Source organism: Anoplophora glabripennis, unplaced genomic scaffold, assembly GCF_000390285.2.
Source record: "Anoplophora glabripennis isolate ALB-LARVAE unplaced genomic scaffold, Agla_2.0 scaffold841, whole genome shotgun sequence".
Taxonomy (NCBI): Eukaryota; Metazoa; Arthropoda; class Insecta; order Coleoptera; family Cerambycidae; genus Anoplophora; species Anoplophora glabripennis.
This window is the reverse complement of record NW_019416931.1, coordinates 53,812-119,123: the sequence shown is the minus strand read 5'-3', so window position 1 is coordinate 119,123 and position 65,312 is coordinate 53,812. Positions and strand designations below refer to the sequence as shown.

Here is a 65,312-nt window from a genome sequence, read left to right as displayed (position 1 = left end):
TTATGTTTTCAATTATATTCCTTTTTAAAATCATAAATAACACGTTAAATGCAGACTCGTTAGTCTCAAGGATTTTATATCATGTTCCTAGACTTAATTCTAGATTTCACTCTGCTTTACAATTATTCACACCTCGTACCAATTTACTAATAACATCTCCCCTATATCAAATGATTTCCAATTATCGAAAGTATGACAAAGTAATAACATCAACAAATTGTTTGTCTAGCAAATGTAATCCTTATTTTATATGTTAGTTTATTTGTTTTATTTTTCTGTTATTGTTTACACTTAAGTTCTTTTGATTGCTCTATTTTGTGTAGTACTTATATATACTTATATATTATTAACACTTAAGTTCTTTTGTCTGGATATTGTATTTTATTGATTGTTGTATTTTGTGTAGTACTTATTATATTTTTATATTTAATGTTAGTTTGTCTTTTTTCTTTTTAAATTTAGTTAAGGTTTTCTGTTTTACCTTATCCTGTAATTAGGACTTTGTCTCGTTGGATAGATATTGTAATTTCTAACTAAATAAATAAATAAATACCACTGAATTATTTATAAACGGAATAAGTACACCCAATTACTGAAATTTGGAATTCTTTTAAATAGTTTTTTTATTGATTTGTACAAATTGAAAGCTAGTCACAATTATTGAGAATTATTATTCGGCACGTCAGGAATTTTAAAATTTAAAACAGTTTTCTTTGTCAACTTCCAATCCCGCCTTTGTCCTCGCCATTGGCATACAATTTAAATTAATTACTGTTTGATTTCCCCGCCTTTTTTTATCAACCGAAAAGGGCCATTAATCATGCCCTTATTGTTTTAATTCCATATCTATCTGTTAGAAGTTCCGGGGGTAGAAAGTTTTCATAACGTCGGAACATCCGCGTCTGTGTTACTGCTGTTTCATTAGAGGATATTAAAATATTTTTTCTTCCTCAAAAATAACATGATTTAATTAAACCGATGGAAGGGTCGGTGCGGTAACTGCTGCGTGATATTTAACTTAAAATCGATTGCCACCCGAGCCCTCATAAATATATAATAAATAAGGGAGAAGAGGATAAGTCAGGACCCCTCGGCTGGCAATTTATTCAGAGAATCCGATATGCCGCGCTAAACTTTCAGTTTACAGAATTGGTGTGGATTTTGCCGAAAGAGAGGGAATATAAAACAGAACAGGATTTGAAAAATTGCATTGTCCTAACGTGTAAGATGTACATATTTTGAAAGCATTACTTTATAACAAATAGTTATTTATGTAATAGGTTTGTGAAGTAACGCTTATGATTGTTCTTGGAACTCCCAACGGCCCCCAGTGACCAGAGCCACAGCAGCGACGTCGAGAAACCAATACTAGTCGCAACCGCCTCAGTTTCGAATTTTGAGAAATAAAAAGTCTTCAAATACGACGAACTTCGAAATGAGATAACAAGAAGAGCAGCTACAACAATTCAAGGTACCAGTAGAAAATCGGAAGAGACCAGAATTGAAATCTAAGAAGAAAATCCCCCCAACACGTTAAAGCCACCAAGGGGTGCGATCGAACGTCGACTCTTGTACTCTGCAATTCATTAACAACGTCAGATACCTGGCTAGTACTCAGTACCGCCTTTACCTTTCAAGCCCATTGCATTGTATAAAGCTTCTTGCATACGATAGAGTTAATATTCCATATTTCAATAAACAAATTTTCACCATGAAAATCTTTGCGAGAGCACCGCTCGAAGCCTAGAAGATCTATCTATAGTAGGATCATATTCGATGCAAAGTAATAAATCATTGCCTGTCAAGGGATTCAGTGCCATAGATTTTTAAGGGTTTTAGAAATTGAATAATTTGTTTATACATTATGAAGGGGCAAAGGGATCAGTTCACGTCTGGCACCCTTGTTCCTACAAAAATTCCTTTATTCTCATAAACTATTTATTTTAAATGTAATTTATTATAAATCCAATTTGTTTTTTAAATTCCACATATGTACTACATTTTACCTCTGTACGCGCCACTGTTGTTTACCTGTTTTTTGGAGGCACTCTCTGTTTTACGACCAAGCTCGCCAGGTTTGTATTTGACGTATAACCGACCACTTCGTACACTCGATGCACCTGGGCGACTACAGCTACTACCAGAACACAGTGCGTATGCAGCGGTATTTCAGATTTTACATTCAATTTCATTTTAAATTTGAAATGGTTCATCTTACGCCTCCTAAAAATGATGACACGATTTTCCTTTGATAAAAGACCGATAACTTTTTGCTCTACTTTGCATCGAATACGAACCTATTATAAGCTTAGTTATTATCTGTTTCCGCATCGTTGAGTTATGGAAATTTTAGTTTCACACCCTGTGTAACTCCATTTGTTACTTTAGTTTCGACGAAGAACACTGAGATGTGAGCAGCAGCATTTGCATAACGCTACAGACAAATAATTTGACGTAGTATCATATGCATATGTTATTTAATCGTGGTCTTCCTTAATTCCCGGCTGGACTACATAATGTACATTGCTTGTCCTCATTATACAATCGTCTTCCACACAAGCCATGTTTATTACAATAATTAATATGCGGCTGGGTATAATAGAGAGCACGCTTTTGTACCGTGGAAGGCAAAGTTAACAGACTAATCCTTTCAAAGCTTATGAGAAAAGATAAAATAAAGCTCAATTTATATTAAATTTAATACCTAGGAATGTAACGCCATGTTCTTATACTAACACATGCCGAGTAACAATGACAAAGAACCATAGATTGTCAATATAATTCGTTTGTTGACACTCGTAGAAAAATTTCCTTATAGCGATAACGATGAATCTAATACAAGATCTGAAATATTTAGCCTTGAATATAAAGTATAACGCAATGAGGCTTACCTACTTAATATTTTGAGCTGTTGCTTGCTTTCCCCTTCCTTAAAGAAGTTATAAAACTGTCTCAAAACTTTTACCGGACAGTGTATTTTTAGAAAGCATCAAAATTAAACTTTACAGTCCCTTTAAGGCCTACTACGGTTTTCATTAAAATCGACGTGATTTCCTTCAGAACGCGTATTTTATGTATTTAAATGTTTAACATAATTTTACAGAATTTAGTCAGAGAAAATCGAATATGAAAGTTTTAATTACTAAAATATTTAGAACCAAAGTGAGCAACATCATACGAAAATGCGTTTTATTTTCTTTTTAACTTATTTAGAAAGGTGGGGCTCCTAATTTAGATCCCACTATAATTAATTTTATTTTTATACAGTACACTATTAGACCAGGGTCGATAATTTTTGAAACCAAAAAAAATTATAGTAGGATGAAACCCATTGGAAAAGAAAGAGAATATAACAGAAATTAAAGGAAAAATAATTTACGGGCGATCTGAGGTCGGGAAGGGGTAGGGGGTGAGTTTTTAAGGGTAAAAACGGTTTCCCTTGATTTCCAGAAAAACTACAAGTCTTATGGAAAAAAGTTAAATGACAAAGTTGTAGGTAATAAAAAGATCTACAACTTTTGTATTTACACTTTTTTCACATAACCTCAAAATTTATGTGAAAAATTCAAATAACCAAGTTTTTGAATTTTTCACATAAATTTTGAGGTTATGTGAAAAAAGTGTAAATACAAAAGTTGTAGATCTTTTTATTACCTACAACTTTGCTATTTAACTTTTTTCCATAAGACTTGTAGTTTTTCCGGAAATCAAGATAAACCGTTTTTTACCTTTAAAAACTCACCCCTTCCCCTTCCCGACCTCAGATCGCCCGTAAATTATTTTTCTTTTCATTTCTGTTATATTCTCTTCCTTTTCCAATGGGTTTCATCCTACTATAATTTTTCTTCACTTTTTACAATTTTTGAAGGCTTAAGCACTGGTCTATATTTAACAATATAGGTCAAACCGTTAACAAACAGATTTTTCTAGCAATTATAGGACTTTTCTTATGCTTTTTTTATTTAGGCTTCCCTTTTCAAATTACAGATTGTCGAAATTATAATTTGTAAAAAATAAACGTTTTAATCAATTTTTATGTACTTTTGATTACAATATTACGCCATTTCAGCTTCATAGAGAAGCAAGTGGCAATACATTCAGACCTGCGGTTAAATTTCACGAGCACTGTAAGGTGCGGAGTTGCTCACTGCCCCCAGATAGTATCCGTTCCCCAAGGTGGCCAGGATGTAAGAACCATAAAATCATAGCAGAAATACTGCTTTCTGAATAATGTCCAAATCGTAAATTCAGCACCCAGGGGGGCACTCATGCCGGACCATCAAATTTATGCTTTACACAGCAAATCTAGCTTTAATAATAGAATCAGTGGTTACAGATATCATTTAGAAATGTGAGAAATAAAGGGATATTTCACATTGTCCTTTATGTAACTACAATGTCTAGTACAATGCTGAGGAAACTGTAAACATGCTTTATAATTTAAATATTCAAAGACCAGATACATTTTGTATTTTTCAATAAATGCTTTCAATGTCTTTTCATTGTCAATATCATGTTAGGATATCTCGGTTATTACTAGCGATGGAAAGTTGCAGTTTTCACGGACGTTGGTTATATTTTTGAGAAAAACTTACAGGTTAAGACAAATCGTATTGTACCTTGTGTTTTCTTACTATATTTAAATTATTTTATTTTTAACTCCACATTTGAATAAATAACTTCAAAATAAAGAGAACATGTAAGCAATAAATGTTTAGAATAGATAGATATAGTCACAGACAATATAGCTTCGCTCCAGACCGCTACTGGAATAGAACAGCAGTTTTAAATTTCCGAATTGCCGATAGAGTACACCACCATCAGAATTTTAGAAAGAATCAGATGCAGCGACCCGCATTCCTACGCGTATCCTAGCAACATATAAACAACAGTTTGGCAATGTTGTCACGCGTACTTATGGATTTATTTTGTACACTTTCTTATCAATGTCTGTTTTTTGCGTTACTGTATTTAGTTAAATGTATGATGTAGGTACTGATAAAAATGTTTTAAAGAATATACGAATATCTATATATGTAGTTTCATATGATATTCTGCAGCGGTGTCACAGTTAGGATATTTAATCATAATTTCGTTAATTAGCTACTATTTTAATTTTTTGGTATTGAAATACTGCAGAAAATATGTCCAAATCAACAAAGTTCGTAATTATATTTTAAACAATTTGTAATATAATTTAATATACAAGGTGGATTATTAGTACGTCACGGAATGTAGGTAAGTACAGGGTTTTTGTTTGTATTTTGACAGCCACTTATAGGTTTAATAATTAATGACAGAAAAGAACTGTAAATACAAATGTACGACTATTCCTTTATTTCTTTTAACATTATCAAAATTTGCTGGCATAAAATATATGTTTAAAGTAAAAAAATCATTAAAAAAAAATTAAAATACATCCTTATTGAAATAACAAACAACGATTTTTATAACTAACCTTTACAACAACGTTATGTTACTATTGGCAATACCAATTTTTTTAAAGTATATATTATTGACTTTCGTATTTTTACTTGAGGTCAGGTCTGTCAGGTGAGGTAAAACAACGTTCTTCGACCGTTTTAAACCAATATTTTTTATTTTTTTTACATCGGGGACATTTGAGGATCTTAAATAAAAATCGCTTAATGAACCGCTTCAGAGAGTTTCTGTATTAATATAATCCGAAGCCAGTAGCTGATGGGGATAAGTATAACAGTGCCTACTCGAGTAATTTATGAATTTTCAATTCATCAAAGTCAGTGTGGAAAATTAAACAGAACGAACATTTCAAAAGCACCCAGCGTATTCATTACGGGTGACGAGATTATGGAGTTAATTAATGCTTTGAGATTGTGCACCAGATATCAATCATTCCCGAAATTGTGGTCGTAATGTTTTTCAAATATCGGCCGGTCGGGAGGGGTGTTGACGCGGAAATCTGATCCGCTTGCTGCAAGTTTTTATTTTCGAAAGCATAGCAAAAAACAAACTTGAACTTGAATGAATGAACTTTTGATAACTTTTATTTTCAAAAGTTTCCAAATACCTATATCTAAAGTGGGTAAAAAGTTAACAATTTCATTTTCAAATGTATAGCAAAATATGGAAATCTAACTGTTGTGGCTTCTAATAATTTTATTTTTCAAAAGTGTAGCAAAATAATGTGATTATTTAAAGTATCGCAAAGTTGTCCATGGAAACATTTTGGAGTTATTATTTTTAGAAAAATAAATGGTTAATCATTTTATTTTCAAAAGTAAAGCAAAATATATTAATCTCTTGGTAAATCTAAGGCGGAGAAGAACTTTTAACAACTTTTTTTCTGTAAAACAGGTAATTAAAAATTTGAAGAAATGGAAGGCCATTGCAAAAGAAACTAATGAAACAATTTTTAGTAATTTTTATTTCCGAAAGTTTAGCAAAATAAATCTAATTTGCATGGGAATTCGAATGTCTTTTAAAAACTTTTCTTTTCAAAGCATATTCCAATATTTCAGGTTAATAGATGAACTGATTCTTTAGTTTCTCTGGTTTCTCATAGAAAAATGCATATAAATGTATATTTTATACATGAAAAATTAACTATGAATTTTGTTGTAACACATTAAAACGGTTTAGAATGTCTTTTAAGATAGTAAATCAGCAAAATCGTAAATGTTACAAATGGTCTTTAATTTCGTTATATCATTATAACCACACATGCACGTACAATTGAAGCATTTAATGTTTTATTGTTCTCCACACGTTAGGAAACTCATATCCTTGGTTTATTTACATCTGTAATGACCCTTTTATGTGAAATTTTATTATATGCGCGCTCGAAATGGCTTCTACATTAATTCCTGAGTTGCGCTATTTTTGCTCGCATTAGAATTCTGCAAGGATACAAAGAAGGACCTACTTTCCAGTAATCCAATTATGCCGGGAAGTACCACTTACTATATTTCCATTTTACAATAAAATGTTTTTAGGTAAGCACTTCAACTGACTCTATAGATTCTTTAACCATTCGCTAAAAATACACGGTGTCTCATTTTCCCTTCATCTGTACGATAAAAAAAAATAGAAGCTATAGTATGGGCCCCGACAAAATTATAAACAGATTAGTTCAGGAGCGAAAATCTTAACAAAACATTTCAAATGTATTTTTTTTGTCAACTTGATGCCCTATAAACGAAGCAACTTTGGATAGAGGTAACTTTAGTTGAATCTGCTTATTTTGATACAGGAAAACTGTAGGAACTCCTTGTATATGGCACATGAGGACACTCTGTATATTTTCGGTCATTGAAGTCGTTGAATATTACGTATCTCCCCAATTTACCCTAAAATAGATATAGTAATTAGGTTATTGGAAATAATATAGGGATATATACAGTACCTAATTGATTTATAACATCACAGTTCCATTTGCCAGCGATACTAGAGACAAATTTTATGTTGGTTGGTCCCAAAATAGAACTTACTGCTAGTCATTAATGAGACATTATCCTTACGAATAATTCAACCATGACAGTTAATAAAATATAGAGTGACACGAGCTGGAAATTTTCGACAGTGATTTGCATTGTAAAAATATAAGTTTATTATTGCTTTATTAAGGAGTTATATCGGGGTCCGAGGGAAGTGAGGAGCGCAGGGGGGTCCTATGATTTTCTTATGGGACTAAAGCCCGCTGCCAATTTGAAAAAATTAAATTCTGATAATAAATTGAAATTTTTGCACATAATATATATAGGAGATTTCAAAACTATATTGGTCTTAACCGCTTGACAGTAGAATGTAACATTTTGTCTGGAACTTATTCTAGGAATTTGAAAATAAAACTGTTGCAATAACAAGGGGCAATCTAAATTGTTATGAAATATATTAAAAAGAATTTTTAAACTATTAATAATCCTACGTAACTCTAAAGAAGTAAAATTAAACCTATCAAGCAATACAGAATGATCGTATCCTCTTTCTGGATAAAAATTATCAACTTTCAAACATAAAAACTTGAGAAACTTTCGCTGTACACTCTCAATTGTGTGCTTATGATTTACATACAGTGGATACCAGACAAGCGAGCAGTACTCAAGTTTAGACCTTATAAAAGAATAATAGAGCGTCTTCAAAGCTACCTCATTAGAAAATGAGTGACAGTTTCTAGTTATGAAACCAAGCATCTTCAGGGCTGAACCTGTGGCATATTCAATATGATTTGAAAAGTTTAGTTTTGCGTCGAATATTACTCCTATGTTTTAAAAACATTACAAAAAATCATCTGTTGTGGATAATTTATTGTTGATAACAATGTACATGGGATTTAGGAAAAATGCCTTGCTGTCAGCTGATTGCCACGTTGCCACATTAATCCTCAAGTCAGACAGAAATGCAATTATTGGTTTCTATTTCTAATTAATACAGCTGTACTATGTTCAAAACTTACATTAGTTTTACATCAAAAATAAGATAATACTGTGTACTATCTATGGAAAAGTTTTGATTCACAATTTCTACATTTTTTTCTCAGTTATGGGCAAAAAAAGAGCCGCACCGTCCATCTTCGCCATACAAACCTATGTTAAAATGAACAACTTTCAACAACAATATCTCAAAATCTAGATTCAAAAAAAATTTCAAAAAAATATGACGCACAGAGGGAGCACTGGGTAATACGCTATATAAATTTCAAGTACATCTGTGAATTTGAGTAAACCCGATATACCTCCTTAATAAAATGTGGGTATGTAATTTTCAGAGGACTTTATATTATACCTACTATATGTACTGAGTATAAGTCCCTTGTTAATGAATAATTGAAAGGCACCAGTTCGATAACCTCGTAAAGGTCTTAAATTTAGACTTTTTGCCTTTTCGATTTTTGCCGATCTTTGTAGTATGGGCTGTACTTTGGTATAGTGTTTCATCTGTATGTTGCCCTGTTCATATCGAGTATTATATTTCAAAATTCGAATGTGGGTAATTGGAGTCTACTGGGACATTGGTGGAGAGCTCAGGCTCAGTTCAGTGAACATCGAAATTCTTTTGGAAAACGACAGAATTCTCTACTAGCGACTACTACTGCGAGAAAGGCCGATGAAGAGGATACGATGATATGTTAGATAATGACACTCAAATTCCCAGCCTCATTGTACTAAAATTTCATTCGTCGGAATGCATGCATGAATTTTTAAATGGATGTGAATTAAAATTATAGATATGAGGGACGTTGAGATGTAGCGACGAACAATTTCCATGAATAGACATTTCAACGCTTGAGCGATGCTAGTAATGAGTCGAGAGTTCGAACGTCATTCGAGAATATGCGAAAACGTGGAAGAGTTATTTCCGAGGCGAACGGGTCCCGATACTTCGCGCGAGCAATATTCAAAAGAAACGGCCGGAGTTATTGAGAGATGTCGCAACAATAAAACATCAAAGTGTAATTTAAATTCGTAAAGTAAATCAAAGCGTTTCCACCCAGTCGACACCTCTGGAATTGTGTCAGGGCTTTTTCATTCGCTGCCTAGTGAACCGTATATATCGCAAATCGATGTCATGTGCACACTAGGTAGCCATTTCTCACAAAGAGACGATTTACATGTGCACGCTGCAAAATCTACTTTGCATTCTTATGCATACTTTGTAGCCGAGATAAAAATTGCTGGAATCTCTCCCTGCGAACTGAAATTTTAATATATTTCTGGTTGCAACTCTCGAAAAAGAAACATCAGCGAGTTTTTTAGTACCTGATCAAAGCGGAATATAGCAGAAATGAACAAAGCTTAATTAGGACGAAATGAAACAGCATTACATACTATTTGTATTGTATGCAGGAAAATACCTACATTTTTATTTAAAAATTAATAAATATCGATCCTCGAACATATATGTGCATATTAGTCTAGAAGCCAGATAGGGTTCCGTGGCCAATCAGAGTGACACGGCTGCAAACAACTTATTCTTAAGTATTTTGACCTCCTGAATCCAAAAAACTGGTGGTCAGTTTAATTGTTATTAACAAATTAAATGTTTAAATTTCTGTAAACAGTTTATTTTTATAGCTAGTACAATTTTTTATGCGTTAATAGTTACGTTTACTCATAACAAATATATATATTTTTGAAAATTAAAAAAATATTAACTATAACCAAATTGGTGCGCGTGGAGACGGAAAATGTAAGATATTTTCACTAAATTTGCAATAACTTTGTTTAAAGTTAATCTTTTTTTAATTTTCAAAAAAATATATCTTTGTTATGAGCAAACGTAACTACTAACGCATAAAAAATTGTACTAGCTATAAAAATAAACTTTTTAGGGTCATTTAAACATTTAATTTGTTAATAACAATTAAACTGACCGCTTTCAGGTTTTGCGACTAAGTTTTTTGGATTCAGGAGGTCAAAATACTTCGGATTAAGTTGTTTGCAGCCGTGGCAATCTGATTGGCCACGGAACCCCATCTGGTTCCTAGACTATATACCTATCTTTTATATTATATTATTATTATTTTGTGCAAAAAAATAGTTGTCAAATATTCTGCTTTCTTGACAAAATAAAATACATGTTTGTGCATATTTCTCAATAATAGGCCATACATATATGCCTTTTGTAAGGTGACAAAATTAATCCAAAAATGAACTTTATGCATTAATTTTAACCAAGAAACAGGCTGTAGAAGTTTGACTGTCGAATTAAAATTAAAAGATTAATGTTCTGGTCTCTTAAACAAAGGAGATTCGAATTTTACCGCGAGGCTCCTAATCTCTATTATAAAGCCTTTGTTACATTTTCATTTCCGCTGACGCTTAATAAGAAAATTCGATTGCATAAACTTTGATTGCGGTCAAAGGAGCAATTAGTGTTCTTTACAATTAAGTTGAACAAGAACAGAGCTAGTAAAAGAGAAAAACGTTCTTTTATTGTTAATTTATGGATTATAATTTATAACGATCATACCTTTAAATAGTTTCGTGTGCAATATTTTAGAAAAAATCTTCAGCAGAAGTTGAATAATTCCATCGAATGGAATACTCCATTTTTTAATATTGTATATAAAAAAATATAAAAATGGCTACAAAATATGCTGTGTATGTGTAGGTATATTAAAAAAATGTTAGCGTTTAATAAAAAAAAATTATTAATTCTATGTCTAACATGCTGCCTTAGGTCAAGCACAATCGATTTTTATAATACAGCATGTCCAACATCAAGCAGTATTTGCAGAGGTGTAAGGTGTGTAATTACACTCTTTTTAGAAGTGAAGCGTTTGAAGCCAGAACCTAAAAAATAATTTCCCACATGATTTTCATTTCGAATGTCCGTGTTTATAATTTATGAGAGTTTAGCAATGAAACAATTCTTCTTGCAGCTGCAAGGACATAATTTGGTGTTTCGTTGCTGTGAAATTCACTGTTTTGTGTACACTATTGGCAACTGTTGGCACTGCTAACTTAGCAACATAAAAAATGAGACAAAATTGCCAATGCAACATAACGTCTGCAATTCGTACAATAGTTATTGAGATAGAATTTCAGAAAGACCCCCGTCAGTCTTGGAATTAACTGCATTCGACACCCAACGTAGAAAGACATTGACGGAAAATTTCAAGCCACGCCCCTGCCGTGGTAAATTATTACAGTAGTTCCGATAACAGAAGTTTATTGGCTTATTCTTTGTTGGAATTCAATCTCAACAAGTGTACGGACTGTAGTAGATTTGGTTCGATTCCTCACCCGGGTGCAATGTTGCTTGTGGTTCAAGACACCTCCTCGAATATCCGATTTTGTAATGGGTTAAGGAAGTCCTGATATACAAAAAAGTTCAGTTAAGTTTTTAGTGACGCCCTGTGCATAAATATCCTTGTTTTTCTTTCCCCTAGGAAAAAAAACAAAACAGATAGGGTTTCTTACCACGGACAATGATCGCGCGAACAGATGGTACACGCCGCCTATTAGCGTTATGCATATTATGATACAATGATAACAATATGGCTGGCACAATGGGGCCCGGTTGAGCTTGAGCCGGGCATAATAACTTATCACGTTGAATAAACTCCCGCATAATGAACTTCCTTTCCTGTATTACATCAAAACGACACTTCTTGTTGTCTGGCGAGATTTAATGCCGAGGTCCTCGCATAGTTCGCGAATATTGAAAAATGATTTAATATCCACTCCGCACCGTTCCATTGCATTGTCTTCGTTTGTTGCGAACAAGTGGAATTTGTACCCGAATGTGGAATATTCAGAATGCGCTGGTTATTGTGAAACGTTTTATTCCTGAACAATACACCCATATTGCCGTAATCGGAGGTCACCAAACGCAGTCGTTTTATTTCTTATTGTTATTTTATTTATTTAATATTTCATTTGTTATATATTTATTAGTTTTAATTAATTATAATTTATAGGTTAACTTGAAAATGTGTTGTTTCAATAGTACGTTTTAAACCTATTTGGTAAAGTTCTACAATAAATATGTAGGTATATTTTTAGTTTTGTACCTTTTCGATACAATCTTCTAGTGCCAAAAATTAGAGTAATTTATTCTATTTCCTAAGAGATTTCTAGAGACTGCGATCGTGTTAATCCAATCAGTAGGACCATAGAAAAAAGTAAATGAATTTATGGCAGCAGCAAAAAGTGACATCATTGTCTTCTATTATTCTTTGCAATTTTCTGGGAATGGTTTTCATGATTTTTCATCGTACAGTTCGGATTTATTGAGATCATATTTGAGTAGTAGATTACAGTATGTTGTACCTATATAATAATCTGAAATCATCCACAAAGAATATTGAAAATGGAGTTTCACAAGGTTCCATATTGGGTGCGTTACTGTTTCTGATATGTATCAATGATTTTCCTAATTGTTTACCTCATCTAAAAGTATACTCTTTGTTGTTAATACCAATATAACTAGAGAACAGTTAATGACATCAATTTATGACTAACATGCATCTGTTGAAAACTGGTTTACTAGTATCCATCTCAGTTTGAATACTTCGAAAACCGAAAATATGATTTTTAGTCTACGGAATGTGGAAAACTGGGATAATCCAGCACAGGTCAAATTCTTGGGAGTTCATCTTGACCCTAAACTGACATTGGATCAACATGTTAATTATGTTTGCTCCAAGATATCAAAACATACATATTTACTCCGGAATCTCAAACAAAGAGTCTCAATATCAAGCTTGCTGATAGTTTATTATGGCTATATCCATTCCATCATAACATATGCTATTTTAGTATGGGGTCATGCCTCCTCTATGAAAAAAGTTTTTACTCCAGAGAAAAGTTATTAGAATCATATCTGACCTTGGTTTTAGAGATGATTGTAGAGAAGTTTTCCAAGTTGAACATACTAACTGTACCCTATATATATACTTCAGTGTCTTATTTATGTCAAAAAACATATACATAACTTTGAAATCAGAAGTGAGACTCACTCTTATAATACCCGAAAGAGCACATACTTATGTAATAAATTTCTAAGACTTAGTAAAATGAAGGTCGGTACTAATTATTGGGCCATCAAATTTTTTAACACAATACCTCACCAAATTCAAATTCTTAATGACAATAATTTTAAATCAAGGATAAGAAAATACTTAATAAAAAATGCCTTTTATACTTTTGATGATTTTATTGACAATATTGTAACTCGAATATGAATGTTATCATTAATCTTAGTGTGTCGTTTATCCTATATATTTTAATTATATGTTGTTTATGTATATTTTTATAACAGTTAATTACTTATTATCATTATGTGCATAGTTATTTACCACTTTGAAAAATTGAGTGAAAAATGAGTGAATTGTTTTTACAGTGATTCTCGGAAATTTGCAAGCCTCAAACTTAATACAATTTTAATTTTTTTAAACAAACAATGCAAGACCACTTTACCATTTAATGCGTTGTCACCTTACAGCATTCTGTTAATTATGTTTTAAGCCGTTTGTACCTACATCATTGTTGCTTTTTCATGACACCGTACATAAACGATAAAATACCTCAAGATGTGGAAATTAATACCGCCAGAACAAATAATATTTACGCACAAAGTTTGAGTGGGTAATAAAATTCGACTTTTATGCATGTAATGAAAATTTCCTGAGACGATAAGCATCACCGATAAAAATTTTTACGAGTCTTTTACGCCCTCGGTCGTATAATTTAAATGAAAACCTGATAATATTTCTGTTGCAGTGGGGTCTGTAGCCGAGGCCCTTGAAAAATAGTAAAATTTACGACAGGAAAATATTTCAATTACCTCTTGTAACTGTAACGGTGAGTGATGCACGGGTAGTAACCCGAGAATTCTTTAGTTAAATGAAAACGCATGTTAATGTAAAATGTATGTTTTTTAATCAGCAGGTTTATATGTTGACCAAATAGTTTTTTCTAGAATTGAAATACATGTATGTATAAATACAAAGTACATAAAAATAAAATCAATAAATAGTATAATTACACACAGTGATAAAAATTGTGGGAATTTATTTATTGTTAGACTTTTTACATATTGGCTGAAAAAATATGAACTTACACTGACCTGTTTTGACTCAACCAATTAGATTTATCACATTATCATCCACTGGGGTGTTACTGTGTATGTTGGATAGAGACCTGTGCTAGTGGTATAGCAGACCACATGTTTAGAATCATTTGTAGCGTAGTAGTGAGGTACAGTGTTTTAATTACCTAAATATAGCAACTTAAATAAATAATGAGTAAGTAAATAATATGACATTGTATAAATTATATAAATCATTATTTGACGTCACTGAAAATTATGAAAAACATCAGAATTACCTTATCGAACTTTACGTAACTTTTTCGAAAATTTAATGCTACTACTTATGTATGTTGTCAGCCACGAAAATTGAATAATTCCAAATATTTCGACTTTTCACCACCAAGAACGGCGGTGTCAACATTTTTAACAGTCTGTAATTAATAGTTTGTATTTTACTGTCTATATTTAACTGTCTGTTATTTTCTCTTACGACCCCCCATCAGGATTGTAGTTATATCAGAAAACCAACCTTGAAACAAGACACTAACGGATTGTGAATAGAATATTTTTATGCCCTGGAGAACTAACACCTTATTCCCTGAAGTAATAGACTGAAACAACAACTTTTTAATCCATAGAGACGGCTTGAAAGTAATATGATATGCAAGAACGGTAAAAATAACAAACCAGAACTTTTAATTTAACTTTTACATATTCTAAAAGCAACAGTAGTTTCAAGTATGGTACTTGTTCAAGTCCTGAATAAATGAATTTATCTGCTTCGTTTTAAATTGACTCCCTGAAATATTTTGCTCAAAGTTCTCCTAGCAACATATATAACATCCCAACAAAGCAGTTTAAAGCAAGTTTAATTGTATCAGAATTGTTGCGCTCTAAACCCTTATCATGTTGTACACTGATGTAATAGTTTTTGTATTATTTAGTATAACAACTTTGCGTATAATATTCGCAACATGTTTTAGAGGAAACTATTCATCTGCTGTGCAATTCAACAGATAGGCATTCGCAGGATGTTTAGTTGCTGCTCCTGCGAGCAAACTCTTCTATTTTCGTGGTGTATAATGGGAGTAATTAGTTAACGTAACAGGTAATGAAAGTTGGCAGGCTTGTGTGCCGCACTTTTTAATATTTGAACGATGAAATTCATGTTCAAATTTCAACCAATAACAAAGTATACCTCTAGTAATTAAAATACGAATTATGAGTAGAAGCAGACTGTGAAAAAAAATTAACTTCAGTCAGTCTGGTAGCTTTTATTTCAGAACGAAATTGTTTAAGTCAATAATCCTCGTCTATGTTTCTATTTAATGAAAAATGAAAAATCAGTTTTATTTACTTTTCAAAAATTACATTTGAATTATCAGAGCTATGGTTTATGTTCATTCGAAAAGGAAATACATTTTAATATAGACTGTTTTCCTATTTTAAATAACTTAGTTTATCTATAATGAATCGACTCGTGTTGCATGAAATTAAATTAATCTATTTCCGTCTGACTAGCCCTTATATTCGCTATTTGTAAATCCGATTGAGACCATTCCATTGTATTATTTACTATATCTGTTAACAATATTAGTTACAACTATAAACCACATCAAAATAAGCGTAGCAGAAACATAACCGTCAGTGGTTACTAGATTATATGAAAACGAATTAGTAGTACTATACCGGGTGTTTACGAACTTGCAGTTTAATTTTTTAAATATATAAAATGAGAGACATGTGTTTTAATAACTTGACAAAGACACACAATGAATTCTATTTTTTGCGCTACCATATTTTTATTCTGCGACGACACGTTCATGGGTCTGACACTTGTTCAGCTACTGACCAACTCCAAGATGATGGCAGACGTATTTCAGCGCTTTATGGTGCGGAAAATATGCCGCACCAACAACACATGTACGGGAAATAATGCATCTTCATTACCGCCAGCTAACCGTCCCCTATATCCAGCGCTGTGTCCATTTCCAAATGCGAAACATTAATAACACTCCACATTACATTTTAATTATGAAAAGCCATGAAATAAATGGATGTAGAAGACGTCATACGGACCAGTGTGTTCTGTCTGCACTTATGATCACCATTAATTATGTTGTTTTCACAATATACATATAGAGGACGCGAGTAAATGGCCCAAAAAGTCCTTATTTATGTGACAAACATTATATGTAGGTATCATTGGGAGATTCTGGAAACTTTACAAAAAGTTGCTTCTGTATTTTGGGTATACAGTGTCTCACGGTGCACAAATATGCAGATTAATCTAAGAAAAAGTTTATTGGTCTATCGGTCTATTGGGAAATCGATAAACCGGTGAACTTTTCCTTATATTACCTACAAATTTAGTACATATATTTTTTTAAGGTAGTATCTAGGGCATAAAAATTAATGGGGGTGACATTTATAACCAGCAGCCCTATGCCTTTATTATTAATAATAATTTGATGTACTTGCCCGGTGTTTGCTCTCTCGTAAACCATTCCATTATGGGCACTAACTAGCTACAATTTCCATGGAACAATATTCCAGAAATTCTATGTGGTGCATCGCCGCAGCAGGTACGTGAGCCACCAATCGAGTGTTAATAAAGTTATCAATAAATTATGAGAATAAGGGTCGAATAATGCAGCCGCAGTGTATGCATTAATAATTATCGCCCCTGCTACTTTGCGAAACGTACGGCGATAATGTTTAATTTATTTCTGACAAGGAGCAAATTATGGCGCATTGTGATGGTAATGGCCTTCCGATATGCAACATGTATTTCCTCCGGGATATTGATTAAGCTCGATATAAATATTAGTCGGCTGTGCATTTGATACGTTTACCGATAAATATGGAAACTGTACCGTTGAAGCCTCTGCCGTGTTCATACATATTCATTTTCGGTTTACGAAAAGAATACGTAGCACGGAATGGAATGTTTCGTACGGGGTGTCTCGGGATCAATGGGTGAGCAAAATATTATGATTTTCTTAGTTCAAAAGATGACTTTATTGATATACAGGATGACATTTTTGGTTATTTTTTTCAGTTATTCTCTTTTCTGTATCATACCTCTGAATTATACAGGGTTAGTCTAAAGTAAAAGTCTCAGCATTTTTCACGGCGCATCTAATGGTAACCTTGACCTTGATTTCAAGTTCAAGGTCATATCAAGATCAAGAAGATTTTTTTAAATGGCAACCCGCCTTTTCAACTCCGTAAATAGAAAGAGCAGAAAACTCTGCATCCGAATGTGACATTGACCGTGATCTCAAGGTCAATGGTCAAGGTCAGTTCAAGGTCAAATGTAGATTTTGTATGTTTAACTACGGAATCAGATGGAGTGACAGTCTTTGAGTAGATACCTGATGGTACTCCTTTGTGACCTTGGTCTTGAGGTCACTAAAAATTGTGAGTCCCCTCTATTCCATCGTCGAAGATAAAAAAATGACAGGAATAACCACTTAGCATCTACCTGACCTTGACCATTGACCTTAAAGTCACGTTTAAGATCATAACATCTAGAATTCTACGCTCGCTTATTTCTAGCGTCGAAATAAGGGGTTGCTACTCCAAAAACCGATATGACCTTGACATGTTCTATCGACTTTGATCTCAAGGTCAAGGTCATTAAGGAGTACCATCAGGTATCTACTCAAAAGCTATCACTCTCTCTGATTCCGTAGATAAAAATAAATTACGGTTAAAATTAACATTTGACCTTGAACTGACCATTGACCTTGCGGTGATTTCATATTCGGATGCAGAATTTTCTGCTCTTTCCATTTCCGAAGTCGTAAAGGAGACTTGATCTTGATATGACCTTGAACCTTGACTTTGACATTGACCTCAATGTTAAGGTTCCTCTTCTCTCATTATTTATCCCAAAAATGATTTCCCGCTGAGATTTTTGGAGGTTTCCACACTTCTGACTAATCCTGTATAATTTTCCTCATATATTTAAGATCTCTCAAATTAAATATATTATATCTACGATCGTTTCAAAAGAAGAAACTCAGTTTAAATATGTAGAGTCTGATCGTGACTGTAACTTTAAATATTCTGTCAAGTATAAACTTCGAGGAGGCGTTACATGTTTCGAATGTGTAAACACGAACATGGAAACGCCCTGTATATTTCAAGGCCTTAATACTAGGAGGATTTAATACTATCTAGCGTTGAGTGTGCTATATTCCTCGTATCCCTTAATGTTTATTTATTGTAATTGCTGTATAAATTTCCTCCGCGCGATACCTATTTACTTTTATCACCAAAATTTATAAACGCCTCGGCATTTATTCATAGTTCGCGAAGACGTATCGCTTAATGCAGTGGACTTTACATATTCATAGCGCCGTGAATACGAGATGAACAGAAAACTAAGTACACACAAAATGTTGTTGCAGGAGGTCGTTAAATCCGCATGCAAAATTAAATTGCAGATGCCTTCACAATGTATAATTTATTTCTAAATTATTCAGGACGTCAGCTCGAAGAATGGTCTTTTAATTTCCTAAATTTATATGGACTGTTCGGGAAGTTTATTAGACCCGTCTCGTATGTACGTAATGTGAGAGCTCGACTCTGAATGACGTGACTTCGCTTCGAAAGTTTGTGTATGTGGGGAAACTATAGCTAGGGCGTAATAATAGATTTTCGAAGGCTTCTTTCCTCTTCCGGTTTTTAGAGACTTGAATGCCTGTAAGTTCCAATTTTTCAGTTTTCAGGGCTTAATACTCTATCTCATCTACCCCATTGATTTGCTTTCAACATTTTCTTCCTATGTCATGTAAGTTATTAGGTTACTCTTTTTACTTTTTCCTCCAGAGACCGCAACAGAAAAAACTTCATCGAGGTCAAATCAGGCCATAGAATTGCCCCTTTATAAGAGTTCAAAGAATGTCAATTGTTTAGATTAGGATGGGGATACTTTTGAGTAGTTTCTTGTCACAGGAAAAATAATATGTCGAATATTGTCACATTTCCAATTGAAAATACTACTCGCTTGGCTGCTAAGAGGGTAAAAACAGAGAGACAAATCAATTAATTTTTACATTTTATTACACAAAATACAGCCTTACACCTCTGAGATGTTGCTTTTCATGTTGAGGGCAAAATGGTGAACTGACTCCCAAAGTGGCTCCGGACTGGCCCGCGGACTGGCCCAGGACTGACCCTGATTCACCAAGTTTCCGGGGTTTAAATATTGTTTACAAAATGCTGAGTGCATTAGAATTAAACAACAGGTAGAAGAATCGGGAACAATGACTGAATCAGGCCACCGGTTTATAGAGAGCGTGAGCGAGATGAACATAGTGCAAGGGTCAGTTCAATATGCATTCAATTTGCAACTGGACACTTTTCGTTGCTTTTAAATCTATTGTGTAATACATGTAATTGATTCCAATTATATTTATAAATTTTGTTCTATGAACTGAGTTAAATGAATGTTTGTACTGATTGTATTTTTGTAAAAATCTACTAAAAGAAATATGTGTCCAAATCAAGTAATGCCATATGTCCTTACATATTTATCTTTCAAAGTTTTGACTGGAATTAATTTTTCCTAACTATAATGAACCCGATATGCCTACTGGTGATGTCTGGTTCCAACAAGATGGTGCCCCTCCTCATTTTCGCCTCGATGTAAGAAATTATCTTATGATAATGAAGTTTTCCTAAATCGATGGATAGGCAGAAGAGGGCCACTTGAATGGCCACCACGCTCGCCTGACTTAACCCCACTAGATTTTTTTTGTGGGGTTATCTAAAAAGCAAAAACTATGTGAACAGACCAGACACTATCGAAGGATTGAAAAATCGTATCAGAGAAGAAGTCCGAAACATGACACCAAATGCTATTCAAAATGTAACTGATAACATTGCGGTTGGGCGGTGGCAGTCTATCACGTTTGGAGGCACGAGATGGTCGTTCCTGCGATAGTTGTTTTTCGAATAGTTTATTAATTAGTTGTTTAGTGTTAATTGTTATTTTTCTGGATAGGTTAGTTTTAGATATTGTTGTAATTTAGTGATGGTTACTTTTGTTAGTTGGCTGAATACATTTTTTATCAGCTGCAGGATTTATGTTGGACCGATAATCTTCAGTAGTTTGAATTATTGGTGTTAAGAATGATCTTTGCCCAATATCATTTGTCAATATAAAGAGTTGGGGATCCTTAACTCTTGCTACTGATGTATTTCGATGGGTTAAAGGTCCCATAATGTGTATACAGGGTGATTCACAACTTATCAAAAAAAAAATTGGGAATAGATGCAGTATGAGCAATGGAATCAATATCGTAAAAAAAATTTTTGTAAAATCCTTATAGTTTCCGCGTAAAAAAATATTGAAGTTATAGTACATTCAACCACTACATAGCTGGACAACTGCGACATCGAATACTGAAATCGGATTTTGCAATCGTCGTTGCGATAGTAGTAATCTGTGGTGTTTACAATAGGTTTTTAGTTGTTAGTGTCAACAATGGGTAGTTAGTGTCAAAAATGATTTGCGTGTATAGCAACTGGGAGTTGATGGATATCGTTTTAATTTATGGTGAAGCATTTGTGTTATGGTGAAACAAGACAACATTTGTGTTAGTTCGTAGAAACTGAGTACCACGGTGGTGGATAAAATTTTGAAGAATTGTTGTAACATCGGATATGTCGAATGATTTTATTATTTAAAAACACAAATTAATTTTATTATTTAATAAAGGCAAAAGCAGTTGAATTTGCCGATATAAAATAGGTGCGATAAAATTATATTTTACATATTTCTTTCCTTGCGAAAGTTTTTGTCCGTTTTTGTCACACCGCCATGCCGGTCGCATTGTGCGAGGTCAGGTTTTACAATGGACCAGTTTCCACTGCCGTGCAGAAGTGTATTTTTAAATCATTTTCGAACTGCCCTTTTTGATTTTTTCTTTATAAAATTGTATTTGTAAGGGTCCCCTGTACATCCAGAATTTTTTTTTGGATAAGTTCTGAATCACCCTATATGTTTTAGTGGGTTCAATGTCCCAATATCATTTGTCCCGATATTATTGTTAAATGTCCCGATATTGTTGAAGTGGGTTAAATGTCCCTTTATTGCAGTGGGTTAAATGTCCCGACATTGTTGAAGTGGGTAAAATGTCCCTTTATTGCAGTGGGCTAAATGTCGCGAAATTGTTGAAGTGGGTTAAATGTCCCGATATTGTTGAAGTGGGTTAAATGTCCCGATATTATTGTAGTGGGTTAAATGTCCCGAAATTGTTGAAGTAGGTTAAATGTCCTGATATTGTTATTAAAGGTCTCTCTCCATGTACCTAAGGGGCTCAAGGTCCCAATGTTTATTATCCGACAGGGTCATATAGCCTTTTCTGCATATTCATGCCTCGCTGAGTATCCTGTCGGGTCGAACATCACTTATGATTCACACGTCTTTGTTGGGACTCTGGATCCTGGCTCGTCATACCGTCACCTTTTGTATTCTGCTCATTGGAGATTTGATCCGTTGTAGAATATTTGTAATATTCTTGTATATCTCAATAAATTTGAAAAAAATTCTCCCATGACTTTGTTATCTCTTCCACAAGGTTATTATCACAGACCGAAAGGATTTAATTAATTAATTTTTTCAGAGCTGGCAAAATACTCAAGAAATAAGAAATAAAGCTTCCTGCTAGTGTCAAACAAGATCTCTCCCTGAGTGTATTCTCTGCTTAAAGCTGGTAGGCTAGTTCATATTGTAAAATACAAGAAAATATACGAAGTAAAAGGGAGGAAACGCCGATTTCCTAGAATTGCCATAGTTACACGTTTGCCGTGACTTTGGAATACAGCGAAAAATTATTTATTTGTCGGCAGACCCGGCTCGAACCGTGGCAAATATGAAATCCCGAACTGAAACTCCGACGCGTAATCTTCGTTGCGAGGAGTAAATTCCAGTTCCATTGTAGGAAACAAGGTCGGCGGCGTGGCGGCGGCAATGAAACTTCCGCCGGGGGAGTTCCAAGACTCGCTTAGCGCACAGAAACGCCATTTCTGGCGAATTCAGTTAGAGTTCGGGGTGATTTGATAAGGCGGTTATGCCGGAAGGCCTTAACACGGCTGCGACGACTGCTCCCGCTCATACAACTAATCATGCCCCGGTAGTTGATAGGTTTGTTTCTGATAATGTAATTTATTGGACGCTGCAGACACGCGCTGGGGAACCACTTGACCCCCACCTTCCCCCCCCCCAATTAGATGCTATTATTGGAACGGGGCTCGTATAAATAGACCTTTGACAGCGGCGGGATTGTCATTATGGGACGGCCTGATTTACGGGCGGTGGCAGCGGTGGGGGATAGTCCCAGAAAAAAAATTAAGGGATATTAAAAAATCCCAAAATTTTGAGCTGTAATTTGGAAGGAAATGGTCGCAGAGAGAATCAAAGAAAAGGAAATTGAAGCTTCAAGTGTCTAGTTTAAAATTTTTTAACGTCAGCGGTTTTTGAGTAATCATAAGAAAATGAACGGAAAAGAAAATTATAAAGAGTGACCGCAAAAAAAGCCATTTTTCCGCCTGTTTTTGAGACTTATTTGACAGAGGGGACAGGGAATCCTAAAGATATTCTAAAAATATCCAAAAACTCGTCAGGAAAACTAAAAATTAGCATAACTTTCAGTTTTCCGAAAATTTTCGAAAATCAAAGACAAACAAAGTGAACAAATTAAGAATTATCAATAGTTGTAAAACCCCAAATATTTCTATGTTGTTATGAAAATAATATTATGAACGTGAAAACATCTAATTTCGTATTTGATACGGTCTTGTCCGATTGAAAATCAACCCATTATATCCCTAAAGGAGTGAAATCATCCCCTAAACGCCTAAAAATGCAAAAAATGGGTATATTAAAAGTTACAATTTTTTTTCTTTTTCTTTTATACGTGATAATTGAACCGTTAATAACTCAGAATCACTAGATCCGAAGGAAAATACCTTTAAATGAGGGTAAAACCACCCCTGATCAGGAACAGAGGCGGCAATACCTGATATTAAATTGTGATCTGCAACGTCAAATCAACCAAATTTTTTTGACGTTTGTAAAGCTTGTCGATATATTAAAAAGATTTTGAAAAAATAATTTTTGAAAAAAAAAATTTTATATATTTTTTCAGAATCATGAACGTTTTTTGATGAAGAAAATATGAATTATTGCTAAAAAACATTTCTATTTAAAGAAATGAATAAAAAGTGAAAAATCACTTATTAGATACATTGATTTTCAGCAAAAGCGACAAATTTAAACATTCCGGGCACTAAGAGAAAAAAAATCGCAGCGTTTTCAAATTATCAGGGTCTCTTTAGGACACTTTGAGGTTGAAAAGTTACAGTCAATATCCTTAATTTATTCATTATTTGAAAATTTACCCCAATTTATTTAAATATCTCCAATTATGCAATTTTTTACCCTTTTTCTAACCAATATTTTCGCCTCGAAATTTTTTTTTTATCAAAAACCAATCAATACGACTTGTAGAGAATACTTTGTAGTTTTTAAAACCCTGCTTGGATTTTCTGTACGACCATTATTTCCCGAGTAATTGACTGCTAAAGTCAAAAATGATTTTATTGCTTTGATTGACGATAACTCGGAGACAAATTATCGTGCAAGAGTCCGGAAGCTGCTATTGACTGATACTCTAAAACTTGATTGCATAGCTTGCCATGTCTCCACTACAAAAAAATCCTTTGTTTTGAACAGATCTACGCCAATCAATGTATTTTTGAACCATATTGACCCAAATGTGGCTCTGTAATCATAAAAGATCTATTTCTATAAGTTTTAGTATCCGGAATTTATATCACAACCTTCTCTTCTAGAATATTAATGTCGGTGACCTTCTTTTTCAGAAGTTCGTCACTTCTACATGCACTTGAAACTGCAATAATAAATGCAGCCTAAAATACTAAAAAAATCACCCTCTGATATTTTTGACAATCAAAAAGTCATGTGATATTATTTTGCGCGTAAAAAGTAAAGCAAAATCCTGCTTACTTTGATGCCTCAGGCGCTTCAGCCAAAAAATCATAGATATTTTGTATTGAAGACACAGTCGATTTCTTCGATTTGAAGCCTATATTTTGTTGCTTCAAAAACATAGCTTTGCATATTTCGAAATGTCCCTCTTATATCTTTAAGCTGGTCCATAGCATGCATGTATGTAGCCCAGAGCGTGGCTGGTTTTTTCTTTGGAGATCTCGGCAAAGTACGTTAACAGAGTAATTTCCAATCTAAATTGTGTTGTTTTTGCGTTGACACCAGGACCGATAAATTTGGAATGCTTTTTCATATCGCACCCTAGTTTTTATCGGCAGAAAACTTTCTTCTACTTTGCGAGCTGCCTCCTGCAACTGCGATGGTGTATTGTTTTTTCCCTCTCAATAGAAGAACCAAGAGGTTGGCAATATGCACCAGGTTCGGTCGCTGACGCAGCAACTCGGCATTGAAAACGCGACATAAACACAACCGCACTTGGTAACCTGGACATAAATTCAGTTGTCAACAAATGACCTAGCAGTGCAGTGCAACAATGCGGAATTTGATGTGATTCGGGTAATTTTAATTTATTATAGGCACCTTCTATTAGTCATTCATATTACAGTTGCCAAAGGGAGAAATAAGAGGGATATTTTGTTTGCTAATATTATTACAACAAGGCATTTTGGAGATCTTTCGAAACGCAACAAAACGAAATTTACCATCAATATAATAAAACTGTTTGAGGACATGAATAATTAAAATCAAATGATCATATAATCACATTATATACAAATTATTAAAAATTTTTAATTTTAGCAGGACTTTTTTTAAGGACGCCTATGGAACTCATTAAACTTTATTGCTAGGCGTTTTTATACATGTTCAACAAACACTATACCACATTCTTCGCTATCGGAAGAGTCGGAACTCATTTTAAGATACTTTGTTGTCCGAAACTCGAAACCGTCCAGAAACTTCAGCAAATGACGAAAATCCTGTTTGTTGCAAAACTACGCGTCTTGATAAACAACATAATCTCTCGACAGTAATAAAATATTTCCCATCTCGTATTGTAATATACTATTGTTGTCACACACAACAGTATTTACTTTAAACTTTAAAATTTTAATTATCAGGTAAAATGTACAATAAAATTCAAACGACAGCGGATAACCCCCTTCCCCTTCGTGACCGCAACCGGTATTTGCTATATGCCGCCATATAGCAGGTAACTAGTAAATAAAAGAAAGTCATATAAAAGCGGCTTTAATAATGAACCTACTGTTAAAACCAGCCCATTTGAATGCAAAATTTACTTTACCGTTGCCCGTCATATTATTTTAACAAATATATGAAATCGATAAACGAGTCCGGGCAAACATATTTGTAATTAGAACGGGATTAAATGACAAATTGATGTAGAAAATTAATTAGTATCTACATTTATTACAAATTTAATTAAAATAAATTCCGTCTAAAACCCCTTGCTTACTGCTAACGAGAGGAACCAGGTAATAAGCTCCATGCATATTCTCTTTAATTAAATTCTCCTTTAATTACAGTAATTATAAAGATACTTTCCTAAATATTATTAATTTTATTAGTAGGGATTTATTTATTTAACGTGAAACAACGTCGTGATGTTATTATTTGAACATTGTATTTTCAATTAGATTATAAATTTGGAAGTCTGCCAGGCAAATTTTATATAAAAGATGTTCAAGTTACATTCAATTCCGTATTTATGCAGAATATCTTGCGAGATATATCAAATATCCGAAGCTATTGTCTCGCCCTACTATAGCGAATCTAATTTATGAGATATATGATATGGATACATAGATAATTACCATTAAATTGAAGATACATGTTTGCCTACGAAAGATAAGCTTTGTCAAAAGGTCGCCCAGCTGAATATAGTGCATGAATAAGGTTTATTTTTCATTAAGCTTATTAAAAACGAAAAAATAGCGAAAGCTAAATATACACACCTATATTTAATGTTTGTTAAACCTAACCACTTTTATTGAAAAAAAAAATAGGAATAATGTTCTGTTTCTCTCAATTCTGTCCTATTTCAAAGCAAATTTCAAAAGACTCGATATACATTTCCAAAAGTAAGCCGGTATTTTGGAATTTAATTTAGGAGGGTGCGGAAGTAAATTGAGATTGAGATTTACGAAAATTAAACTGAAACTTTATTCACAAAAAAGGAAGGAACAGTAATAAAGTTTTACCTAAAACCTACCTTGATACGAAAGCTGCCAAGACGTTTCCCTTCCTCTCATAGCAACTACAGCACAGAAAACAGTTTCTTGTTTTCTTTTACGTGTTCGACCTAAAGCTTTAGTAGTTCTTTAGACAAATTCATCGTGAGTTATGTTACAATATTCTTGAGGAGTGAATGTATCCATTGTTACTCTTTTGCATCAGAATCTAATGTAGTAATAAAATATACTTGTCAGGACCACGTACTTGACTAGTGGGTCTATGATTTTAGTCTATTAGCTGACTACTATCGAATAGTACTCCATTGGGAGTTAGGATACAAAAACAAAACAGTAAGTAACGAGCTCGGATTACCCTGAAATCTTGTTTTTCCAGTTTCACAGTTCTAATAAAAAATTCTCATAACCAATCTGTGTAATTATGTAGATTGATATTTTAACTTTTGTCATTCATCTTATTATTTATTATTGTAAGAGGTTTGTTTTTAATTTAGGCTGAGGAGAGGATATTTATTTTAACGCCGTATCTAAATCCGTCCTCGCCTCATTTCATATTTACCCTCATCATTTGAATAAAAATTCGCTTTATATATTGTATAAATTTAATTTCGCACTCATTTCATATTTCTCCGGGAAACCTTCCTTGCTTTAAGTTTATATATAAACACCAACACCGTATTAATAATTTGCGTTGCTTTTCTGTAGGAGGAAACCGTAAATATTACCGTTATTCATGGGACTAAACAAAGACAAATTACACCCCAGCCCAAGAACCGACGTTTTGAAGAATTACTTTTTTGTCTGACCCACATAGATATTCAACTTTTATAAGTCTGCATTTTCACTTTGGAAAGAATCGCGTGCAGGTGTTCTCGTTTTATATTAGAACCGAAATTACTTTCAACATAAAAACTAAAGAGTTGTTGTTAAACACGAATTCATCGCGAGCAGATGTTTTAGAGGGTACGATAAACGGAATACAGATCGATTTTTTATATAAAATGCTAATAGCAACATCCCAGCGGAGGTATTAATAAGATGCGCTTAGGATAAAATGAGTTTTCGTAATTTCTTGATGACGAAATGGAACTACACGAAATAACAAAAAAAAACATAAAGTGAATTAAAAATAAATAAAACAACAAGGTATAGTCTTTCCGAAGTCAGTTGAACATGTATAAAAACGCCTAGCAATAAAATTTAATGAGGTTTCATAGGCGTCCCTAATTTTCTTTTCCAAAGGTAAAAAATTATAATTTATATAAAGAAATTTCTATTATACAGGGTATCCCGATAGTTGATACAAAACATTCGAGTACAGATAGATGAGGTCAAAATAATATCAGTTCTTCATATAATTTTTTTCCATACGGGCCTTCGTTAACAAATTACGGGCCCTCAAAGTTGAAAATTAAAATCTTATTTTTATTTGCAGTCTCTAAACTATTAATTTCAGCACGATGTAAATTTGGTGATCGATAACACATGCGTACAGCTTCTTTTTGATGTAGTAAGTGAAACTTCATTTTGCCAGAACGCCAGGGATGGACTATGCCCATTGGTTAACATCCCAGAATTTTTACATACATGATGATCGTAATCTGCCTGTATCAAAAATAAGTTCCCTGTAGAATTTGCCAACGATAATACCCTCTTGATTCAACTCGGTAAAATTAACAATTTAGAAAATATTTGTGATTTTAAGTCACACTGCACTCGTGCGGCGCCTCCACCATTTTTTGTTTTTAATTTTTAATTGCACTTAATTACTGTGTTAGAAGCGTACATATTTTAAAAACAAGAGCCTAGAAAATCTTACTGTATGCTAATGTAATTTTCACGAACAAAATTTGACAAACACACTTTACACTTAACACAAAATAGAAAAACAAAACAACAGTATGTTAAAGTAAGTTAAAAAAATAATTTTAAAGAAATAGCGAAATAATTATTTATTAAATTCGCATTAGACAATTGAAGTGGTATTTCTATATTATCCCTCTTATTTCTACTTTTCGTAATTGTATTATGAATGATTAACAGAAGGTAGCTGAAACACACCAAATTCCGCATTGCTGCACTGCACTGCCAGGCCATTTGTTGACAACTGTAGACCAGATCGCGCTCATTCTTCAACTGGGCGACCAGATCTCTATATGGGTACGGCTAAATAAATATGTGAACAAGTTTTTCAAATATTTCAATTCCGAGTTGCTGCGTCATCATTTATTCTTGTTTCGTCTGTGAAAAGAACTATTCTCCATTGATGTTGAGTATATTTATTACTATTTTCACACTTCCACTGACTTGTAATCAATAATTCGTTTTTTAGATGAGGCGCTATAAGAGCGACTTTGCAAAGATTGGATTTTCAAATATAGGTCAACTTTTCACGTTGAATGTATCTTTTACGTCCTTGACCAGACGCCTCTTGTATTCTCCAGTCTCATTGTATCGTTTTATTACCCGACAAATGGTCGGTGGGTTAAATTAACAATATTAATACAAACCAGCTCGCTTAAATGTGGTATTTCAATAAACGAAACTACAGAATCAAATAGAGCACTCGAAATGACATTGTTGTAAAATCAAACAAAAGAGCATTGTTAGTCACCATGGCACACTACATCATGTTTGCAATTTGTAACATTGTTTATTAAATTGTAGAGGCTATGTCTACACACAAAATGTGCAAAATTTTTATCCGCGAATTTCCGAACACCACCTCCATAATAGTAGTATACTACCCTCCTATTTTCATACTTAGGCTAAATCTTTACAGTGAAAATGAAAAATAAATAATATTAAACAAATTATTTGAATATTCTTCTCATAAATCGTAAATAAACTACTCACCCTTCTGATAAAACTGATGTTCATAAAAAAGTCTTGTTTATTGCCATTATTTTGTATCTTAACTTACTAGAGAACAAGCTATTGCCAGATATCTTTGTGGAATTCTCTCTTAATGCGACCGACATAAAAGTAGCAATTTCCGTTATTTACTCTGTCTCATGCTACAATATCCGACGTATATCCATCAGCATGATATTGGCTACAGGACATTCGGGATCTCTGTTTATCTAATAAATAATACGAGAGGAAAAATAAATATTTCTGGACAGGAAATATGGATTTATTAGAATCCGTTCTGCGCTGCGTATTTTAGCTACTAATAAAAGCCAATATTTGTTCTTGAAATGCGTATTAATCTTTAGTTATTTATGCAGGTATGCTTTTTTAATCAAAGTATTGTATTACAAATAATAAATTACTGATTTTGATAACACTGTCTAAAAACGTAAATTATTTGTTAATTCGTGGTAATTCTAATTTTCTATCACATTTGCTGACTGGGAACGAGCGGGCGCACCACAGAGTGTTGAAGCGAAACAGCTGTTTTTCTCATCGTCTTAAATTTTGCAATTGGTTTCAAAATCAAAGTGCAGTGAAGAAGAATATTATAAATTCTAAATTGCAATAGCCTAACATTCGAAAACAATTATTATCCTTTACATTTGTTTTCATTAACAAAATTTAAAAATCTCCGTCCAATATTTTATTGTTTACGTATTGTCATTTTTTAATTTATCGGTCTAAAACGTACTCGCTTAAATTAGCTGTCCAAAAATGCGTATATATACTACGTGGCGGCAATGGCGGTTGAATTAATCGAATATGTTCCTAGTTTGTTTTAATTTCAGTTTGTGTTGTTCAGCTTTGAACAAACACATGCAATTATAAATGAATTCGACATGTGATTTAAGCCGGGATTTCAAATAACAAATAAATTTTATATCAACTAACCCAATTTATATTTTAATGCAGTCCCCTTTGGTATTGCCGCAATAAAAGTTTGTCGGCAGATGATAATTTAGTGGTTCGATTTTATGGAATTGCATATTGGACGCATTAATATGCATTTTAAAGGAGGCGGTGAATTCTCAAAAATCAATATTCTGAAGTACGTACTTTTATTGATTAAATGACAAATTTTTAATAAAAAGTAGGTACATCAAATTTATTAAATTTTATAACCTTTAGGTGCAATTATGTTACCTTCGTCAATAAATTGCAATCAGAAATATTAATGAAATTTTTACTCATAGGCATAATGCAAATATAATCTTGCTATAGTTTTGCATAAAGAAAGCCAGTAAAGATTAAATTGGTCCGTTAGAAATGAAGATATTGCAGATTTTACATATCATAGACCTTTGTAGTAAAAAAAGAGGTTCATATTTATCCACTCTTGCAAGTAAAAAGCATTTTACTTAATAGTGATTAAAATTAAACAATTATTATATGATTCTTTTTATTTTATATCTCCTCAAGTTTGTTTTCGTTTAAAAACTGCTGGACAAAACGTCATATATAACAAGTTAGAGTGAAATTTCGTTAAAAGCACGTGAGCATTTGTCACACTCACAACACATCAAACCTCTCACGTGCTTACTGTATTTATTTGTGAGTGTAAAATTCACTCACACATTACCACATCTCATATTTTAACGTATTGATCCTCGTTTAAAATACATTAAAATTCAAAGAATAAAAAATAATAAACGTTAAAATTTGTACGTATTTGAATCTAATGCGATGTTTCCTTTCCAGGAGGTCCAGGTCCTTAAATCGCTTATCCTCGGTGAGGAAGAGCGTGGCCAGAGCCAGTACCAAGTGATGTGCTTCATATTCCACTTCCCCAAGGACTCCTTCATATCGTCGGACGCGATGGCCAAGCTGCGGCAGAAGAACCCCAGCACGATCCGCACGCCCGAGGAAGACCTCGGCAGGACGAACCACACCATGGACTACGTGGTGGTCCTCAAGCACGCGGGCATCATCTCGCCGCACATCGCCGACCTTTGCGCCGAGGCGGGCTCGGCCAGCTACACTGTCCACGAGGACGTCGTCAAGTGGGCAGCCGCACAAGGTACGTAGGATTTTTATCCTCCTTTGTAAGTCGTATAGGATTTAGCAGTGTTAGGGACGTTCTGTTAAGAAAAATGTAGAACGCTTCGAATTAGTGCTCGACAAAGTGCAAGATTATACAGAGTGGAAGGTTTAACTTGAACAAATTCTGTAACTTAATGAATTTGTCGCGAAATTCCTGAAATATCTCAATTTTTATTTTCTGTCGGGCATATTACAAAGAGGTTTGTTTATTTTTTTTAATTATGTAGGGGTTGCAGCAACCTTGGACAAATTTGGATTTAATTTTTGGACTGACGCTATCAGCCTTCGAATGTCCAGGAAATCTACCAGTTTTTATAGGCAGTAGTACAGTCATTGAAGCTGAAAATCAGCTGTAACCTCCGAATTCTTTGAAACTGCATGGATTTGCATAAAAATTTAGAATAAGGCTCATCTTAGGCTCAAGTTCACAAGTGACATAAGCCCGATTGACGCTTTTTGTTTTTTAGGGGTAAAAACTACCTCTAAGTGAAAAACATTGAAAAAATTAAGTTTGAAGTTTATTGATAAAAATCTTGTTCAAGCACAAAGATTAAATAATGTTCTCGAACATGTTTTATTATATATTTGATCTTTTCGACCCTTTATTTAACAGTTAAAAACAAAAATTTCAAGAAAATAATATTTGAAGATTTTAAAATTTAATTTTCACAATACTGAAAATGATAATGATTATGTAAAAATCGATTAAATTAAATGTTCAAATTGTGCACCGTTGGCTGCCTGACAGTAGCCAAGACGATTAATAAATTATTTTTGGACATTATCAATAACTTTAGGAGGTATACGATGTATCTCGTGACGAATTCTTGCTTTTAAATCTTCTAAATTAACCGGTCTACGAGTAGTAACGTATACTTTGCTTTTTAAGTATCCCCACAAGAAATAATCTAGGGGTGTCAATTCGGGCGATTTGGCTGGCCACTCAATCGGCCCCCTTCTCCCTATCCAACGATTCGGGAACAGCTCATCTAAATAAGCACGTACAGGTGTTGCATAATGGGGAGGTGCACCATTTAATCGATTTTTACATAATCATTATCATTTTCAGTATTGAAATTAAATTTTAAAATTTTCAAACATTATTTTCTTGAAATTTTAGTTATGTAACACCATCATTTTTCATGATCTGTGTATGTAGAATGACACGCTCTTTCAAATGGCATGGTCAAAATTGGGGGTTGCTATTTAAAAAAATTGTCGATGACGTCATATCTCGAACAACGATGACGTCACAAATATGAGTCGTATGTCAAAAAGTGCCTTTTTTAAAAAACAAAATCGACGTGCCAGGGGATTTTTTCGAAAACTTCTCAATTTAAAAAATAATGAATTTATTCGTTACTTTTCGAAAGCACTGTATAATACATAATATATAAAAATGAGAAAGCCTATTTTGCTCCGAAAAAATGTCATTGGTTTTTTTACCATATCTCGGTTAATTTTGAAGCTATAATATATAAGATAATTTCAAGAGCTGTGAGATCATTTGCATATAAAACCTTTTAAGTCCTTCGTTTTTTAAAGAGAAAGGATCGAAGGGCTCGAGACAGGTCGTTTTTTCACTAAAATGGATACTTCAAGCGGCGTATCTCCTTTATTTTTTATGCTATAGGAATAAAAAAAGCAAAATATTTGTGAAAAAAAAAGCTACATTTTTGTTGTCTATCATTTTTACGTATCTTTCATAGTTTCAGAGTTATTATATGAATAAGGCAATTTTTTTGAATAATGAAATATACGTTTTCAACTTTTACCGTACATTATTCAAAAAATACGCATTCTAAACCGGTCTAACTTCAGGATCGTATGAAAAACACTAAAACAAAACTAATTGTAAAGGGTCTACGATTAATTTTAATTCTGATGGAAATGGTACAGCGTTTACTGCTCATTTTTCCTCAAAAAATATTAGCAATCCATCTGTTTTTGTCGATAAATTCAATTTTGCTCTAATTAACTTTTATAAGTGCTCATTTTGAAGGTCTTTTTGAGTACTAAAAAAAACTCCTGGAGCGTTATACACGTAAAATTAATCCTTTTTCCGTTATTTGACATTGAATACATCGATTCGAGTATTCCCCCCAAAACAAGTACCCTTCCACTAACCATATTTCGCTTTGTATATGACGTAGAACACTTTTTAAAAAACAGTTTCCTTTGTTTATGTATATTCTACGTTTTTGTTCATTACACTTTTTTTAATAAAATGCGTAGTTTTTGAGTTATTCGCAAAAATTACTTTGACAAAATTTTTTTTTCACTCAAAAGTTTTCAATCGTGAATAACTAAAAAACTATTGATTTCTCGAAAAAATTCTTCGAATATTTTTTGCTCGAAATTTTATTCTCTGTCAATTTCCAGCGTTATTTTTGAAAAAAAAATTCCACCCTCAATAGCGCGTCAATCGGCGCTATGTCACTAATGTTCATTGACCTTTTCTCTAACTATCAAATTTCAAGTCGATCGGTTCAGTTTCAAAGAATTCGGAGGTGAAAAGCTTCGATGACTGTACGTCCGATTTACTCGCGGCCACGTATGACTTATAAATATACATCTCGCATCAGTTTCAGCGGTTGAAATGGAATTACAATTAATCGTTTCATCCCTTAAACCCGACGATTTCCTCGCGGCGCCGCACCGAGCCCCGAAGGGGAGAGCCAGACAAGTATTTGAGGTATTTCCCATTAGGTCGCATTACGCGGTAATAAGGGGAGGACGCGGCGAGTGAATGTTACCGCCGGGCATAATATCACATATGTTTAAATTGGATCGGTTCTCCGCAGAATCCATTTCCAAATGAGATGCTGTGGTCCCCGCTAATATTTGCGCCGGGCTAAATCTCCCGTATTAATTCACCGATGGAATCCCGGAGTTGTTTCTTGTTAATACGAGGCAGATTCGGAATTCATTAAAATATGTGTGAGCGGAGGGTGTTCCAATATCCGTGTACAGGAGTACATAAGTCTAACCCCCTTTTTTTACCTTTCTGTATAAAAAAAAAGGTAGAGATCATGGTTTTTCACGAAATTTTCTTGGAATTTCTAAGGGAAATTTTAAAAACTGCTGCATTTGAAAGATACAAACTAAACTCGTGTTTATTTTAATGAAACATACTATACAGAGTGATTCAATCATGTCAATCACCTAAGAGGGTGTAACTCTGCAACTGTAAAATTTATAAAAAAAATGGTTTTAATAAAAGTTGTCAGGAATCATGAGGGTCATGTAAAAAAAATATTTTTAGGTTTACAGGGTGTTCCACTTCGCATGGGCGCTACATGACTTTGTTATTTTAAATGGAACAAATGGAATATTATTGCATTTTTGAATTCCTTGGTTAATATTAGGTATAGTTTATTGAATGTACATGGTGTTTAGAACCTACCGTTTTCGAGATATTTAGTTGTTTTTGAAAAAAATCACTATTTCAGCTCTCTAAATGAGGCTAGATAGCGTCTAAACCGTAACAGTTAGAAACCTGTAGTTTTCACAGCTCGTTTTAGCATACTTGTCTCTGTCTTGGGTGAATGCAAAATTGAATTGCCCCTTCGACTGATATAAGGTTGTCCATACTTATCTCTAACAGATTTCCAGAAAAATCAGGTTCTTTTCTAAAGTCGGAAAAAGTAGCTATGTAACAGCTTCAAGAAGGCCTTGCAAAACCACTTTTCTTTCACATTTTATTAGGCATGGTACTGACATTGTCAATATTTACTGACATGTTTAAGTGGTTTGATAAACAAGAGTAAACCACTAACAACAACTAAAACAAAACGCAAAACGAAATAAACTGAAACTCGAAACACAACAAGGAGAAGAATACTTCTGCTGATTTACATCAGTTGCTCTAAATGTCCTCCATTTTGATTAATACACAAACGAATACGGTTTTTAAAGGACTGTTCAACATTGGTCAGCATGTCTGGCGTAATTTCTTGAAATGCTACTGTAATGCGCTGTCACATATTTTCCGCGGTAGTTGCTGGTGTAGCGTAAACTTTGCTTTTTATAAATGCCCACGCAGAGAAGTCGCAACTTGTCATATCTGGACACCTTGAAGGTCAACTCACTGGTCCCCCGCGCCCAATCCATCTGTTGGGAAAAGTTTCGTGTAAAAATTGACGAATTGCAGCGGTATTGTGAGGTGGAGCACCATCATGTTGCATCCACATTTTTCGAAGTGTAGCTAAAGGAATGTCGCCTAACAAATATTCTAGAGTGTTTGTTAAAAAGTTTAAATAAACTGCTCCAGTTAGATGCTGGTCAAAAAAGAATGGTCCAATGACATGAGTTCACAAAATTGCTCCCCCACGTTCAAAGACCACCTGTGTTGGCTATGAGTTGTCCGGAATTGGTGAGGATTTACTGTGTCATAATGGCAATTATGACGATTAACAGTCTCCGCTGAAAGTCTACTTCTAGTAACTCTTGGTGTAATTGGATCCGATAAGGATGATAACTGTGCTTTTGTAAAATCCTATGTATCGACGTTGTGCTAATACCCGTTGTGTGACCAATTTGTCGCACACTTATTTGCGGATTTTCCTGGATACACCCCAGCACAAAAAAATCATTTTCCTCCGTAACTACAGTTTATGGCGATTTCGTTTTGTATGTTGAATATTACCAGTATTTAAAAACCTATCAAGCACTAGTTGAAGGGCTTCACGCCATCGATGTGGTCTCTCTGGAGCATAAATTCGTGATGCCAATAACGGATTTCTTTCGCACTCACATAGAACAAAAGCTATGTTAATCATTTCTTCCTGCGTCAACGGCATTTTGAAAATATAACTATGTACTTAGCAAAATAACTATAACGCCAACGTTAATCAAAATTAGAGTGACAGTTAATTTCTTTGTATGTGCAATAAACATTGTTTGCAAGGCCTTCTTGACATAGCTACTTTTTCGGACTTTAGAAAAGAACCTGATTTTTCTTGAAAACTGTTAAGAGATAAGTATGGACAACCTTATATCACTCGAAAGGGCATTCAATTTTGCAATCACCCATGACAATATGGGTCATTCCATTTGAAAAAAAAAAGTTTCAACTCGTAAGATTATTAAATATAGGTCTCAATATTTCCGAGTCTGAATAACGTACACGTTTTGCTGACAGATGACAAGTAAGAATAATTTGTGCCTAAACGAACTGCGAAAACTGCAGATTTCTAACTCTTACGGTTTAGATCCTATCTAGCCTCATATAGAGAGCTGAAATCGTGATTTTTTTCAAGAACAACTGATTATTTCGAAAACGGTAAGTTTTAAACACCATGTACATATAATAAACTCTACCTAATATTAATCAAGTAATTCAAAAATTCAATAATATACAGGGCGTTCCATTTAAAATAACAAAGTTATGAATAAAATGTTTTATTTTAAACGTTTTGTTAACACGGGGCAAAACCCAATATCAGTATAAGTTTCAGTAGGAATACAATTTAGTACTGATACATACACATCTGTGATGCTGAATTGAGTACATAATTTACTACTCCTGTGTGATGGAAATAGTTTAAATAACTAGGTAGATTTCACAGGATCTTACGACACTTACGAGTGTATGATAATTCAATAAACTAACAAATTTAGATAAATTTGGAACGAATACATTGAAGATGAATGTTTCGAGACAAAACGTCTGAATCTGGTTCGGGCTGAGACAGTGCAATACTGGGGGGTCGTGAGGGTTTGCAAAAAATGTATTAAAATTTACAGGTTGTATTTAAAAAAATTAAGTTGATGATGATCCTGAAGAGACGAAACGTTACATATAAAACTTGATTATTCCATTCGATAGAGGGCAAAAAGTTGCCATGAGAAAGTGTTATCAAACAAGGCTGATATGAAACAAAAACGGATTTCCAAAATTTTGTTTTTTTTTTTAATATTTCGAAAATTAATAATGTTAGCCATGACTTTTTAGAGACATAATGTTGGTCCTCTGATTATGCAATTTTGCCCCCGTTTAAGCTAGTTCGTATTTCTTACCGTTTCCGATATTCCTGTGGTGAGAAGCGAATTTGTAACAGCCTGTATTTGTGTTTCAAATCATGTTTTCTTATTACAACAATATACAAGATGGTAAGTAGAATAGTAAGAATTTTGAACCATCAGAATCATTGAAACTGCAAAGCGGTGCTTAAAATTGATAGTAATCGTAATGCTAAAACTTATTGAGAACCCCTGGAATGAATACTTGCAGAAAAAGAAGTGTAGGTATTGTAGCCGTAGATAGCGCGCCGTCAGCTTTTTAATCCCCTTTTTTGTAGTAAACAAAAAAGTTGCTAGTTCAATTTTAGGTTATCTTCAGTTGTATTTTGATTTTTATTGTGGAGAAAAAATATCGTGTCTTTAAATTAACGCTCTGAAGTAGGTAAACTTGTGTTTTTATCGTTAAGGAACGACGTAGACCAGGACTTCCACATCATAAATTTCTAATCACAAAATAAACTACCTGGGTTCCCTGCAACATCCTACAACATCCAGAATCGATGCGGGATCGATGGCGAGCATCCTGCCGCCTCTATATTTCAGCGCCCTTCATTACGAATTAATTGAACGTGTAGTACAGGCCCCGCGATCCGCCCCTACCCAGAAGCACAACATTAATTTGGAAATTAGCCAGACCTTACCTCCGTATCGTTTCCTTCTTATCGCGTTATCTCATTTGTAGGTGTCATGCTCATTCTAGCGGCTTCCACTTGGCGTTCCTCTGCATTTAATGGATTAAAACTGGCGTTCTAAAGTCTGGATGCCGCACCTACCTGCCCGAGCTTCCTCCTACAGACGGCAAATAACCCGAATCCCAACAGGAGCCTGTGTGTAGTTACTACTAATTAATTAGACGTCCGTGAAACAAGATACGTTGAATTAATAGATTATGTTAAAGTTTGATTAATCAACCAGGAACTTGGAAATTGCGGGGCTCGAATTTGAGCACGTGTTTTGAAGCTGAGCTTAGATAGTGGGCGTTAACCATTATTATATTTATTTGATAATAACGAGCGTTCAAATGAAAACGTGGTCGAAGTTGGCTCTGACACATTGGACGTAGGGCGTAGCTTATAGCGACCAACTTAACCTCATTTTTCAACGAATTGTATAGCAGCTGTCAGTTTCAATAACAAAGCGGCGATACAGCGCTTTGACAGATGACGTTTAAGTTCATTTGCTATACCATGGAGACTAGATAAGGAGCACGAACTCATACGGGAAAATTGACAAAATTTGTCCAAGAAATGGCAGAAGTTGGGGTGGCGCTAGTGTTCCATATGACCCAAATGAATGTAGCTTCACAAATACGAGTGAAGTAAGCAAATAACCAATTTTATTTTATTTATATCGAGTTNATATAGAAAAGTTTAAATTCCGTCTAGCTAGAAACTTATATTTTAAGTTTGTCGCCCATTTTGTATAACTATATATCTTTCCTGACGTTATAAATAAATAATGTGTTTCCATTAACACTTGTAATTCTTTATGTATATTATAAGGATCATAAAAATCATCATTATGGTATTAGCCTCGCAAATTATCGTAATTACTACAATATCTGATGGAAAATACTTTTGAAATCTGAAGAACTGCAATAATTTCGAGCTCAAAAGACCGACGAATGGAAAGAAGTTTAGTCAAAGTCTTATTTGGCGTGTTATCCGAGAGATTGTTGCTGAAGGAAAACGGCAAATGCAGAAAGTTCAATGAGAAAAACAAACATGAATAACTCAGTGTTAAATTTTGATTAATATGCGTGACTGACTATTATTGCTACCCTATTATACTGATTTCACATGAGTAAATTACTGTAACTCATTATATCGAGTTAAAAAATAGACTTTCTTTTCTGATACTTATTTGTCCTTGAAAACATACCCAAATTTGGTGAAAATAAATGGTGTGGTTTTTGAGAAAATCAATTTCGAAAAAAAATTACTTGTTCCATTTTCCTCATTTATCTAAATAATCTAATAAAATTTAAAGCAATTAGAATTAGAAAAAAAACAGTTAAAAAATTTTGAAAACTGTTTCGATAGGATGATTTGGGTCAAAATGATGGCCACTTGAAAAAAATAAGCATTTCCATTTTCGGAATAATAGTCACGATGTAAACTTTGACATGGCACCACAGAGCTCCAAACATTTTTTTCGGAAAAACAAAAAAACACGGGTCTCATAAAATTCAAAGTAGATTAACAATCCAAAGTTTTAAAAAATCTAAGAAGTCGATTTTTTTTGCTGGTTGAATCTACACGGTGTTTCAGGTTTAAGTCAACAAACTTTAAGGAGATATTCCTCATAAAAAAATAAGAAAAAATCAAGAATAAATTTTTTTCCAGAGTCGCTTCATTTTTGAAATATAGGGCGTTAAAGATTTTTAAAAAAATCGAAATTTTTAAATAACTTCTAAATGAAGAAAGCTATTTAAGCCAAATTTGGGATGACACATCTTCTTATAAGATACCATTTTTCCATAGAAGTAGAAGTCCCGCAAGCAACCAGTGGCGGAGTTATGTAGACTTAGACTCATTAAATTATAAAAAACAGTGTTATTGACAAAAAGTGTACATTCACTTTTTTCCTAACTCTTATAGTTTCATGGCAAAATTAATTTTTCGGAAGGGTGCTTGTGGATTCTGATGTCGATAAACTTTAGGAAGTCGTTTCTCTTAAAAAATAAAAAAATATAGTAGGTACCTATTAAAATTGGTCTTAGTCTCGAGTATGTGTGAGTCAAATAACCATTTTTGTCTCCCCTTCCCTTGGGTTTAACCAATAGTATTAAAATTATTTAAGAGATGCTTCGTTTTTGAGATATAGTTTTTTTAGAAAAAAAAATGATGTTAATGAAAACAATAGAAATATTTAAGCACCTAACATCTAATGTGACCATGTCGTAATGTGACAACGTAACGACCCTTGCAATACTCCTAATTTTTTTCAGGCGGTTTGTAGTCACTTCATTTACTTGTGTTGTGTACTTTTAAATAAAATAAGATGGCAAACAATACATGAAAATTTATTTCTAAATTGAAACAACCAAAAAATTACCAATTAATATTATACCTAGACAAAGCGAAAAGTGAATCAAAAATGAAATGATTTAAAAAATATTTTGTTCAAAATGGACGCCTCCGGACTGTAGAGAAGCACGACATCTTCTAATTACGGAGGTAGTGGCCGATCGACACTGAATTGGAGTTAATTCTCGACACGCTTGGACTATTCGCTGTCTTAGATCTTCTAGGGCTAGGGTATCAACTGGCACCTCGTAGACTTTTTGTTTAACAGCACCCCAAACGAAATAATCCATCGGTGTCAAGTCCGGTGAACGTGTAGGCCACTCTGCAGGTCCTCCACGACCAATCCATCTCCTGGGATAATTAATGTTTAACCACTCCCTAGGACCTCTACCAAAATGGGCAGGACAACCATCTAGTTGAAACCAACTGTTCATTCGAGTATTAAGCTGAACATCTTCTAACAGATCTTGAAAATTTTCAAGGAACACCCAACCATACGTTACATTGGAATTCATGCTGAAAACTATGTTCCCTTACCGCCCGTGGATTCTCGTAGCACCAAATATGGTTGTTCCTTTGGTTTAAAATTCTAAAAAAAACACACTATATCTCAAAAACGAAGCATCTCCTAAATAATTTTAATACTATTGGTTAAACCCAAGGGAAGGGGTGACAAAAAGGCTTATTTGACTCACACATACTCGGGACTATTTTTTTTTTTATTTTTTTTATGAGGAATATCTCTCTAAAGTTTGTCGACTTAATCCTGAAACACCTTGTAGACTACACTCATAAAATTGTATGTATATTTTTCGAAAGATTGAATTTTTATATATAAACTATATTAAAAAGTTTTTCGTAAAAATGAATAGAATAATATACAATGTTTTTCGGATTGTTCTGCCGCCACAAGTTGCAAGCTTACAGTGCACTTACCTAGGAATCTTTCACCTACTCTTACTCTTGGGCTAAGTTCTGTGGGGGCTCATCTGCTATCAGAGCCCTTTTTCAGTGTATGCCGATAACGACAAACCTACCTATTTTAAAGTCTAACTCACTTTCATTATTAGATAGTTTAAATTATGTCCGAGACATATGTGTAAGATTTTATCGTCACTTTTGCACAATTCACTTTCTTCGTCTTTATACTTAAAACGAGACCGCAATATGCCGAAAAGAGGGCGACAACAGTTTGATAAAAACTTTTACGTACTTCTATGGGTAAAGTTGTATATTATACTTATATACTTATAGACTTTTGAAACGCTATTCATACCCTATGTAAACATGAAAATTTCTCATCATACGTACCACGATCGACTTAAACAATATATTAGTGGCTTTAAATGTATTTACGCTGAACTTCCGTATGAAAAACCAACAGACCAGCGGAAAATTATAGCCGCAGATAAATATAGACGCAGATCGTATTTTCTTTTAGGTAGGTGAGAAAATATGGCCATTGTTAGATCAGTTCCGTCGTCTCCAGATATCGGACCGCTTTGTCTTTGCGACAGTGCCAAATTAATCTAAACCGGTTACAATTAATCCTTTGTGTACCTTCCCTGTTAGTTCTCACCGTAACTGGTTAAGTACTTAATAAGCAAGTTTCTGTTAATGACGTTCGATCCTAGTTGCTGCGTCGTCTAAGTATACGCGACATACAGAGTGTTTCTTAAATAGTGTAAGACCTATGCTTCACCATAAATTAAAACGATATCTCCATCAACACCGAGTTGCTATCCACGCAAGCTATTTTTGACACTAACTGCTGAAAAACTATTGTAAACGCTATTGCAACGACGATTGTAAAATCGGATTTCAGTATTCGAAGTCGCTGAGGCCACGCGTATTACAAATGACGCTAGAGACTACTGTTGTCCAAATTTCCCAATTTTTTTTGGATAAGTTGTCAATCACCCTGTATAATATTTATTATGTTATTACTTACTTTGTCATTGAAAATTTTAATTAGTAACTATCAAAATTTAAAGAATTATTATAATCGCACGAATCACCGTGATTATTCGTTCTCTTCGGTGTAGCAGAAATAACCAATTAAGGGAAAAAGTAACTGAAAATACCGCAAAAAAATTACAGACCATAGCGTCATTGTCTATGAAGTTGTAAAAGTACGAAACATTTCGTTCTTTTTACAAACACTTCCATTGCGACGTGTTTGTCGCCCCTTTATTTATTCATTTATACAACGAGTAAAACACGAGGGTAGCAAAAAAGTGTGCACTGGCTGAAAAGCGGTATTCTTACTGAGTTCCTGAAACAAGTGCTAACCAAAACAAGCCACCCACGGCGAAGCGAGGATTTATGATTTGAGGTTTCAAACTAAGTGCATCTCCTCTAAGCTCTTGCGACAGAAAAAATATACTATAAACAGTGTGAAATGTATTCCTTTTTTTTTTTCTCGAATCGATCAATTCCAGCATTCAAGTGTCGCAGGCAAGAAATTTATTGTTATTTTTAAATATACCCATTTTTTAATGTCATCGGAACACCTACAAATGAAGGTATTGCAGGCCTGTATGCAATAACGTAAAAAAAAGTTTATAATCTTATTATTTTATATGTCTTTATAGTATTTGAATCTGTCATTGACAAGTTAAGACTTGTTGGGTATTTTACTCAAACTGTACTGTAAATTATTATTATTTTATAATTGATACGGTTTAAGAAGCAGTAGAGGGTGTTTCCAATAAACTTTTTTATCAATTAAAACAATTTTTATACGTTGTAATTTACACAAATACACAAGATAAATAATTTCCGGCAATGGAAGGTATATACAAAATGTAGTTCACAGTCATGTAATAAATTGGAAAAAAGCATAATTTGCAGTTAACATAAATCAAACCAAATGTTATGTAGGTAATATTGTTATATTTTCCTATGGCCAGTTTCATATAATTTAACCCATAAAAGCACAGCAATTACAGATGTAAATGCGATAACACAACTGTTATAAAGCTGTTCCTGTAATAATTAATGAGTTTCTCGTTTCATTCATTAATTTGACTGTATTCAGTGTTCTATTAAATTGATTTAAAGTGAACTACAGAAAAAGTAAGCACATTATGGTAAAGCGTATAATAGACTAAAATCTGGAATGTTTAAATAGTGTCTAATTAACTTTAGATCAGATGCGGTGCAGCCAGCGTACTGCTCTGTGTTTTAGTTTTCCAGGGGCGGCAGTAAAAGTGCATTAAAAATTAATGAAGTGCTGAAAATTAACTGTAATTTAGTACAAAATGCAGTTACGAGCAGACGTAATTAAATTTGTTAAAGTTCAAATTAAGTTTTTTAATCTGCGGGGAACTAGTTTTCTAAGTTTTACGTACTAACCCCGGAGAGTTGTGTATTTGAATATTTTTTAATTCTATGTGCGAAAACTAAATTTAAATATATGTAGGATGTACAATGGATTCAAATAAATGCCGTAGTGTAAAAGAGAAATGAAATATGACACTTCGGGAATGATTTTAAAATATTTATCTACACACACAATCAATTGGCTAATAATGCAATTTTAGTGAATACAATTATTCAATTATTGCTTTTATTAATGTTATTCCTGCTATGAGCAAATGAGTTCGACTTCGAACCATTATTGCTTTTACTCACACAAAGTAGCTTTGTTTTTTTAAACCGGACGAAAAATAACGAAATTGCGGCTTGCCACGCGTTTTACCTAACACCCGCTATATTTTATTGGATAAAAACATATAAAAAAAGTTTTAAATTGTATTCTATGCCTAAATACTTCTTAGTGATGAAGGACATTCAAGTCATTTCAGTAATTTATTTGTTGCTCTACAAACTTGTCGATTTTGGCGCATCTCCCCCCGACAGCAGGTGTATTCCTGAATAACGACCAAGATCCCTCATACCTTTATGAATATTTTACGTCGCAATACCGATCATACGCCTAAACCCTCGCGATAAGTAAAATATAGCTGATGCGGCTCGGCTATGGCCATAAATCGTTCCGGGGACGTATTAAAACCATTCGTATTTATCGTGACGCGACGCCGAAGGAAGGGGAGTGTAATTTAAATGTTAACTCGAACGATCCTCCTTGGCATTTCCGCAAATTAATACGGCCTTAAGGGGATTACTGAATGCAAATTTCGCAATAAGGAAAGTTCAAGTTTAATTTCTGACCCGATCCGGAATGGGGTTCGCCTATCCTCGACCTTGGATGCGCGGGGTAGATTTGAATACGCTAAGGGTGAAAGGAGAACACCGAAGAAAAGAGATACGGTCCTCTTGGGCCGAGTTGTTGAATCTCTGCTGTTGTTTTGTCATTAGAAAACGTGTATTTGTTTTTATTAGAAACTGTAGATAATATTCTTTGAAAAGAAATAATGCAAGGCAATTTTTTTTTACAAAACTCCACGGGCTCAGAAAATTTTTTTCTGGCTTAATCAATGCCAAGGTCATTTAGGCTGATTCGTCAACATCAATTTGTTTTTTTTTATTTTCTGTTGAGGGTTGCTTTCGCTGTACAGCAAAATAAAAACGCTCTCTAAAAGTATTTTTTATTGAAAACTAAGTTTGTGAAAAAGACGTGTTGTCGGGGCGAGCCTTCGCTGGAGAGTCCTCCTTGCTGTGGAGTCGCTCGCAGAAGTACCTGGTCCTTGGCACCAATCTGCTGTCGATCTTTTTTTTTGGAACCCTGACGATTATTTCTCATTTAGATATCAGCTATTGAGTTACTTTTTTATCATTGATATCTCATGACTAGGCTTAGTGCGGCGCGAAGTTTAACAGGACCGGAGTCAGATTACGAATAAAAATATTAATATGTTTACAGAAAATATGTCGCAACATAGTACTATTAACCAAAGAACAAGGCTAGGTAGAGGATAAAATATCTATATAAATTTAAATGACACCACTTACCCGATAAACCTTAGTGTTGACACAAGGCTTCCTTGGCATATTGGAACGAGTTACTACGTGCTTTTCTAAGTTTTCTTTGGTGAAACGGCGACTGTTGCGAGAAAATGATCGTTCAACGTCTACTGTTGACAACGGACAGTATAAATTGTTGAGATATGAACTATTGAATGAATGGAATTTATACAAGTATAAAATAGAAATTTAGCATGTGAAGAGATATAAAAAAATTCGTAAAGAGATAGAGAAACTTTTAAAATTGGAAATAGATAGTGAATTATGAAAGTAAAAGGATTTTACAATTTTTATTATTTAATTATAAGTAAATAAGGTACAAATTCAAGTTAAAGGTTTGCTGTGAGAGAAAGCCATAGAAGAAATCATAATATTCATAAGGAGACAAAATTTGGTGAAGTAAAAGAAATTAACTGGGAATAAAATAATAAAGAAGAAAATATTAGTATAATAAGGTTACTAACCGTTATTTCAATGTCATAGAAAATAAACAAAAGGAAAGAAGAATCAAAGCGTATAATAACAAGCCAGGGAGCAAAGTTATCAGACAGAAGAGGTGGTTTTGCAGTAGGAATATTAAGAATTGGAAAGAGTTGACATTAATCTGTAAAAAAGAAAAGAAGAAGGATAAGAAAGGGATTTCAGAACGAGCATCAAGGAGGAGGATAAAGACAGGAAATAAGACAATTGAAAGCTGTGGGAATAGGTAATAGAAACAGTGTATTTAAAATAAGTATTGTTGTTATAAGAAGTTTTGGCGCAGGGTTGCGTAGGAAAAATAGTAAAAAAAATATTGGAAAAAATCCTTTTATTATTAAACAATTGATACTGAAATAATTTGATTTTTTTTTGACAATGAGTGTTTAACGCGAAATTATGAGAAAAATAACGCAAAAAAATTATCATTAATAAATTGATGTTTAAAATTTTGTCAAATATACCAAAAGGCCTTGAAGAGGATTGGTTCAAGTTTTCAAGTTTCTAAAACCTACCTTCCGTTCCTGAACACACAAAAAAATTGTCTGTACTTTTCATGAGACATATGTTATCCGTAGTATGTTTGCCTCCTGATCACGAATCCGGTGTCAAAATTAAGCTATCACATTACAGGAAGTTCCTAACCTCAAAAAACAGGTCAAAAATAGCCAAAATTCACGAAAAAAGTGCTTTTTTATGTGGCTGTGTAATTAGTTCATTTTCATTTCAGGATTACCAAACTACAAACTTCAAGCTTCAAGGAGCTATTTTTCTGAATACGACCATTATTTCACTAAAAATATATGGAAATTTTATGCTCCCTTAATGTTTTCGTTGAGTTTATTTACTTCTTTTTTCTAGATCTGTGTCTTCTTTAGGTCATTACAGAGAGGGACTTGAATCATAATACAATACTACGTTTGATAAAGCAAAAAACGATTGTAGTAACTGTTAATAAAATTAATTCAACTTTTTGCTGGCACTGTTACAGGTAAGCGGGTAAACTAAATTAATTTGAAATCTGAAGGTAGGATGCGCAGTGGCAAAGTAATGAAATGAAGAACGTAGCCCCTACGGGCCTGCATTTCCATCTCATTCTGCATCAAATGCGTTCTCTTTTTGATTTCCTCAAGTGCTCAATTGAAATTTGTCCAGTTGTACATATTACTTTTTAATACAAAAGCAGTCATCAGTAACTTACGAGTACCTTTCCAGCATAAAAAATTTCGAGATATGGAAATTGCAAATTTTTGAAAAACAATTATTTTTTTAAATATTTCAAAAATGCTTAATGAATACTTCACATTTGTTATTATTAGTATTTACAAAACCATGCTAGTAATTCTACATTTCAGTCACCAGTGCCGTAGGTATAGGAAATTCGCCATTTTAACCCTCTTTATGTAAGCTTTTTAAAATTATATAAAAACAACCACTTTCCACTTAAAAAAATCGCCGATAGCGTCATAGGTCCCACATACCACATCCATATATGAGTATATAAAGTTATTATAAAAAAGACGCTTAAAAAATACTGCCTCTCCGCTATATTAGAATCGCAGAACCATAAAAAACGCAGGCTTACCATCTAAACTGAACGCTTATTTATACCCAAAGCCGTATCTGTAATGAAAACTTAAGCCTTACTTATCACTTACGCTTTCATCTCTTTTAAAACCTTTCCCGTGTAGGTATATTTCCCATTATCCTCTGCTGGATAGTTATTGATCATAAACATTGTGGTAATCCCGATGTTAATCCTTGCAAACATGGATATCCAGGGATTATGACGTAGTCAGCCTTTTGATTTCTGAGTAATAGGAACATTTAATTGTTTAGTTTAAAGTTACTATCCCTAAGTTGCCGCCAAGTCATAGAAAGAACAAGCACAGAATCTAAAAGTATCCATACTACATTATATTTCACGATAGTACCATCTTGCTTCCTTAAGAAATTATAGCTCTGAGAAAGTAGTTTTTTTATTTGACTGTTTTACGAAAATTTATTTATTATTTGATTAATTTTACTCAAATTTTGGTAAAGCAGATTTTTTTCAGTTATAAGCACGTATATCTGCTTGTGTTTTTGCGATAAATATACAGGGCGTTCTGAGCGCCCTTGCCACTGCATTGTTTCCTTCAGATTTTTTTAAAGATTGATAGTTATTCGATTTGCTTTAAAAAAGGTATCCTGTTTAAAATAGGTATATAATAAGTTTGAAAATAGTACATAAATTATAATAAATAATTAATACAATTAGCAATGTGGTTCTCATAACAACTGAAAACGTAAACATGAAACCAAACACAGAAAAATTATGACAACATGAAAGATACAACAACATTTAAAAACAAAATAAAAAATAACAATTTAGATTTTAATATATCCCCATAAATAAAAATCCAAAGGATTCAAATCTGGACTTCGTGGAGGCCATGGATGTGCACTCGTTCGTCCAATCCACCGATGGGGGAACACGTTATTTAATTGATTTCTTACTGCTGGATATACGACGCAAACTGTACTATTTTGAGAAGAGGTGTGCCAAAATCAAATATCTCCATTCTCAACTCTCGTTGAGGTAGAAAAATGAACTAGGAATCAAATGAAAGTTTATGTAATGTAGATTTTGGGAAAATTATCATTGTAACGAATTTTTATGATCTGATCTTCAAATGACCTTATCAAAATTGATTGAATTTGAAATTTTCATGAATTTTCCTGTTTTAGCCAGCCAAAAAAAAAATTATCTAATAAATGAACGTCGAAACATGCTTTTAACAAAATTTTCAGCATTATAAACTGCGAAATTTGTTTATTATAATATCATAGCTTGAAATAATACATAGTTAAACACAAAATAGTACAATTTGCGGCGGAAACTTGTGTTGAGTTATCTTCAAGCAAATTCCAATACCGCATCCTCCTGCTGAACTGTTCAAACCACCAAAACATCAATTTTCCCTTAATCTGCAAAACAGATTAATTGAGGTAATCGTAGTGTAATCTATACGTTTGCAGCAATAACGTTTAAACAATATAGTGGCAAACGTGCTCAGAACGCCCTGTATATATTTATCGCAAAAAACTAGCGGATATTCGTGTTTATAACACAAAATCCTATTTTTCCAAAATTTTCCAAGCAAGATGGTACTAAGGTAAGTTGATTTAAATCACCTTATTTTTATCCAAGGAAGCTAGCCTTAAAGTATGGCCCATTCTTTAGTAAAAACCGTGTATATCTAAGTTAAACCACTAGGTCTTAGACTACTAGAAATCAACATATTTTTTTTTATGTAGTTTAGCTTATTTCTTTCAATTAAATATACCAATTTGTACGGTTAGACCAGGGTCGATAATTTTTGAAACCAAAAAAAAATTATAGTAGGATGAAACCCATTGGAAAATAAAGAAAATATAACAGAAATGAAAAGAAAAATAATTTACGGGCGATCTGAGGTCGGGAAGGGGAAGGGGTGAGTTTTTAAGGGTAAAAAACGGTTTCCCTTGATTTCCGGAAAAACTACAAGCCTTATGGAAAAAAGTTAAATGGCAAAGTTGTAGCTAATAAAAAGATCTACAACTTTTGTATTTACACTTTTTTCACATAACCTCAATATTTATGTGAAAAATTCAAATAACCAAGTTTTTGGTTTTTTATTTTTCTTTTACAAAAAAATTTTTTTTCATGAAATTTGGTGAAAACTTACCTATTTATGTCCCAAACACGCTGTAATTTTTTTGATTTGAAATATTTATTTTTTCACCTTATTTTTACTTAATATCGAAAAATCACCCTAATTTTCAATCGAAAATTCTCACGTCAGAATATCTGCTTTTTAAAAAACGTCGGTGGGCTTTTTCTTCGTTGAAATCTCTACTTTCTGATAGTGTAAAAAAATATTCACTTTTTACCATTTTTGAAGGCTTAAGCACTGGTCTAAGTTCCTTACAACAAAAACGTAAATTCGTTATTAATAAAAATAAGTATTATTGGCAATAGTATTAAAAATAATTTTAAAAAACGCACACTTATAAGTCCCCAATCAACTTCTTCTGGGGTATATTTAAACAGGCTATTTTTAGCCCTTAATTTCCACCAGTGTTCGATACTTGCAGAATGCCTAATAAATCATAATGAAGCGGGCGTGCTTATCGGCGAGGGGCGCGAACTTCGAAATAATAAACTTCTCCTTTGTTGTGTAATTCCTCTTTGATCATATTGACACAGATATCTTATCTCGAGGCCAATATTTCACCGAACTTTAAACTCCACAGGTGAAATACGGCGCCTATTACAAAAATGCGGTGCACAGAACGCGAAGTAAAAGCGTCGATAATTCATGAACAAACTGTTTGCTAAATATATTCCTGCTTTATCGCTTTCAAAACATGCAGGCCGCGGCGAGGATTAATTTTGTGAATTATGACTGCTTGCACTTAGTCAAAACCCTCTGAATGTATTTTGTGTGGGCCTTTTTAAATGACCGTTATTAACAAATTAATAATCGGCAGCCGAGTCAACATTTCGTAACCCGGGATTGCCCGATAAAGGCGTAGCTCTATGTTTATAATACACAATGCTACTGACTGTCATAAGAGCACGTGCCATACACTCGACTAAGCAGACATTAGGCGCCACTACATACGTATCGAATAAATTGATCGATGCGAAGCTTCAAATCAGAAGCAGACGTGTATGTGTTATTGTACAATGGAAATGTGAAATAATTGATGCTTCGTCACCATTAGTAATAATATTAAAAACATCAACAAAATGTTAAGCGGTCATTTACGTTTTTGAAATGAGTATTTACCGATTTAGACTTAAGACAACTGTTAATTATTTTGTATAATTTTGTTTGAGTCAGAAATTATAATTTTGTTAACTTTTGCTGGTACTTATTATTACGTACCATACCTATATATTTTATGGTAAGTTCCATGTAAGCTGCCCCTTTTTGATTCATACTATTATGCATATGCATTCATAGGTATATACTCTGATGTACAGTGCAGTTATTAGAAGGCAACGGTTGAGTCACTATTTGTTTGAACATTTGTTACATAAAAGAGAACATTTGTCACTTACTGTAGGTTTAAGAAATAACATTTAATTTAGTTCACTATATTTAAAAAAAATCTACATTTTACGTTGATTTCCTCTAAAAGCACTATTTGTTCCAGACATCCCCATCGAGTCGTACAAGCCGGCCCTGAAGAAGTTCCCGACCAGGAGCTTCTTGACCAACGACGTCTCGGAGTCCGTTCTGGCCAACTGCACGGACATTAAGAACATGTGGACGCCCTGTGAGTGCCACTTAGAACTCTGTATAGGTTGGTACCCTTGCGGTCTGAAGTACTGCAAGGGCAAGGGCCAAACCAAAAACTCGGTGATGAGTTACAGGTGCGGGATAAAGACTTGCAGGATGTGCCACTTGTTTGCGTACTACGTATCGCAGAAACAGCAGTGTCTTTGGGACGAATGACCTTAGTAAACACTTTTGTACAGATCGTATATTTGCCTTACATTTGCTTCAAAAGATGGACCAATTTGCCTTAGTGCTGTTTAGATGTTATCTAAAGTTATATTCGTATCGGATGATTTATTTTGGTGTCGGGGCAGGTACTGTAAATATGTCACGTGACTGGTTCCGTGGCAAATAATTTTCCGCGAGATGGGGTGACTTGGGGAATTATTCTGATGTCGCTGCAGTGTTTTATGCTGACACTTTATTGCATAATATCGGTGTGGGTGCATTTTCCAACGCGAAATTTATTTCTTCAGGTATTTTATTCCTTTTAACTTTTATGCGATGTAAATAGGGTTACAATAAAATGTACAAAAATGTTACCGACGAGTTACTTGTAGTCAGTAATATTCTAGGTGCAATTACACTACACAGGGTGGTCCGAATTTTGTGCAGGAAACTTCGAGGGCAGATAAATCTCTTCAAAATAATGTGTTTGCTTTATAAACATAGATCTGGAACGGTCTGGTTTTAGAGAAAATAATTCAAGTTACCTTTTTTACGTATTTTGTATATAAATCCGTTACAATAACTGGTAAAAAATGCAGTGGCGTAGGGTTTTTTATAAAAAAAGAGATGACCCCTGTCCAGTTGTACACTTCTGGTTGTACCTTTAGAGCTCATAATTCAGGGATTGCAAGAAACAGTTATTAGAATACTGATTCTATACAGGGTGTTCCAAAAGCAGAAAAATTATTAACTGCTTAAGTAAATGATATATTTTTATAACCCCAAAAACGAGGGTTGGTGACAAACAAAGCGTTACCTTAACCTTGTTTTCAAGATCCAGCGATTATTATTTTTTTTTTATAGGCCGATGTAGTTGATCCTAGAAAGCACGCAACGCGATGTTTTCAACACACAAAGTAGTATTGATCTCCTAAGTAACCTTTACTTCGGAATTTGTTGCTCTCGGCTATGTTAAGGGATAGAATATTCTGGGAAGATTTCGAGGGCGAGTTTTAAATTACTAAACGGTATCAGATAGGTCAATATCCTACTTGTAGCCGTAATATAAAATGTGGGAGGTCCCTTGCCAATCAGTTTATCATTCAAGATCTTTTATTTTGCTGAATTTAGAAACATATTTCGAATTCAAAAAATATTTGTACAAGATAAGCCACCACAGATAGAACGAAAAAAAATTATTTGTTGGGCCAAAAAATGAAAAAGGTTTTTGTGTCGTATGCCCTGAAACGCGTAATTTTTGAGATAAAGGATGTTATAGCTTTTTTAAATATTGCGAATAAGCAAAAATCTCATATCATGTTTGACGTAGATTGATAAAACTTCGACTAGCAATTTAACGAAATTAAGGTAAACATTTGCGGCATTTGTATGCAGTATAAGCCATATGAGTAAATAAAGTAGAGAATTTTATTGGGTAGGGGGGACGGAGCGTGCATTCACTGATGCCATCTCGCGTTGGTGCAGCAAAACATTATCTTTTTTAGAAATTTTGAAACAAATCTGCAACCACAGATCGAATCTGTAGGCTTTTTTTCGCCACTGAATATTGGTGAATATCTTACTTGTAGTTACTGTTTCTATCTCTTTTGTCATACGGTAGTTTAAATTTCCTCATTCACTCACACTACACATAATACAATATACGACTTCACTCGCGAAAAAAAGCCTTGTATTTCCAATCTTTCAATCAACAGAAATAGAATGTTTGAGGTTATAGTTTATGTTCAGGTAGGTTGTCGCGTTTTGTGCATTAATAAATTTGTTTTGTCTTAGATTATTGTAATAAGGGATTTATTGTTCGAAAATTATGTAAATTAAACTTTGCTTTTACTCTGACACAGATCATTATTTTTGTGAAGACCATTTTGTTCACCTATTAATTGTAATTCTCGGAATCCGTGGATAGTATCCAACACTGAACAAAACAATTTGTTAACGTTAAATTACAGAATTTTCAGAATACGAGCCGCCAAACTTCAATTTCGTATGAATTTTCACCTCCACCTTTTAAAAAACCAAAATGCACATATTTAAAATTGTTATTTGCTATAAGTGTAGTATGTTAGATCGTACTGATGAGAACCAATTAGTTCGAAACAAATATATCTAACCATAATTTTTGGCAAGTAACTGTGCAATGCATTTTACATAAAGGCAGATAAATAATTCTTTATTTGCTGTTTTTAATGGTTTCTTTTAAAAATAATAGTTACAAGAGTCTCCCTGAACATTTTTTTGATACTTAAATATTTTCGAATTCATAACAGAACGAATTTGTATATTTGTCACACATTTAAATATCACTGCTTTAACTTTTTCATTCAACCAATTGATAATTGACATGTTTCATAAGTAATGGGTCATGGAACAGCTGTTAATGGTTCACCTTACTTTTAATTATTAACTTATGGTGCAGCGACATCTATTAGATAGTAGAATTAGAGATTACTCTAACTGTGTTTCCCCATGCATTTCCTTAATTATTTTATGGTATGTGGTTTCTGAGTGTGTCGTTTGCTGCACCAGCTACAGATGGCGTACTCTGCCGCTGCTGCCGACAAAAGACAGAATAGAACCCTCTTATTTAGTTACTCGTATGGTATAAGGTATAAGTCAGTGACGGAGTCGATGAGAGATACCGTCAATAAGAACCTCGGAACAGTTACATTTTTAAAAGAATGTATATTTCACCCCGTACATTATTAAAAAAAAACACAATACTCATATAAATTTAGTTTATGTAAATCACGAATAGAAATGTGGAATATGGTAGTTTAGATGAATTAATTTTCCAGAAAATTAGACCCTTTTGCTTTTGTAAATAAACGAACCATACTGTTATTGTTCAAAAGAGTTGTTTTCCTAAAAAAAAAATCGAAACAGCTACTTCTACTACAAAATAATCGGCTTTTGTTGGAAAGTTAATGGATATTCTTGTGCGACTTGTAGTTGATAAATGATAGCCGGCTTTTTTGTTTCTGAAAGGTATTTTAAACGACCCGGGAGCGAATTGACTGATTGCGTGGAAGTTGATTACTTAACACTTAATTTTTATAGCTCGTTGCCGTTTTCTTATCGATTTAACTTTTTATGGATAATATTTACCTGACATTTCATTTCATCGTATTGCTTATTGAAGAAAAATGAAATAAAAAAAATTGTGGCAACGATTCATGATTCACTACATGAATAGTCAATTACATCGATCAGTTGCTCGTTGTGTCTTTCTATAGCTTTGTCTCTGCAGATATGATTTCTGATATGATGAATCTATGCAAGCTGTTATTGTTACGCAGGTTCTGCAAGAACGGTATTTTAGTTCGAGTTTGACATTCTATACCGAAATTTGAAATAAAGTTAAAAAAATAGAGATCTGTTAACATCGAATCTATCACTGACTAATTGCAGTAAGAGATTTTTGGTTTTTTGTAGTTACAGATGATGAGAGTGGTTGTTTTTGAATTTTTACAAGAGTAGAGGGAAAATAGAATTATTTTAATTTAAGATATTAAGAGGCATATCCACAAAGTACTCGAAAAAATCGATAATGGCAGTATATTTATGAAAAATTTGCTTATACTGAAAAGTCACATCAAGCACTATTTTTCGACTTAGTCGCCTTCAACCTCAATGCACTTTGTGAGGCGAAAGATGAATTTTCTGATTCCGTCTTGTTTCGGAATAGCGGCACTCATTTCAACACGTCATTACAACAACAGTTCTCAACTGACTGAGACGAATGAACGCGCGTTTTGCTCCCAACATCTTGACCTTGAATGCAGTGTTGCCAACTTTGTCGAACACAAAAACCACAGAGCATCAGTCTCAGTACTTTTATTTTGTGGATATGCCTTGTACCATTGGAACTACGAATTAAATCCTAATAATCAATATTTTTTTATATAATTTTGCCCATATTATCACTTCGAAATACTAGTCCTTTTACAGGAATACTGTCCTTCTACTTGTATGGATTGATATTTATCATACTTTTGATAAGCGACTTTTCGTCCCACAAATTTTCGAAAAATTTCAAGTCGTTTTAAATTTATGACAGAAAAGTAATTCAAAAATTGACACTTAAGTGCCATCTAACGCCCAAACAAAGCACGTCTGCACTAAAATGTTTTTATTTAAATCGGAATTTGATCCTAATAACGTTTGGTAAAATCAATTGGATTCAGATCTGCCAATCAGTATGACCGTTTCTGAAAGAGATACGAAGGAATTCGCATATCTAGCTGGTGGAAGGAAATAATATAAAAAGGATTATATATCCACGAAAATTCCTAAAAGTGCCAGTTGCCTAAAATATCGCATTTTAGAGTTCGCCGAATCGTTTGAAACATGTACTTGACCCACATATGCCCATCCCTTGGAAACGCCAGCATTTTATACGATCTCATTTTGTCACTACATCCAGCTCGTCCTGACGTGCGGCATTCGGAGAAGGATCGGAAAGATTTAGATCCTGCCGTCAGTTCAACAGAATCGTTTAAGACGCCAAGCTGGATGTACATCAGGATCTGATTAGACTCCGGTCCTTGATTTTCGATTCACGATAGAGACACATTCCATTTAACCGCAACAATTCGCCTGTAGCAATTGCACAGATACACAAAGCAACACGGACATACCCAAGTCACATTCCACCGTCGAGAATGTTAACAGTTCCTTGCAGTTTATTGGACGAATTAGTTCGGACTGGTCTGAAATAGACGAATATGAAATAAATAAATGTATACAGTGTGTTTTATAGTGGAAATGATAAGAGGAATCATTTGATACAAAACATTTTTCACTGTCACAGGAAAAGTTTGTGTTTAAAAATATTTTATTTGCTACAGAATTTAATAGAACGTTTTGTACAGGGTTACTCGCTAAAATCTGACAACTTATTGTGAGTTTAGGATTATTGAAATTACAAAAAACTTTTTTTTTTATGAATTTTTATAATGTATGTATGTATGTCGGAGCGTGGTGGAATTGTTTTTTCACCGCAGCACTTAGGCCTTATTAGGCCCCTTGTACACCCTCCTTCATTACTCGAGTACTTTTCTTAAAACCACCACCATTTACTACACGGGTGGCTTGGTGGCAAAGTCTCGTACAGTTTATGTATGATAGCATGGTCTTGAGTTACAGAGATTTTCTTTGCTCTGTTCTCATTACCATTTATCGGGGACCACACGCATGCGGAAAATGTTGCGCGACCCAAGTCTGGTAGGCTGCCACAGCCACGTCCCCGAGCCTACCTTAGGTCACCCATCCAAATTCCAGCCTGCGTCCGTGATGCTTACCTCGGCAGATCGAAATCCACCGGGCCAAGATACCCGGCTAGACGGTCCCGAATTTTTATAAATCACTAAATTAAAGAAAAAAGAAGAATTAAACATTATTTCTTTGTTAAAATAGTTTGTTATAGGAAATAAATTAATGATGATAAATAAACTCATGCCAAAGTCATTCGATTGTTCCGCGTGCTTCGTCCATAGCCACTGCGATCCGTCAGACATAAATTTCCCTCCTGTTTTTTCAAAAATAATTTTAAACTGAAATATGTCGAAAAGTCCTGAATCAAACAGTAACATATTATATATTTTTAAAAAGAGAAAAATTTAACGCAGTATGTACTAATATATAGGGTGTTCCATTAAAAAAGAAAATTCTTTAATTTAGTGATTTCCATTATTCTAGAGTTCTAAAGCTAAAACTGTTGTATTAAAAATTTTTTTGGAATTTCAGTTATAGACTCACAATAAGTTGTCAGATTATAGTGACATATTACAACTTATGTATTTTTAAGTTATTGGAAAAACTACTTTCCAACATTATCACTGGCCTACTCTATTATTGATGTTTTAGTAAAAAAAAAAACTAACAAATATGATTATATGGACATTAATCGTCTTGTAAAAGAAGTATAAGTAACTAAAAGTTGAAGCTTTTGAATTGGCATTATTTTTTACAGTTAAACACAGAAACGATTGTCCTCAGTTATAAGCAATTATACTTTTATGCTAAATTTTATATGTATTTAATTTATTTTCTAGTTTCAAATCCTAACCGACTAGTCCGAACTTAATTCAAAATGTAAAAATAAACATAGATTGAATAATAAGTAAAATAAAGTAAATAAAATTTAGTAATTATTTGGCGTTCTTGACAATGTGCGCAGTTTTCTTGAAGTGTTTTAGATCACCGTTTTACGATTTAATAAAGAAAATTGCGCGCTCGTCTAATTTTTGAGTTACAAACCCCCGAAAAGGTTAACAATTTCCTGAACTGATATTGTAAAATAATATAGCGTAAACCATTTTTGCATTTAGAATTGGATGTCCCCCTGTACATACTGATTGCTGGGATGTAAAAATATTATCCGTAAAGTTTCTATTGTTTGTACATACATAAAAACTGCTCATATAGTTTGTTGTTCGTAGGATCATTTAGCCACCAGATCATTGTTACTAGTAATGGGGAAATTGCAAGAAATAAGAAACGCAAAGAGCAACAGTTAGATTTGCTCAAGAATAATTAGGTAATTTTGAAAATATTAGAATCGGAAGTAGTACTTGTTTAAATTGTATTTCATTGAGGTTCAATTCAGTAGGACTCAGTTCTTTATTTCTTGCAATTTTTATTATTATTACATTAGGGATAGTTTATATGATTTATGTTATAGGTAAAATGTAATCTAGAACATTCACTATGAGCAAATTTGTTTGCTTCTTTTACATTTAGAAAATGTTATATCGTTTATTTCACAACCATATAACTTGACAAAACAAATGTTGGTAGATCATACATTACAGACTTTTAAAAATTTCCAATAATTGGACTGTAAACCTTTTATTTAATTATTTATTTGAGTAACCTTTACCTTTCAATTTAAAATCATGTTTTCCCACTACAACGATTATATTTGTATATTTTTCAATTCATAAATTGATCTGCAAATAGGGAATGTTCCATTAAAGTTCCGTTATTTCGCGACAGCCAATCAAAACACTGTACATTGACTAATTTCCCGCTTGTAGAGAATAGGTTAAATAAATGTATTTTGATAAATATGACGTTTTATCTTCAGTCCAGCCCTTGCAGCACCAGTGTTACGTTTGTTGAGCAATCTGGTTCGAAATAAATCAAGTCGAGAGGTTTTTTTCTGTAAAAGTAAAATGGAATAACATTTTGTGACTTCTGAGTCTCTGGGGGACGCTTAAAATCCTTCAAATGGAGACTCATTTAAGAGAAAAATCGGCCTCTTAATACAAAGAAGCAACAAAAAGTGGCTCTATTTTTTACACGTTAAGTCTGCGCCGTTTGTAGCACTGCAACATTTTTTGTAGGTTAGTTACACTTCTGGCACAAATTACACTTGAAATTAATATGATGGTGGCGATCTCGGCGACATGTAATAAGTAAAGGATGTCTCAAAATTCACGAAAGGAACAATTTTGATAGAAAACGCAGGTTTTTAATTAAAAATTGTTAACTTTTATTGATTCATAAAGTATACAACAAAGGGTTATACATACGCTGACGCAGCAACTTGGCATTGAAATATTTGAAAAACTTATTTATTTAACCATACCCATATACAGGTCTGGTCGAACTAAACGTGGAGGTGGTAGAAATGTAAACGCCCAGTCAAAGAATGCGAGCGCGGGCAAACAAAATACAAATACAGTCGCACTGGGACACTGGGCAATAAATCTCAGCCGTTGACAAGTGGTCGACAAATTGCCCAGCAGTGCAGTGCAGCAATGCGGAATTTGGTGTGATTCAGGTAATTTTAATTTATTATAGGCACCTTCTATTAATCATTGATATTACAATTGCGAAAGGGAGAAATAATACTATTATAACATGGCATTTTGGAGACGTTTTGAAACGGAACAAAATGAAATTTACCATCAATATAATAAAATTGTTTGAGGACATTAATAATTAAAATATGCTGTTGGCCAAATGAGCATATAATAGAAATTTTCTGCACATTATATACAAATTATTATAATTTGTTACCTTTATCAGAAAACTTTTTTAGGGACGACTATGAAACTCATTAAATTTTATTGCCAGGCGTTTTTTACATGTACAACTGACTTCGGCAAGACTACAAGGTGTGCAAGTTTTATTGTCGTTTTCGTTTTTTTTTTTCTAAACAATTTTAGTGTTTTGAATAAAATTTACGTAATGGTGGCAATTTTTTAGCATTTTCATGGCAAAAATTAAATTCGATCAAAAATCACGAAAGCGAATGACATTAATTTTTTTTTCAAAACTATTTCAGTGCCAGCCAGCACGCACGCCAATGGTTAAGCTGTCTGTACCTTTGTAGTGTTTAAATGTGTATTAACTTAAATATTTTTTGTAAACTAAGTTTAATTCTTCTAAATGAGTCGAAATGTACTTTCCTTCCAAAGATTGGACAAGTAATTTCAATAATTTCTGTTTAATTTCATAACTATGCCACCTAATTGGAGTAGATCTTTTGATTTAATAAAATTTAAAGTCTTACAAAGGGATGTCGCCAAAAAAATTGTCTGGGTAATCATTTTATTGTATATTATAATACAAAACACCCAGTATGTAACAATCTTTTTATTTCATTTTACAGAATTTTTCGAGTTTTTAAAAAAACGGTAATTAGACCACGAAGACGGCGAAATGTGTTGTGTAATCAAAACCAACAAAACAAGTGAGAAATGACGGAAAGCTGTCGTGTCGCATTCACCCTGTATCTTTGAAGCATGAACAATTGTGTTATATTGGTTATTGGAAAAGGGACATGGTGAAAATGTTTTTTAATCAATTTTGTTTTGGCTTCACTTCTGTTTTATTTAAAAAATGAAATTTCATGAATATTTCGTTCATTGATGTATAATAAAACAAAATTCAAATTAAACTAGTCTTCAGGTAAACTGGAACTGACTATGGAAAAGTGCGGAACTTGTGGAGAGGCGGAGGGGAAATTTTTTATAACAAAAAAGGGAGAAAAAAATTTAACAAAAAAATCCTCGTTATTTTGCTTAAAATTTAATTGAAATTAATGTTTTAGTTTTTTGTTAAAAATTGACAAAAGATGGAACAATAAATTCATAGGAGAGGCGGAGGGGACATTTTTATAACAAAAAGGGAGTAAAAAATTTGACAAAAAATCTTCGCTCTTTCCCTTAAAACTTAATTGAAATGTTTTTATTGAGGGTTGCTTTCGCTGTACAGCAAGAATAAAACGCTCTCTCAACGGTAATAGTAAAGTATTTTATTGAAAACTAAGTTGTATAGAAAAAGACGTGTTGTCGGTTCGAATGTTTGGTGGAGAGTCCCCGTGTGTGGAATCGGTCGTAGGTATATGAGTAAGCATCTGGTCGCCGGCGTCAGTCCGCCGTCGACCTTTCCTGGAACGTTGGTGCGTCTGGCGGCGTCCTGCTCGCGCTCTTGACATAATGCTTAAAAATGGGTCACTTGTACCCGCACTATTTTTACAAAAGAACAAAAATGCATTTTTGCCAAGGTATAAATGAATTTGGTTTCTTCATACGAATTTGTCCGCTGCGTTTCTTTATAGCCACGTTGATCGAAGCAGCAACAAAAATATACTCCCAGTACCAGAGGATTTATTCAACGTCTAGGTACTGAGAACATAATATCTTCGAATACTGCTTATTATATCTGTACAGCTTCCTGCAGGAATCCTGAAAAAAAAATTTTTAAATGTTTATATCAGCAAAAATGTTAACTATAATGCTTGTTCTTAAGCCTTAACGAAAAACAAACATCAGAAGTGAATTAAACAGGCTTTGATTAGTTAAAGAACTATTATTTCAGAATTTTTCTAAGAAAAACATTTTCAGACAATAACACAGGTGCTTAAAAAAATGTCCAAACCCAGGGACGCACATATCATTTCCGAAGGAATTCGATACGCTGAACACTATCCTGTAGTCAAAATTCATGACTTCCCAAGGAATTTCGGAGAAAGGTTAAATTTTTGGGTGAAAACTGGCCCGAATATGAGTCACAACAGATTTTTTTTCTAAATTTTGTTCAAATATATCATTTTCGTAGTATTTTAAAGCGCTAAACACGATGCCATTACTAAAATTTAATATACATTTTATGCTGAAAAATTATTGAACATTTGAAAAATGTTATTAATTTCCGCTGTACGCAGTGGCGTAACATTTATTTTTTTAGAAAAGGGTCTCGAAAATATAATTGGCACGCCACTGTTTTTTGTATTTATGTGAAATCGCAGTAAACGTAGGTCTCCGTCAAAACTCCTCATTATCAAATTAGAAAAAAAATCCCTTAACGTATCTCCGAGATATTCCTGAAAATCGTTTTTATTTTGTCAACTTCATCACCCTGTATCTCGAAAATTAATCGTTTGAGTGGTAAAGTTTGGGTCATTCTTTAACAGACACCCTGTATAAAACAAAAACTAGTTACAAAAATTGGGTAACAAAGTTTAAAAATACAAAAATTAATTAAAGAAAAGTATTCATTTCATAAAAAAAACGGCTTAGTTCCAACTGACTTAAGGAACACGTGCTCCAGAAAGCCCCTGGGGAAAGCATTATTTCAACAAACTCAGAACTCAAGATGCGGGTCACATTCTTATGTATTAAGGCAGCCGATGAAAGCACCGGCCTCGCCGCTGAAGAAACCTTAAAAGCCCGAACGATAACTCATCCCGATGAAACCATATTTTCATTTTTTCTTCTTACCCGGTAATTTCCCACTTGTAAAGCGGCCAGCCGCAACAATATAGGAAATTATACAGATGATGAATACGGGACCAGGTCCTAGCTTCGCACAGCGGACGATAAATCACTCCTGAGCCCCGCATTCCTGCGAGACGCGGGCTTACTAAATAATCCTTTACACTGTATTATATCATTTAATGTGGCCGGAGTGCGTCTCCGGCACTCCTGGGGACTTATAAAACACAATTACGACGTATCTGGACAAACCCGACCGCTGGATATACGGAGTTAAATGGCCGAACGTGCTCACGGACCGAAGAAGTTGAGCCGGGGATAATTAAGCTGGGGAGAGATAAAAAAACAAAGTTTCCCTTGCAGCTGGCCGCTTCTGTTCCCGTTCTATCCACGTGAATCGTAATATTGGGACAAATTAGTAACAATTAGTAAAACATTAGGGGAGAATGGGATAGTAAATAAATTAAGAACACCGTTCTTACAATTATATATTTATTTATATTGTATTTATAATGTTACTGCGCATGCTGGTCAGGTTCCGTTCTTGGTTACTTAATTGCGAGGTACCAGGGTCGACGTTCGATCTCCTTTCTTGATGGGGCCGCAGAGGTCCTGTAGCGAAGTCTGCATTAGGTTTGCATAATTGACCTCTGGATTTTACCCATCTTTCGATTGTAGTCGCCTGCAACGAGTGTTGGACTTATAGTCTGACGTGACATTATAGTTCTTAATTACTATTCCCCTGCTGGAACTTCGTATTTTTCGGAGAAGTTTTTATTTTTCAAAATCCGAAACTGAGGTGAATTTTCAATTTCTGCAGGGTGTAGTTGGCGACTGTTCTGCCGACAGAATCGGTTTTCGGATGTATCGTCTGCTGCGGCTCTGGTGTTTGTAGGTGGCTGGGAGCTTCGTAAAGATCTTCGGCGGAAATTTTCGAAATATAGCCATGCTTTGAACTTCTCGTGGAGAATAATTTGAGTCTGCCCAGACATGGGTGTCTACTTTGGCCGGAATTGACCCTACGTTGATTGATTGGAAACGGCTTCGTGATTCCGATTGAAAGCTTTTTGTACTGTTCCGTCCGAATTTGAACTTTCATCTGACATTTGGGAAGAGTCCTTGCAAAACCAATTTTTTAATATTCTGCTGTTATTGGTACGTTGATTAACCCTGTATGCAGTAAGAAAGTCGATATACTTTCCCCAACATTTCCATTTTCATCATAAACCATAAACCCCTAATGACACAAGTGAAAATTTAATTTGTGATAAGCAGTTACAAAAATAACAACTATATTCATAACAGACAGAACCGAGCCATCTCTATTCGTAGCTACGCAATAAAATATTCTATATGAAAGATAAATGTGTCACTGTAGATTTAAATAACCACCCAGTTTGAAGTTGGAGACCGTAGAGGAAAGTTTGCCACAGTTCGTACAACTAACTCTTAGAAGCACTCTGTTATATTAAAGTTATGTCTGTGTTAGTTTGAGTATTTATGTGACACGGAAGATTAACCCACGCCATAAAGAAATTTCCAATTCATAGTCGGATGTAATCTAAATACAAGGGAAACTAAAGATATAGGTTGTTAGAGATGAAAATCAAAGCCCAGTAATTATTGACACTGGCAAAGCATTCTGTAAGCGTTTCTAATACTTATACATATTTGATTTTATCGAATACTGATAAAAAAGTGACCACGGCTCTGAAATATTTAAAGAGCAGTCGTTTCGTATAAAATAAAATGTTTCATTGCAACTACAGATGCTTACGGATGTGGTTTTGTTTGCGAACTCTTGCAGTAACAACATTGCATTTAAGATAGTAATTACTATTAATTATTATAATAAGAAAATATCAGTTTTTTTTAAATACCTATTTTTCTTAATTTGTACTTTTGCATTGAAAAATCCCCCAAAAATTGAGGAGTATCTTTCTATCTTTCAACGACGCCGACGGTTTGTTTACGCGGCTGGTCTACAGCACGAAATTCATTTCTAAATTTTACTTTAAATTAAGTATTCTCCACCAATATTCTAGAACATCATTACCCTAAACGTATATAAAAATTTTTAAATATAAAAATGTAACCCAAATGATCGAAGCCTTAAAAGAAACAGTATCTGTTGGGGAAGTCGAGGGAATGTTCTCCTTAGCGTTTCTTAATATCGTCACAGTAAAAATGAAATTAATTCAGGAAGCAAAAGTTTTCGGAATCCATTACGGCTCGGCGTGGGCGGGGGTATCGCTGAAAGTTAATAATTTCAGCGAAATTTATTAAAACCGCCGGCTTTATACTAACCGGTTTAGTGTTTCTTCTAACAGCTTCCAGTTTTCATTAAATTCTGTCGGTGTAAATGAATTCCTAACACTCCTAATATTAAGATTAGCAGACTTAATGAAGTGTGCGGCCTAATTGCGGCGGGGCAGGATGTTCAATTTTCAGCTCGGATTAAACAGTATTTTATCTGATCCCTTAATAGGAAAAAGTCGTTTGTCTTCGCTTTCATTGTTTTCAAGCGGACGGCGCGTTTTTATGCCGCCCAGCTTTGTTCCTGTTAATGTTACCCTTTCATTTTCACTCAACGCGACCCAGAGAAGAATTGAACATAGAAAGAGAATTGCCGTCAAAAAATGATTGATGTGATTGAAAAATATTTTTCGAAAACTCTTAAAATGTTGACATTTTAATTTTGTTTCATGTGTAACCTGAGGGGTTATTTCTTTCTTATCTATCTATCGCTATGACCAGCATCATAACGGTGTTAACTGACAAAAGAGTTTACTATTAACTTCTCGAAATGGAGTTTATAATTATCATCATACTTTAATTAATACGTGGGAGCTTAGAAATGTTGTACCTTCGGAGAATGAACACCAGACACTTAC

At 33.8% G+C, this 65,312-nt stretch overlaps 1 protein-coding gene across 1 annotated transcript; it reads left to right on the top strand.

Annotated features, from left to right (window-relative positions):
• Window positions 1–11,190: 11,190 nt before the first annotated feature.
• On the top strand, window positions 11,191–52,044 carry LOC108914279 (out at first protein-like). The gene is made up of 3 exons (XM_018720055.1): window positions 11,191–11,226; window positions 31,390–31,708; window positions 51,378–52,044. The coding sequence occupies exons 1-3, from the start codon at window positions 11,191–11,193 to the stop codon at window positions 51,677–51,679; spliced, it is 657 nt and encodes a 218-aa protein (XP_018575571.1). The 3' UTR covers window positions 51,680–52,044.
• Window positions 52,045–65,312: the final 13,268 nt, after the last annotated feature.

What these genes read in the sequence shown, in the direction of transcription:
- LOC108914279 (XM_018720055.1), top strand. Translation starts at nt 11,191, where the DNA reads ATGTCCAACATCAAGCAGTATTTGCAGAGGTGTAAG. An exon ending in AGTATTTGCAGAGGTGTAAG is followed by an intron (nt 11,227 to 31,389) that starts GTGTGTAATTAC and finishes TTTCCTTTCCAG; the next exon opens with GAGGTCCAGGTCCTTAAATC. An exon ending in CAAGTGGGCAGCCGCACAAG is followed by an intron (nt 31,709 to 51,377) that starts GTACGTAGGATT and finishes TATTTGTTCCAG; the next exon opens with ACATCCCCATCGAGTCGTAC.